Raw genomic sequence first — 72,089 nt, 5'->3', positions numbered from 1 at the left:
TTTTATGCAATTGAAAATAGTGAAAACAGACAATTGTTATGGATTAAGAATTGGTGATCAACTAAACACCAGCTGGATTACCTCAGTATGCCATTGAGCGAAGATGCTCCACCTGAGGAAAGTTGCCAGGACAAATAGGTGGAGAAGGAGAAGGAGGTTGCTAAGGTATTGAGGCATTAAGACATTGAGGCGTTAATGCATTGTTGTGTGGAAGCATTGTGGGTTCTCCTACATGTTGCTGTTTGAGCCATTGGTTCTCCTGGAGAAGCTTTGGTACTCACATTGAGCATTGCTTCCTGGCTCCAGAGAGGAAGACATGTGTCGCTTGGTCTACAGGATGATCTCTCATGCTGGCTTCCTGGCATGTACCCGACTGTGCTTGTTATTGGAGGAGATCGGGGCCTCCATGTCTCACTGAAGATGGCTGTGGTGCCTTTCAGGACATCCCTGGTCTTTGTTGGGAGAGTGTCATGGTTTATGTCTGTGGTCCCCAGGCATTTGCATTGTGCATTTGTGATGGTTCATTTTCTAGCGCTTGGATTAATGGTGCCAGTGCTCCGCCCACAAAGGGGTGGAGCCAGGATGTAATGTAATGGCAGGAAGAAGGTGTGTCTTGCTCTTTGCTGGTTCCTGCTTGCTGTTTGCAGCCTCCATGAACGGCAGCCCAGCCATGCCCGCCTGCCTTGGAGCCAACTGAGTGTGGACTGAAACCTCCAAAAACTGTAAGAAATAAACCTTTCCTTTCCCACCTTGGGCTTCAGGTATTTCAGTCTCAGCAACGAGTAACTAAGACAGAGTATGACTTTGCAGCTCCAGCATAGAACCCTCATCCTACCAGCACAGCTCCTTCTCCCTGCTGGCATGGACTTTCTAGCTTCCACCACTTACCTTTGGGCCTTCCCAGCATGGATCCTAAAAGAGACTGGTGTGAGTCCTTCTTGTAGGCCCTGGACCTCCAGGTGGACTCATGGGAGGCATTGTCATGACCTTTGGGTTTTTATATGGACTCATGTGGGACATTGCTGTGGGATTAGGTCCTTGACTAAATATTGTATGTCTTTGGTATTCTGGATAGATTTCCTGCATTTTCTTGTGTTAACTCCCGGTGACCATTATAACAATAATATTATAAATTCCATGTCCTGATTCTAATTGTTCTTTGCAAAACCCCTGACTACAACAAAAATATATACCATTTTAATTTATGGAAGCATTTAAATTTATGGAATATGATGATATAATCTAACTAAAGTACCAATTTTTGAAAGACACTTTAAATATTCATATTCAGTAAAGGTATCCCAGAAGGAAATTTTTTTTTCAGCAAATATTCAGAAATACTTTTCTATAAGGTTTTTGTTGATAAAACAGCATTACTCATAAGAGTATATCTTAAGAATAGATACAAATTTAGCTCAGTGTTAAGTAGCATAGAAATTAATAAAACTAATCATAATATGTGGACTGAGACCTAGTAAAAATGCCATTTGGCATTATAATTAGAGTATTTCACTGTAATAATTTTCATTTACTGTCAGTTATATACTACTTATTGTTGAAAGTAGCACAATGAGTGACATTGACACAAAATTTCTACATACATACATATATACATATATATATTATATATATATGTATATTATAGCTAAACTTTTAAAAGTTTACACAAATAAAGATAAAGTATAAAGGAAGTTATTATGGCAAATATAGATAAAAACAGTTGTACAAACATCCCAATATTAAATAACTTATTAAAATATTTTTACTTCTTTACAGGGATATAAAAGAATTAATTCTATATACATGAAAACAATTCCCCATGAATGTATTATTATATATTAAAACATATACGAATAAAAATTTTAAAAAATACTTTGAAAGAAACCTTTAGGTTACCCAAAATAGAATGAGGCAAAAATTAAGATTTTTATGGAAGTGAATAGTATCATAGTAAAAAAATTTACTGACAAGATGTATATGGAATTGCTATATAAGAGATAAATAAAATTATTGATTAATTTTGTTCATTTTATATTATGTTGCTTGGTTTACTAGAATTGCTTTTTAATATAGGGAAAGTCTCAAAAGTTTTTGAATTTTCTAATCCATGTTCAAGTAAATAAAAAATTCTAGTCATTGTCAGAGTCATCAAAATATTGTATTTAGCTCACCTTTGTATACAATGCATTGCTTTTGATAATACAAGGTATTTAAAGGAATCTAATATACATGATGGATGCTCATTAAACCAAATGGATTATTGAAAATTGATAGTCTTTTAGCCTTTTGCTCAGTTATTTTCCAAAAGCTTGGATCTTAATCAAACCAAGTATAAAGGGTACATGAAGATCAGCTAGAAAATTTATTATCTCTCCGATTTGAGGCTTCAGTCTGCTCAAAGGTTAATTAGACCAATCTGTGAATGTATCAATTCCATGATTACTCACACTAATTATATTAATCATCTAAAATATGTTCATGAGAAATTGCTAATGTACAGCCTTGTGCCTTTGAGAAGCTTTTAGTTCAATGAGGACATAGTTTCCATGTATGATTTACTACATAGATTTATTATAATTATAATACAAACCTTTATTCAGATGTAATATATATATATATATATATATATATATATACTTGAAGATATGATGTAAATAAAATTGTGTTACATTATTGGATTTCTAAAGTTTGCTATTATTAGAAACTTGGCCAAAATAAGTGTTTTGGACCTAGCAAGATTTGGACAGATTGGAAATATTCTTTTCTCTGAAATTCTGTGTACACGAATTACTTTTAGTGATTGTATGTGGCTGAGTAGTATGTGTATATATGTCAATATTCATTATTATCATATCATATATATCATACTTATATTAAATAAACTTATGAAAATATACACTGTATATCAGAATTATTGCTAAATGTTGGTAGACTATGGCTAATCAAGAGCTCCACTTCATATTCTCAAACATTCAGTTTGCTTTATGATAAGAACAAAAACTAGTTAATAAAATGTAAATATTTACATTATTTATATTTCAATCAACATGGCAATATTCACCAAGATTTATCAAATATTTTTGGGCTCACCCTATTGTCCATAGGAAGCACTCAGGAATGAATGACCAAAGCAATTTGGAATATTAAGGGTTTGAGTTCTTGAAAATATTCTGTCACTTAAACCACATGACTCAGTTAATCTGATGGAGTTTGATTTGTCACCGGCAAGCATGGATATTGTTTGGGGTTTTTACAAGATTCCTGTAAATGTATCACCTCTCAGAGCTGTAGATTTTTGTAGTAAAGTTTAGTCACCATATGTGGATAAATATCATCTTGAAAAAAATCTCTGGGCCTCTGTAGGGGTAGCATATTTACCTGTTGGACATTATTATGCATTATGAACTGTCCATCATGAAGGGAGATTTTCTGACTCTAGACTAAGTTAGACAAGCATAACTGCTAGAAACTGTCAAATGGAATTTGTACACATGAGACAGAGTTTGAGCCTGTATCATGATTATTTTTCTCATTGCTGTGTGATGACATACCTGACAGCTACAAGTTAAAGGAGGAAAGGCTTATGTCTGTTCATTGTTTGTGGAGGTTTCAGTTCATAGTCTCCTGGCTGCAAATCAGTGCAGTATGGCAAAGAGGCATCACAGAAAAGCAAGCCCCCATGGCATAGCAGTCAGGAAGCAGCAAGCCTCCCTTTCCCTTTTATCCCATCAAGGTCACAAACCTTTTGGTTGGTGCCACCCAAACTCAGGGAGGACCTTCCCTTTCTTCCCACCCAGAACTATACAATAATTCAACCACCTTTGAAAAGCCTCAGCTATGAATGCATGAGACTTCTTGCATCAGCTAAATACAAGTTATAACACTAGATCCTGAAAGAAAAAAAAAAAGTTACATGCAGAAACTGCCCAAATATCCATATCTCCTCCTACTGATAAGTTATTTTCTCTCTCTTAACATGAACCTATGGCATCAAGGGAAGTTGCTTAACATTAATTGATGTAGAAAAACATACATGGACCTCAGTTCATAAATAGTTCTTCAAAATATGCGGGCATTTCTTCAACACTGATAGATCCAGCACTGAAAACATAACTGGGAAATCTATGAATTACCATAAAAAAAAGTTTCACAGTGGATTCACTTTAATCAGGGCAACTATCTTCATTTTTGCTTAGAAGGAGAAATGGCCAAATGCATTAGTTAAGACCTTTTTTTTTTTTTTTTTTTTTTTTTTTTTTTTTAACTGAATGGTGAGGAATTTCGAGAGCATGCAGAATATTGGTAAAACAAGAATCTTGGGAAAATATGTATAAATGGTAATTTTGATGGTTAAATGATATAAATATGCTTATATTATATGAGCTTTATCATGAAAAGACGATTTAAGTGGAGAAAGGTTTTGATAATGAAGTGGTTAAATTTACACATTTTGGGGATACATGTCAGCACCTTCCATTTGTCTGTTGCTCAAAGACTTATAAACAAAGTGACTTTTGGAGCAAGGTTTGACATCAGCATGGGGTTAGAAAGGCTGACTTCTACTCATTGAAGAAGACTTTGAAGTAGAAGCACTGGGTAACCAGTGCACTTTAATAGTCATAAATAGTGTTATTTTGATACAAATATTTAAGCCTATATGTTTTATACATATAAACTACTTCTGCATATCTCTGCACATGTGAACTCTATATACATCTATCTATATTTAACCTTCTTGAATTGTTTTATTGTTTAATGCATTATTGATGATTAATTTATATCTAGATATTTTTATCTATTTATATCTAGGTAATGGCATTAAAACTTAAATTCTGTTTATGAAATATAAGACTATTATTATCTTTATTTGGAGATTAAATATGGTTTAAGGAAATACATGTGGGTGGCACATCACCAAAATCTGCCTTATAATAAATCAACTGAGCCATTCCCAAATGCACTCTCCAGGGTCCTCTTTCAGTACATCTCACAGTCAATGGGCAAGAAAAGACACACACCTTCTCCTTAGAACTGGAGATTATGACAAAACAACCATATATATACTTTGCAGCAATTCAATCACATGCTAATCTTGGTGCTGCTGAGAAGGGATTTTGCAGTTCTAATTAAAACTTCTAATCATTGTATTTAAGACTATTAAAGGGTATGAATACCATGTCAGCATGCCAAATTTAATTAATCTGAAAAGAATTAAAAGAATATTGGCCCTTCCTGTGTTCAGAAACTGTAAGCCTCAATTCACCCTCACAAATTTCCATTCTAAACACAATTGTTGCTTCCTGGTCATTTATCTTGCAAAATTCTTTTAAAATTATCTTCACATTGTGTAATACCATACCTTGTGAGAAACATAAGTAAGGATAGATATACAGCTAGATAATATTTATTTAAAGTTTATATTAGCAATTATTTTATTTTTACTTTCATATCTATCACTATTTTTATTACTTTGCATATAAACACTGATGTGGAAGAATGTGACAAGAGGTATAATTTCAACCAAAATTATGTGACAAACATTCCATTACTGAAGCTTTAACAGTCATTTTCATTCATACATAAGGGAGATTTGTGGAGAATTTTAAATGTTTTCCTAGAAGCAAAAAGTTTAAATTACCAACAAACAAAAGCTAGAGAGGATATGGGGAAAAATGAACTCTCCTGCACTGTTGGTGGGAGTGTAGACTCGCGCAACCATTGTGGAGGTCAGTCTGGAGATTTTGCAAAAAGCTGGGATTGGAAGTACCATTTGTTCCAGCTATTCCACTTCTAGGCATGTTCCCCGAAGAACTGAAAACACCATACCACAGTGATATATGTGCACCCATGTTTATAGCAGCACAATTTGTAATAGCCAAATCTTGGAAACAACCTAAGTGTCCATCAACTGAGGAAGAGATAAAAACAGTTGTGGTATTTTTATACAATGCAGTACTGCTCAGATATAAAGAATGATCACATTGAGATTTTTATAAATAAATGGATGCAACTTGAGACCATACTCATAAGCAAAATAAATCAAAGTCACATGCATAAATACTGAATAGTTTCTGTAGTGTAAGAAATGGTCAGAATACATAAAAGTACGTGGTAATCATCAGTCCTCATTATATTGCTTTGAAGACTTATAATGTTTTCATTTATTAGTTGGAATGGCTTTATTCTGAGTTGTTTGATTTAATGTCTGTGATGGTATGAATAGCTATTTTGAAGAAAACAAGACATTAAATAGCTAGTGCTGATTTAATATCATCTTATTTTGAAGCTTTTGTTCTGTCTCTATCAGTTTTATCATGTTGTATCATACTGGATTTTATTATCTGAGATAGTATAATAATAATATGAGATAGTATAAATAAATTTTTTATGAACAAGAAGATAATATAATAACCATTGTTCATTTTCTGTTAGTTGGTTCTGATTACCCTGTAATACTTTCATTCTCTTGAATGGTTTTACACGCTCTTGTTATGTTTGATACTATAGTGTATGAAGGTATACACTCAAATATTTCAAGGAAAGAGACACTATGGTAACTACTCTTATGTCAGGCTGTCTTGTGGTGAAACACTATGTTGCTTAAATTGTTCTGTTATGACCTGTTTTGTTATGTCTTTTTTTATTTTAATCTTGTATTAAAATAAAAAAGCAAAAAGTATGAAGACAATAAAAATTATTTTGGAATCTGCTGCTAAACATATATTCTTGTAGCTATTTAAGCTCTTTAAATTTTAGTTCTTAATTAATGAATAAGGAATAATAATTGGATAGAGTATAATAATACCTATGATAGGGGCTGGGGATTTAGCTCAGTGGCATAAGTGCCTGCCTTGCAAGCAGCCAGTCGTGAGTTCGATCCCTGGTACCAATAAAAAGGAAAAGATAATAATAATAATAATACCTATAATATTTTGCAGCTTCTCATATAAAGACAAAGATTTCATTCCCGTATTTAAATGTAAACTGGCCTTTTGACTTTTTCTTATCAATTTGCTGAACTTTATGTGTGTCCTAGGAAGATGTATGTTAAGGACCTGAACTTTGGTGTGAATCTGTAGCTCCTAAAAGCACTGATTCTGCCACTAGATGAAAACAGAAAAACAGTTTTGAAAGACTAGAAGCATATGGCACCAGAATTAGAAATCATATGAAAATATAGAGCTATTGACTAGCAGCTGAGTCATGTGTATACAAGTTTCACATGAAATATGGCCCCACTAAAAATCCCAGCCTAAATTATCTTTCCTCAGAATTACAATCTAAACCAAAATGTACCAGGTTAAATGTAAGCTTTGAAACTATTTAGTATGCAGCAAAAGATAACTGATACAATAATTAAACATCGGCTAAATGTTGTTATGAGGATTAGCTAATCAGGTAATATATTCATTATCCTTAGGACAAGTCAGCAACATTGCCTGTTTGATTTCAAAAATAGACATCATGATCTGTCAGCTTTTGTTCTGGTCTTATGCCCTTGCAAAGGACCTTATTAGTGTCCATGAATATTTTATAATATTAAAGTTTTACCAATATATAGGGATTACAATCAAATCATACTCATGCATGATTCTATTGCTTGATCCTCATCCCAACACAAAATAGTCATTGTGAATTATCTACTCTTATTGTTTAAGGATACTAAAACTTAAAAAATGTAAGTGTCTTTAAAAAGCCTTTTAATGTCATAGACAATCTTTGAATAAAATTGACTAATTCCAAACAAGAGCTCTTACAATTATACACCAGTTGAATAATGAATCATATCATTAAAATTTATAAGAAAAATCACACAAATACCATCTCCAAACAAAATTTCTTACTAAATATGTCAAAGTATTGAAAGTCATGTAAGGCTCAGGAGATTAGCATATTTCAAGAGCTGCCATAAAGACAATGGGGACAAAATGATGATGAATTCTTTCCATTGTTTTCTGGGTACTACAGGGCTTCAAATCATGGAAATAATTGAATTGAAACTCAACTTACGTGATTCAGTAAGAAAGTGAGTAAAAGGAAGAATACAGATGATTGTATATATAAATAAGGTAGAAAAATTATAATGTGTTGTATTGTGTACATTTAGATGGCGTTCAATGAAATTTATGATGTAGCATATATAATAATTTTAACCCTCAAATTAGCATTTGTAGTCACTGATTTATATAACTGAATCCCTACTATATGTGAGAAGAGAAGAAATACATTTATAAAGCATTACACATAGTATAACTACACTACCACAGAGTAATGACCAAGAAATATGGATCTTAATTTACACAGTGTTGGTTCTGTAGTGTTACAAGTTAATCCTAATATACTGGAATACCAAGCAATCATTTTAGGGACAGAGGCAATTGGAATATTTACTATGTGTAGATTAAAAAGTCAAATGTACTGTAATCCCAGACAATTACTTAAATCTTGAACATTTCAATAACTGCTTTATGGCTTTTGATATAAGCTTAGAACATAAATTTCTATTGTTCTTCATTAGGAAATTGTGATGAAAAGCCCATGGTTCTATTTTTTCAATTTACTTACTTTCTCAGTAATATTATTTTATATAATGACTTTGTTCAATATAAAATACACACATGACAGAATTGGAAGAATTGAAATTGTTAGAATCCATTCTGCTCAAAGAGATCTACAGATTCCATGCAACACCTAACAAAATGTCAGTGACTTTCTTAACAAACCTAGAAAACACTCTAAAATTTTCATGAGAGCTGCAATTAGTGAACCTATTGTTACAGGCAGCTGAGCTAGTTAGAAATTTTATAGGCAGTCAGACAGGGCTAGGTCCTCAATGGACCTACAGACACCTGGCAACTGTGGGAGAAACTGACACCTCCTGCTGTGGGCCAGGCCTTAAGACAAATGACCAAACAAATGCACCCATATCCTGAAGATTAATACCCTAAATGATAGAACTGTGGGGGGACCGGCGGTGGCTGAAAAGATAAGAAGTAAGAAATATAAATGACCTTTATTTTGAGAATGCGGGGAGAGACCCACCCCGACCCCCCCTAGGGGCGCGGCATCTCCACCCCAATGTCAGCAATCTCTCCATGGAACACGTGGAGTGAGGCACATAAGTAGCCTCGGCTTGGGGTGGAACCTATGTGGAGCATTAGGGATGCATAGGTAGCCCATTGGTCTTTGTTTGGAGCCAGAGATAGATTCTTAATGGAGGGAATTTGGCTTTACCAGCTATAGTGTCTAGCCTGGGCAAAACCTTTTCACTAAATAGTTCCCATCCACCTATAGAAGAGTCACTGCTCCTTAAGAATGCCCACTTTCTGCATGACTCGCTTCCCCATTTGTCTCTACTGTAATCAGTTTTGCCTGAATTATTGATCTTATTGGCTAACTATGGTTATGTCCCACCTTGATCCCATGGTCCCTGGAAAAAGAGTCCTTGACAACCTGCCTGGGGGCCCTTTCTGTCTCTCTTAAGACAGAAGCTTTCTTTGTCTCAATAAATATATTATGCTCTTAACCGCCATTGTTACTAAAATTCATTCTTTAAATTTAGAGAACACAGCTCATACTGGACATAGTAGGTTGGGAATTTCATTCCCCTATATCACTATGGCATGGGTTATTTGGCATCACTGAAAGTTCTAAAAGATTTCTTATCACAGGCTAGACTCAACCATCTGCAACCAACATATTTTTGACCAAGGATCTATGAATGTACCTTGGAGAAAGAACAGCCTTGTCAATAAGTGGTGCTGGGAAAATTGAGAATTTACATCCATAAAAATGAGATTAAATTCCTTTATCTCACCAACTATCAAAGTCAACTAAAAATAAATTAAAGATGTTAATATAGAACATAAGACTATGAAATTACTGTGAGATTACAAAGGAGATGCTTTAAAATATGGAAATAGGAAAAGCATTTTGAGTGAAAGTCCTAAAATGAAAAGACATAAAAATAAAAGTTGACAAATGTAATTATATCAAACTAAAATCTTCTTCACAGCAATGGAAACAATCAACACAGTTAGGAGAGATAATGGGAAAAAATATCTGAAAAAACTCAATCCTGAGAGGGAGCGAATATCACCATTATATAAGGAACTCTCAAACCACAAAATGAAAACCAAATAATGTGATTAAACACATGGAAAATAGCCCCAAGTATACATTTCTGAACAGAAAACAGATAAGGAGTTAACAGGACTCTGACAATATTCTTGCCATCAGTAATCACCAGAAAAATGCTATTTGAAACCACCATAAAATGACATTTCACTTAGTAAGAATAATTATTATAAAAAGACTAAATATAGGAAACACTGATGAAGATATAGAGAAAGTTATCCTTCCACACTGTGGGAGATAATTAGTAGAGTCACTAAAGGAAGTTATATGGAATTACAATACGATCCAGAAATTCCACTGTTGGATGCTATATCCAAAGCAAAGGAATTAGTACTTTCATGACATATCTGTCTCCCATTCTTATTGCAGACTTCTCATAGCAGCCAATAAAGATAATAATCTAAGACTGTCAAATGAGGATTAAATAAAATTCAAGTCAAATAGACATTATAAATTCTTATCAATTTTTACAATGTTAATCAAGATGATTGTTAATATGTGCTTTGTTTTTAGAAACTTCAAAGAAGTATGCTTAATATGTTTTTCGACAGAAGAAATGACACATTTGAAGGAACAAATATGTTTAAGTTGATTTGAATATTACACCATGTGTGGATGCATGATATTGCATCAATACATGCAATATTTGTGTTTTGTGTGTTTTTTAAAAATAGATTTAAAAACAAAAAAAGAAAACACACATGCACACACACACAGCCATCAACAGGCTTACATGAAGAGAGGTTGATTTAAATGAATGAAAATCAAAAAGAAAAATTCCAGAATGATCTATGGCTAAGAGTCAGTGTTTCGAGAGACCATTAACCTTCTAGTATTACATAAAATTAACTGTTACTCTCCATTACTACATTTGGCCATCTTTTCCTTTTTGAAACTTAATAAAGAAGGAGACACTATTTTTTGTAGATTTGTAAATTGTGAGATATACATGTATATTCCTGTATATCTTAAAGTATACATAGGTATATCTCTAGTTATGCAATTCAAAGATTTTTATATTTAAGATGAAGATCTTATGTTAACTGTAAAATATGTATTATATTTTGATAATATAATGTATCAAACTAGTGTGGCTTTAGTGAAAAGATTTTTTCACATCTTCATTAGCCAAAAAATGAAATCCAAGGACCTATCCAACAATATAACAATCTAGTTGATCATTGTATCAAAGTAAATCTTAAAATGACATATTTTAACTAAGGACAGTGTCATGGTTTATGTCGCTGGCACCCAAACCTCATGCCTTTGCATTAAGCATTTGTGATTGCTTCATGGTCTAGCCTTGCCTGGGTGTGTGAGTGTTACACTGGCCTAGGGATGGAGCCAAATTGTAATGTAATGGCAGGAAGAAGGTGTGTCTGACTCATTTCCTGCTTTCTGCCTTGCCTTTTGCAGCCATCATAAACTGTGGCCCCCTCATACCACTCTGCCTTGGAGCCAACTGAGTATGGATTGAAACCTCCAAAAACTATAATAAATAAACCTTTCCTTTCCCAACTTTTGGCATCAGGTATTTTGTCTCATTGAAAAGTAAAAAGTAACTAAGATAGTATTTGGTACCAGGAGTGTGGTTATTGCTGTGAGTATACCTGGCCATGTTTTTCAAGAGGATTTGGAAATGGCTTGTGGGCAGAGTTTGGAAAGGTTTGGCCCTGTCACCTGGATTCATAGAGCTGGAGCAGCTTAGGCTGTTCTGTAGAGGAGATTCTGGTCAGAGCTCAGGAGACCAGAAGGCTGATAGAAAGCTGATGGTAGACTAGGCTTGGGAGGTTTTTCTTGGGAAGAAGGACTGCATTGGTTGTTGGACTCCCCATGGTATGTGTTATGGCTTGGCAGAAAGTTTGTTTGCATTTGACTCATACCCAGACACTTTGCCTGAGACTGAGATTAAGGGCAATGGACTGATTAATCTGGCAAAGGAAACTTCAAGGCAGTCAAATATTAAGGTTTTAGCATGGCTATTGTCGGGGGCTTTTAGCCAGCTATATATTGCAAATCAAAAGCAAAGAGCCCAGCCAGATAATTTAAAATGCTGTGAGTTGGGCCAGAAGGAAAATTCTAGTAAAGCTGTGGATTGTAAAGATGGAGCAGAGACTTCGATTGCTGTGAAGAAACAGAAAAATAAAAAAGATGGTCACAGGGAATCTCAGGAAGCAGTGAGTACCCACCCTTTGCAGCCTCAAAACTACAAAAGTGAAGAAATTTGCTAAGAGGAGAAAGCTACAGACACATGATCCAGAATGGCGATGGAGGCCACATGAGGTGCCAGAATGGTGGCAATATAAGAAGCTCTTCTTCACACTCAGGTTTACAGAGCCCAGTAATCCAGGCAATCAACCTCTACAGCCAACAGAGAGAAAAGCCTGGCTACTGCTCCAGCTGGCAACAAACCTTGGCAGCATCCACATGGCACTAATTTTAGGTGCAAGAAAAATATAAAAATTCTGAGAGTAAGATGGCTTCCACCTTGATTGCAAACAGCCTGGAAGGTCAAGCAGTGTGCCTCTGAGAAGGCAATATGTAAAGATGTAAGGTGCAGCCAAAGGTGCAGTGGAGACCCCAGAAGTTTGGAAAAGCCAGAAACATGAATCATCCAATAAAAGCTGCAAAAGCAAGCAGAGAGGGTTTAAGAGAGAAGCTGTGGGAGCTAAAATCTCTGGGAATGTCATGGGAGTGGAATCACCCAAGCTTGCAACCTTTTGGAACTTGCAACCGGATTGCTTCAAATTTTAAGCATAAAATTCTAGGACTTAATGTTCACTCTGCTGGATGTTGTGCTTGCTTTTTTTCCAGTGCTTTATATTCCCCTGTTTGTAACTTTTGGAATGGTAATGTTTATCTTGTGCCTTTGAATTTCATAAATGTTAAACTTGTTTCATTTATACAAGGAGTTACAGTTAAGAATTTGTGATAGATATCAGAGTTCTCAGCAACCCTGAAAATGTTAGGACTTTGGCAACTCTTGGAGATGGACTAAATATCTTCTGTATAAGGATGTGCCTGAGTCTTGGGCCAGAGGTGGAATGTCACGGCCTATGTTGGTGGACTTAAACTTCATACCTTTACATTATGCATTTGTGATTGGTTCATTGTCTAGCCCTTGGATTGGGGCTGTGAGTGCTACAGCAGCCTAGGGATGGAGCTAGGATATGATGTAATGGTAGGAAGATGGTGTGTCTCAACCCTCAAGGCTGGTTTCTGCCTTGCTGTTTGCAGCCACCATGAACTGTAGCTCTGCCATGCCACCCTGCCTTCGAGCCAACCGAGTATAGACTAAAACCTGCAAAAACTAAGAAATAAACCTTTCCTTTCCACTTTGGGCATCAGATATTTTGTTTCAGCAATGAGTAAAATGTAACTAAGACAAACAATACGACAAATATTTACTCTTCATGTAAATACAATTTTAAAAGCTACCTAGCAGTATCTTTCATGTTTGGAGAATTTAATGCTCTCAGTTGTAAAATAAGAACAGTAAAAAATACTTTCTTAGATCCAAAAATCCAGAAAAATAAATTACACACACATGCACACACATACATGCATGCATGTACATGCACAAAACTCAGAATACTATTTTTATTTTTAATTTTTTTCAGTTATACAAGCTAATTATCAATATTCTGATTAATTGTTAAATTATCTTATGTGTTTTAGTTTTAAAATATTAAAGATTAAATAAAATTTGGCAAATCTGAAACAGAAGCAACAAATTATTACTTGAACTTGATTTATTTAATAGTCTATAACTATCTGAGAGATACAAAATCCAAAACCCTATAAGACAATTCTTTCAGTTTTGTTTTGGAGAGTATAATTGTGTAGCAGTCCTACTTCTACATAGATAAAGGTATGACCTACTTTAAATGATTTTTATTATTGAAATCAAATATTATAATTAAAATTTTATAGTTATTCATATTTGAATTTGTATTATATATGTTTTAGTTAAAAACTACACATCTTTAAAAGTTGGAATATTAATTGAAATTTCATGTTACCTGATTTCATTCCAGGATTCCTTGTAGAGACATGCCATAAGTGACATCTGTTCATTTCGACCTGTTCTGTAGTATTACTAAGAATAATTACTATGCATATTTTTATTTTCATAAATGGCATAATGCAGTTTATAATATTGCAATGGTAGCATTTTTAATGGGACATTTAGTACTTCAACTTCATAGAAAACAGCACATCTTTCAACTAGTGAAATGGAAACATTGTGTTAGTTAAACATTCTGCCCATAAAGTCAACAGGAAAGGACACTCAGAGGCTCAGGGTTTATTGGCTTGTCCCAGAGTCTCAGTTTCCATGCCCTCCCCAGGCAAGCAAGATTGACTCAGACCTTGGAAGAGCAACAGTTTTCATGAATAAAATCAGAAAAGGCAAACCCCAACTTCATACCTTCTTTTCCAATTGGCCCATGTCTCACATAATTTGCATTTATTGTAAAGTTTTTTTTTTATTCAAGCTATAAGCCCTTAGTTGTACCATCAATCTTTCTCATTATGCTTATTTTTCTCTTTTGTCAATCTTATAAAGAATCTGAAAACAAACTCAAGATAATAAAATGTACCATTTTTTCCTCCCACCTTGCTCCTTTCCCATTAATATCATTCCATTACTTCTGCAAATAAAGATGGAAGCAACTTGATAACTATTCCACGGTGGAAATACATATATTAATTAATATAATCCTATAAAATTTCAAGGTGTTTCTGATTAATTACTCTTCTTTTTTCACATAGTTTTTAGTTGCTAAATTATCATCATAGAGAATTAGTATAACTTAAAGTGGTAGATAGAACTAAATATGCACAGCTGAACCCTAGGCCTGAGGTTTCACGTCATATTGTACTGGGAATCAAACTCCTGACTTCGTGCATGCCAAGCCAGCACTGAACAGCTAAGCTTTATCGCCAGACTACTGTGCACACTGAGAGTCATACAAGAGGAAACTTGCCGAGCTCTTCCAAGACAGCTAGCTATGGAACTGAATAAATATCTGTAGTGAAATGACATGACATAGTAGTAATGAAAAGGTGATGCCATTTTTCATGCAGCATTTATCATTTTTTATAATCAGAGCTATATACTAAAATTAGTTTCAATTACTGTTAATTAGAAGCATTATATTTAGAAAGGAAATCAGAACCACTCTAATACTAGAATAAGCACACTGGAGTAAATTTTTTATCAAAATGACATCCCTTTTACACTGGCATTTAGCTTTATTCTCAAAGCTTTTTAACTTTTCCTAAAGATCAAGGGCATAGAGTTTTGCAGTTTCTATTTTATTGTAACTTGGGGCCAAGTTTTTAGCTATTATTTCTTTAAGAATCATGGCTCATGTCTGAAGGCTGGAATCAGAACAAATCAGAAGCACACCAGATTATAAATTTAAATAAATACAGAGTAACACAAGCATAGAGCAAACCATAAAAATGGTAGAATATTTATTAAAATTCAGTCTATTGGCTTGAACAATAAAATATTTAAAATCTTAAGTTATATGAAAGAACAAAATGGAAGAAAAAACTGTTACGTGCTTGTAATTGAATTTCCTTGTAAGAATTAATTTAAATATCATAACCTTCAAGTGCAAGACAGCTGAAATGGCAGTAACATTCTCTCCCTGCTGAGAACTTATTTTGGGCAGAATTCCAATGAACCTCAAACAGCTTCAAACAATCAATCAGTCACAAGTGGAAACCTTGAAATACAGTCTAGTGAAATCACAGCAACACCATTTGTTAGATTGCTTACAAAGGTAGACTATTTAATTTCTTTTAGCTTTCAGCATTGCAACTCTGAACAGATAAAATTATGTTTTATTTTCAGGTCTTTTGTGATTTGTAAATGAGGTGATAGGCATGAAGTCATCTCATTATTGTTATATCCTTTAACCAATCTCTCACCAGTTATTCTGGAAATTTTCCATCTTTGAGTCAAAGGTTTTAATAACTCAAATATACTTTGAGTGAGCCGTACACTATCTGTTGAACAATCAGGTATACATTTTACAGAATTTGCACAATGTGATATTGGAAGAAAATAATACTTCAGTAAAGTGTTATTTACTGTGGGAGAGAAAGAATATACTGAGTGTCCTCTGACCAGAGAACTGAAGATGATTAAAATCTAATATTTATTATGTAAGACAGGATGGTCAAATACTATTAAAGAAGTATTTAATTTTCATGATTAGTGTTTTTTCTCAGAAAGATGGCAATTTTTAATGATAAAGATTTAATTATTATATACCGAACTTTATAATGTATAAATACATCTGAGAAAAAGATATATTTTCATTATATACATTTGTATTAAAATTCTTGTATTTTTGTATAGTTAGAAGTAATATTAAAATGAAAGCAGCATTAACTTATTTGGAATTAATCCAAAATGATCTGAAATGACCTTAATATTAAATAAAAAGTACAATTTAAATATTCCATGCACCCTAAGATGACAATATCTAATTAATAATAAATAAAAACTAAATATAGGGAGAACATATAGAAAATAAGGCATATGCCAAGAGGGAGAGCCAACATTTAGAAGTTAAAAAAGAAAGAAGCTGTAAAGCAATGTGAGTATCTAGATGTTGTATTCAGAGATTATCTAGGAAAGATAGGGTTAATGAAAATGAAATATAAAGAAGATATTAATGCCTGATAGTAGAATTTTGGAGAATGTATTTCAGTAGTCTGAGGCACACACAAAAATGAAAACAGACAACTATATGATACACATTACTTGCTTGATTTTAGTAATCAGTTCAAATGTGCTCTTACATGAAAACAGTACATTATATACCTTAAGTAGCTAGAAATTTTATCTGTACACTATCCCTGAATAAAAATGGAAAAACTGAATTTAATTTTCTGTAGGTAGATTACCAAATAACAATTAAATTTCCAATAACTATACTGTACTATATGGTGCTATGCTATACATACAAGAAAATCTTTTATTTCATGTATAGCATTTCTTATTGCAAATATAGATACTTTTACTAAATTTATGCTTATTCTTCCATTAATTTGTGGAACTAACTTTCTTTATCCTCAAATCTATGACATAAAATTTTTCTATTATTATAATTATGTAATTATAGGTTATGCTCATAATAAGATTTTTCTTTATTTTTCTTATTTTATTTCTAAGGACATTAAGACAAAAGAGGACAGAATAAAGCAGATCCGAACAGAAAAATGTAAGCAACACAGCATTTCACCACAGGACAACTGTATATTAACAGTAGTTACCATAATGTCTCTTTCTTCAAAATAGTTGAGCATACCTTCACATACAATAGTATCAAACATAACAAAACAGTATAAAACCATTCAAGAGAATGGAAGTATTACAGGGAATCCAGACCAAATAACAGAAAATGAACAATGGCTACTCTATTATCTCATTTTCCATAAAAATTTTTGTTTATACTATCACCCATTATAAAATCAAACAAAACAGAATAAAACCATTTCAACTAATGAATGAAGACATTATAAGGCTTCAAAGCAATGCAATGGGGAATAATAATTACCACAGACTCTTATGTACTCTTATCATTTCTTACACTAGGGAAACTATATGGTTTTTATACATGTGAGTTTGATTTATTTCACTTATGAGTATAGTCTTAAGTTGCATCCATTTATTTATAAATATCTCAATGTGATCATTCTTTATAGCTGAGTAGTACTCCATTATATAAAAATACCACAACTTTTTTATCCATTCCTCAGTTGATGGACACTTAAGTTGTTTCCAAGATCTAGCAAATTGTGCTGCTATAAACATGGGTGCACATATATAACTGTGGTATAATGTTTTCAGTTATTCTGGGAATAAGCCCAGAAGTGGAATAGCTGGAATAAATGGGGCTCCCAATACAGGCTTTTTGAGGGATCTCCAGACTGATCTCCATAGTAGTTGCTCCAGTCTACACTCCCGCTGACAGTGCAAAAGAGTTCCTTTTTCCCCACAGCCTCTCCAGCATTTGTTGTTGGTAGTTTTCATGATCCTGGCCATTCCTTATCAGGGGTGAGATGGAATCTTAGTGTTGTTTTAATTTGCATTTCTTTAATAAGTAATGATGATGAACATTTTTTCATGTATTTATTTGTCATTTGTATTTCTTCATTTGAGAACTGTGTATTCATCTCAGATGCCCATTCTTGTATTGAGTCTTTGAATTTCAGGGGTCTGATTATTTTAAATTCTTTATATGCTTTAGACAGAAGTCCTTTGTCTGAGGGAGAGTTCACTAAGGTTTTTTTTCCCAGTTTGTGGGTTTTCGGTTTTCTTTTCACAATGCTGCAGATGTTTTTGACATGCAGAAAATTTTTAATAAGACATGATCCCAGTTATTAATTCTGGGAAGTATTTCCCTTGCAGTTTGATTCCTGTTCATGAATTGCCTATAGACCTCTATGTCTTTAAGATTTTTACCTAATTTGTCTTCCAATAGATTTAGTGTTTCTGTTTAAACATTGAGATCTTTGATCCATTTAGACTTTAGTTTAGTACATAGCGATAGGCATAGGTTTAGTTTTGGGCATATGGAGAGCCAGTTTTTCCAGCACCATTCATTAAAGAGACTGTCTTTCTTCCAGTGAACATGTTTTGCCCCTTTATGAAAGATAAGGTGGCTGAGTGTGTTTGTAGTTGTGGTTCTATCTTGTACTCTATTCCATTGATCTTCAGATCTGCTTTTATTCCAGTACCATGTTGATTTTATTATAGTAGCTTTGTAGTATAACTTGAAGTCAGGGATTGTGATGCCTCCTGCCTTGTCTTTGCTGGGGAGCAATGATCTTAGACCCTCCATGGGCCTGCCCCACTGTGCTAGAACTCACCTCGTGCAGCCTCAGCTCCTCGGTTGAAAGAAAGTTGCTGGACATGTCCTGGTTAGACCCAGGAAACCTGCAGAGCCCAGTCTAGTGTGGCTGGTAGCTGGGCTGGCCCTTAACCTGCATTTAAACCCTGGGAACGATGATCTTAAACTCTCCCGGGCCCGCTCTGATGCACTGGAACTTCTGTTCATAATACTTTTTATGTATTACTGCTTTTAACTTCACTGGTAATCCTTTTTGTTCAACAGTAAGGATTGAAAAATAGAGATCTCAAATAAGTGAGAACTATGGGACAGAAACATAAGTGCCAGAAGTTTCTGCTTGTTTGAGCTGTGCCTATGGAGCAGTAGGTTGTTAAAAATGCCTGTTGCTAAGTAAATTACAATCATCACTTTCCTAAACACAGAACCCTTATCACTTCTAAATCTTGATTGCTAATATGAAATTCCTCCATTAAAATACTGGTAGTTCTATGGTATTCAACATAGCTCTGAAGCATTCAAACAATTCTCAAATAAGTTGCTCTAAGATCACTTACTTGGTGGAAAGTTACTTTAAAAAAGGAAGCTAAGACTTTATGAAAATGGGAATAGAATCTATGAAAAAGAGACATGGTGAGGCTGGAGATTTAGCTCAGTGGCACAAGAGCCTGCCTTGCAAGCATGCAGTTGTGAGTTCGAGAGTTTACTTGGCCTAATCTACTATTGGATGTACTAATTTATAGATGCAAACCAAATTCCTCTGCTCTAAAAGGTCATAAATTCTAGGAGAGGCCACAAGGACATAGATACTATAAAACACACATGCAATTAAAAATATGTACCTCTATATTTTATTCAAATTTATTACATATCTTTTGCCTTTGCTCCTTATAATTTTCATTCATGAATCTTTGTTAACGTCAAAAATTTGCTGTTCTTTGGTTTTGTTTATATTTTTGCATAGAAGAACGTATTAAGTTATCTTTTCTTTTATTCTTTATGTTTGTCCATATTTAGTTGACCACAGAAAATTACTGAAGTTGTATTCCAGTCATACTATAGTATAATGCAAAAATCTAGAGTCTGATACTTAGAGAGGAGACTGGTAGAATGGGACTTTCAATTTTGGAAATTTTAACTGATCTTTACTATGTAAAATATTATGTTGATTATCCAAGATGAAAATACTAGTAGGACTTTCCACATAGATTTTTGGGAAATATTAAATAATTATCTATGTATATCTATGAGAGAATTGCTATACATGGTAGATGTCATCCTTTTCATCTTTTCTTCCTTTCCCTTCCAATCTCCTTCATCATTTTGTCTCTTTCCTCCCTTGTCATATTTTCTGTCCCTTTCATCATTGATTTTTAAAAATTATTATCATTATTCCCTTATTGCCAACATTACTAGTATTTCACATCTCACAAGACACAGGAATCTAATGTATTCACTGCGTACATTTTTACATGTATTTAGCTCTCCAAAAACAAACTGTTATAAATTTTCTGGAGTTTTCAAAGAAGAGAGAATGTAGAATGTAAGATTATAAGTATTGAAGAAGACACCTTGCAGCGTATCCCTTCGTTCTGTGTATGTCTCAAACATAAGAATGAATTCACTGTCTGAAGTTAACAGCAGGGTTCCCTAACTGAGAATTTACCTTCTAGGTTCAGATTATACTTTCAGAGGACCCTGCAGTGATAGAGCCACACTGCTCTCATCCCTTGTACAGAGAAAATTACTTTATTCCTGGTCATTCTCCCAATGTCACTTTCCTTGTCCTTTCTGAAGTTCAGTTCTTATTTTTATTTCTTTAAGAATGACTCTTATCATTCACTTAAGATCTTCTTTCCATGTGCTCTTACAATTTAAACGGTATGCAAATTGCGTTTATTACGAACCATTTTGTAATATTTTGCTAAATCACCTCCTTGTATTTCACGGTATTTCAAATGTAGAACCATAAACCAAACAGCTTTAGGAATCAAAGCTTGTGTATTTTCAAAATATCTAACCCTTTAAGACTTAGTCACTGATACATGGTTCCTATTCAATTTGCAATTCAAGTCATTCTGATCTAAGATGATAAAGAAAAATTACATATATATCTACATAAAGCATTCTTTGTGAAATCTTTAATAGTAAATGATATTTATTATCAAGCTGATTGTATATTCCATTTCCTTTATTGTGGTCAACTATTGGCTTTAACAAGTATTTTCTGGATAGCGTATTTATTTATTCATTTATTTTTCTACAGGGAATCAAACTCATGACCTCACAACTGCTAGGCCATGCCACTGAGCTCTATATCTCTGAATCCTGGATAGCATATGTTTTAAAATGTCTGATTTTAATCTAAATTTATTTAATGATTACTCTGTGAATTATGTTTTCATGCCCATACTTATTTGTTTAATATACATGTTTCATCCAATATTCATTTTGTATAAATTATCAGAAGAAATATTCTCACAGTACATATTTTGGATATGAAATAAAATTTGATTTGTGATGTTTTTTAGAGTAAAATGACAATGCTAATTTAGTGAAGTCAGAGAGATAGACACTATTATAACAGGAATGTGTGATACTTATGTCATTAGGCAACAAAGAATAAGAGAAATCATCCCTCAGTAGTATCATGTGAACATTCACGTTAGCAAGAAAGGGCTCGACCTTAATGCTTGGCTGAAGACTGGCCTTTCTTCTTTAGCTCTTTCTGAGAAATTCACAGAAACATTTATTCCTTTGTAAAATATTCCTTTTGCACTTCATGTCTGCAAAAACAAATTAAAGAACACAAGATGTGCTATAAATAAAAAATTAGCAGACTGCCCTCTTGGAAGACAGAGCTGCATGTGGAGATACAACTGAAGATGTTTCAATCACCTAATTGAAACATCTATTCAAAAAAGGCCTGTTTTTAAAGCACACACTTATTTTAAACATTTTATAATTGATATTTCTATTTTTCTTATAAAATTCACAGTAACTTCAGAAAGTTTCCTAAGGTATAGTTCGTATAATAGAATATTACAAAAATACATGAAAGAAAGATTAAGTAAAAGGAATGTTCACATTATTTTTGTTTCTCTTGTTTTTATTCATAACACAGACTTCCTTTTAGGAAGCAAAAAGCAAAAAGATAGTACTTGGCAAGGGCAATAATTATAATGCGTTGATTTTAAACAGGTACAACAATGATATCACTCTTTCATAGTTATGACAAACTAACCATACTTCATCCCACATATATGATAACAAAAATATTTATAAACATTAAGTTTAATGTAATTGAAATCATAGGAATTATATAAAATTTAACATGATGAAGATAAAACTCATTTGATAAAAGGTAGATATTTTTTATCTTAATTTCTGCAGTGAAGGAATACTTAAAAAGGTGATTACTAAATTGACTTCAATGGAAAAAACAACTTGAAAACTGAAACAGAAAAAAAGTAAATTGAAAGACTGGAGACATAGCTTGGTGGTAGATTGCTTGCTTAGCACATGTTGCTACATCTTCAATCCTCAGTATTATAAAATAAGAAAAGACAAATTAAAATTGTGTTAATACACTGATGATTTTCTTAGAGAAAATTAAAATGTGAGCATGTTGGCTAAGGCCTATAAGTACCAAGGTCACAGATTAATTGGGCTTTTACCTGTACATTCTGGAATAAGCTGCATTTCTCTACAAAAGAGGCAGTGAGGTGTCACTTGTGGGCACTATTCTGTGGCCTGACAATGTGGAAATACTCCTTGAGTGCTTTATAGAGGTTATCCAATCTCCCGAAGACTAATTAAAAGCAGATATGTATGAGTTGTTAAAGTTCTAACCCAATAGACTTTTTCCACTAAGTAGTCTTCTGAATCCGTATTGCTCAGGGGGCCTTGAAATCTGCATTACCATTTTCTTCTTCAGTTGCTGCTGATGTAACTTCAGTAGAGTGAAAATGAATGTCATTCTACCTTTGAAGCTTTAAACGTTAATTCGTTTTAAAACTTTATACATCAACTCCATGAACAAGCAATGTCAGAAATAAATTCATGTTATATATTTTTGAGAGCTCACCAATTCTATACATAGACAAAGAGTATAATGCCTCTTAAAAACTGACTTTTCCATGTATTTCTACCTTGTATCAAATGAAGAAAGGATCCTCAATTTTAAATTTAAAAGATTTCAAAAATTAAGTTGTTTTGGCATTGTATAAACAAAAGGAAAATGTCTTGTATACTAACTTGATCTTTTAATGTAATGGAGCTAAGGGAAGCATAATAAATTTGTGCAAAAAAAAGGCAAGTCTCATGACCATAATACACAGTTAAACTTAAGTGTAAAGCCAGAAATTTTTAAATACTGATAGTCATTAACTGGACAAAAACTCTTATGAAATCTGTACATCATTTGAACTGAACATTATTTTATTATTAAAATATCTAAGAATTTGTTTTATTAATTAATTCGATGTAAAATTATGATGACCATTAAATTATTTTTCACATACAATGAAAATCAGAATAAACTGTCAAGTAAGGAATGAAACACATTTTCATTGTCTATATTATAATTTAAAATGAAAGTTCATATCTCTTTATATTCTTTAGGATAAATATTCTTTAGGATAAATTAATTTTCACCAAGAAATTAACTTCAGTTTATAAACTTATTAGCATTCTATTATTGATATATTATTTATAAAATAAATTTAAAACAATGTGTATCTATTAAAAATAAATTAAATAATTTTCAATTCATAATAATCACTTTAGTATATATTCCAAGTTATAGAAATCCAACAAATATAATTTCAATAATGGTTTAATAAATATTATATATTAATAATATATTAATACATAATAATATATTAACACACTATATATATGTATATATATATATATATATATATATTTCTGTAAACATTATCATGCAGAATGAAATTAAGTTACCATGTGTCTTATTAATGTATTTTTCAAAGTGTTATCCTTGAGCGGTGTTCACCCATTCCTTATTCTTTTATGCTCCAAATAGACCTTGAATATCTATTAAACATCACACGTCATTCTAGATAGCATAGCTTCAGCAACTCAGATAAGGACCCTGAGCTTTAACAGCACTATTATGTAGGCGTTTAAGACAAACAATACACTTGTAGAATGTCAACTATTGGTAACGGTGTTATAGGCAAAATATCTGGAAATTGGAAAAAAAACATATGGACTAAAATTTATACTTAACTGTGATTAAGGAAGTTCTCTTTGACAGAAATAATACTTGTATTTGACTAGGAAAATAAGATTTAAAGACGTATTAGCTATAAAATGGAATGGCAGTAGTGAGGAACTGGTTGGTATGAGGTCAATGATATATCGAAGAACACAAGAATTGTAAATGGAGCAGCTTTGCTCTGAAACCAAGTGTTCAAGAAAAGGCTTCCTCCAACCCATACAGCATTGAGACTTAATTCTTGTTCCACAGGACACGGCCATGGCTCATCGCTTGGCAAACATGTCATCCACTCCGTTACCGCACCTAGAGGTTTGCTGGAAATCTAATTTCATGAGTCTGAGGAATGCTGTTTACTCACAAAAGTGTCACCAGAAGCCCTGCATTAGATTCCCCTTAGCAGAGTTCTGAAGAAAGCTGTTATTGCCGCATGATGCTGCCTACGAGGTCCGTGTTGACATGTTGCTGATCCACTTCCTCTTGAGCAAACCCAAACCCAGCCCCTGGAATCAACATGCAGAGCACACTGAATTCGGAAGCACAATCTTTCCTCTTGCTCTACATTCCCAGTCACCTCTACAGAGTTTAACATTGTGTCAGGTATAAAAGGAAAAAAAAAAAATTACAGGGCAGAGATACACACTCAAAGGTCAGGAAATAAGGGTTTGAAGCATAGAGCAACAAATAACTGACATACAGAAGAGACTTTTAAAAAAAAGCTTTTCTGGTAAAGAAAAAAACCGGAAGAAAAGAAGAGTGGAGTTCATGCAAATATCTCAGAAAGGAGCATTCCAGAGAGATGAAACAAATCCAAATGGTTTGCAGCAGAGCCCACCCACAGGGACATTGCAAAAATGCCAGTTTCTCTGGAGCAAGGAAAGGGAATAAGAATGAATAGAACAAGGGAGCTGTGTAATTGCAGCAGCAAAATGTTTTTAAATTAGGGAGATGTCCCTTATTTTCTCTGCAAAGGGAACAATTCAATAGTTTTGAATAGGAAATTGATTATCATGATTTTATATCTTCTGATAATTCTGGATACATCATGGAATATAGATACTATAACTTCAGAGAAAAAAGGAGGATACGAACTATAAATTGTGGTAATCTAATGAGAATTGCTGATTACCTGGACTAGAATGCACTGACAAAAATGATAGTTGTCAGTGCAAACAAATACACACACAAATGGCCACAACCAAAGAAGCAAAACAAAATTGATATCAACAGAGCTATAAAATGTTATTGTGCTTACAGAAGAAAGCATGTTTTAAAGAAAATTCTATATTTGGGTTTTTAAATTTTTTTAAAAGAGAAAAAAGTCAAGCAAAATAAAACAGAATAAAGCCAATCAAAACAAAGCATATAAGCGATACAGGATCTCAAAACCAATATAAACCAATATAAAATCAACATGCTTACTTTAATGTCTGTTTTTTTTTTCTTCAAAATAGCTGCCCATACCATCAGACATAGGAAAATCAAACAAAACAGAACAGAATAGAACCAATAAAAACAAAATGTATTGCAGGACTTCAAAACAATATAATAGTAAATCCAAAATACTTACCATAATATATTGTCATATTTGAAACAGCTGCTCATGCCAGATTACAATATGTCTTGGTTACTTTTCTCTCACTGCTGGAACAAAACACCTGACACACAAAATGAAGGAAGGGAGGATGTATTTAGCTCGCTGTTTGTACAGGTTTTAGTCCATAATCAGCTGGTTCCAAAGCAAGGGGGCATGGCACTGGGACAACACTTTAAGGCAGCCACCAGAGCAAAAGGAAAAAATACAAGCCTCTTCTTCTCTCTTATATTGTATACCAGCCACCCTCTGCCTTTTGGGTGGGGGTAGCACTCACAAATCTCCTTGCCCTCCTTTGCACCAGATGAGGATATTTATAAAGTAAGAACCCTGGCTCCCCTTGAGTCTCTCAGCTAAACTTCTCAACTTGACCCAGCGTACCAACCATGACACATTAAAATCAAACAAGATAAAATCAAACCAAATTAAATATGAAAATGATACAGGACTTTTAAAACAAGAAAATAGGGAACTAATTTTGGCTACCACTTTCAGGAGGAGATGCCTCATAGATGCTACATTGCATATTATTATCCTCTAAATAGATGGTCAGATTACTAGTTTTAAGCTGCAAAGCCACGAAATACTAAACACTATAAACATTAAGTTGTAGTTTACTTCAATGGCTGTCATCTCTGCCTGTGTGTCTACAGATCAACTGGTTGCTTCTGGGGGTGGGAGGAATTTTGGCTCTTCTTGTCTCCCAGCCCATGCACCAGGAAGTACTGACATCTGGTTCTCTACTTCAAAAATTCTATATTTTGATGCTGAATTTTTAAACTACTGTAAAGAATAATATATCATCAGTGGTAACGCTACAATTAGAAGTGACATGTGATTTCTAACAAAAACATTTAGGTTAATCAATATAAAAGAAAATAATGGACACAAAAGAAGGAGAAAATATTTCAAGGTAGAAATGCACTTCATAATTCAACTGTGCTAAATGACTCTGTTAGATTCAGTAAGACTTCTACCAATTATTGACCACCTGATTCACCAACATTATAACAGTAGGCAACAGTAAAACATTTTTTTAATAAAAGTGAGTAAAAGAATGATTTCAGATAAAGTCTAGAAAGAATATTTTATTGGTGACAGAAATTTAGAATTATTTTGCAGCATTTATAGATAAGGAAACTAGAGATTTGTGAGAGTCAAATATCTTTTCTTTAACTGTCATTTTATTTTCTAAATTTTAATATATGAAGTATGATTATATACACAAATGCTGATGGAAATGATTGAATAGAAAAAAGTACATGATTTGAGAAAGATAAAAAGTCATAATGATGTGTCATCTAAAATGAAATTTTATGAACACAATTGATAAAGTTAGATTATAATGATGGTAATTTTAAGAAACTCAATTTGAAGCCCCATATTGCTCTCACCATCTTGTTTTGACTGATTTTACTCTATTCTGTTCTGTTTGGTATTATCAATTTTGAAGATATAGGCAACTACTTTAAAGGCAATAAGATTCACTATGATGCCCACTCTGGTTTGTCTATTATTTTCTTTTGAAATTCAGTAATTTTATTGGTTTTGTTCCATACTGTTTAGTTCAATATTATTATACCTGATGATATAGGCAATTATTTTTAAGGTAGCAAGGGGCATTATGGTAACCACTGTTGATTACCCTGTATTCTGTTTTTACATCATGTATTGTGTCCATCCTCTGTTTTGACTGACTCTGCTTTGTTTTGTCACATTTGATTTTATTCTTTTCCAAAATAAAGTAATAAGAAATGTGGGAATAATAAAACCCAAAATGTGTAAATGTTATTGTAAAAAAGAGAGGAAAAGAAAGTGCTCTAACGGACACAACTGCAAGTGTGTTTAGGTGTGGAAGATAGATGACCATATTACTAAGTTTTTGTTGGATCACTGAACACAACTGTTTGCAGTCTCACTGTTTGAATGTCCACTTTGTATGCTTAACTTTGTAACTTGATCAACTATTTCTAAGATGACAATGTGTAATCTATTAACTAGTGATTTCTTACTGTTTATTTTTTTGAAATTCTAAATTACTTGTACCCTTTAACTGTTTTTTGTTTTGTTTAAAAAAAAAGAAATTCCATTGTTTTTACTGGTATCAGACATTTGAGAAAGGGATTATAATATGAACACATCTGAGGTAGACAGAAATGAGTAGTGTCATTAAACAATAAAGTTACAGAGTATCACTTCAGAGGTACTCAACACTGGTGATCTTGATTGTCAAAGCTATGTGCCTTCTTTCAGGTAAATGTATCTCTAGGTTGAAGTAGTGAATCATCTTATTGTGGGATTTATTTATTTTCCATTTTATCAGTATACATAAAAAGAGAAAAGGAGTCAAAACCATATGAACAGGAAATATTGTGCTTGTTGGCCATAAAAAACAAACCAGGTACATATGAAATACAAAGTTCTAGTTCAGGTGAGCAGAAAAATAGGTTGTGGAACCAACGGACTATAGTTATTAATGTTGACAAGTAATAATTTTTGTCATTCATTTGTAACAGTCAACTAATTTATTTTATTCACATTGAATATCTTTCTAAGAATGGTAACAATCATTGACCTAAAGCTACAATGAAACAACATGGTACTAACACTATAACACACATGAAGATCAATTGAACAGAATAGAAGAATCAGAAACAATACCAAGCTAATTCAATTACTTGATCTTTGACAAAAACATACACTGGAGAAATGAAATAATGTTAATAAATGATATTGGGAAAACCGGCCATCCATGTGCTGAAGATTGAATGTAGACACATATCTATCACCATGTTCTAAGTTAAAACCAAAATATCAAATAATTAAATAGAAAGACAGAAATAATTACCTTCTGGAAGATAAAATAGATTCATAGGCATAGAGAAGGACTTTCTGAATAGAACACTGGTTTCCGATGAAATAGCACCAGGAACTGACGATTGGAATCATAGCAAATTAAAAACTTCTCTACAGCAAAAGAAACAAAAGCAGAGAACAAGGATAACTTCCAGAATCAGAAAACATTGCTAACTATTCTTCTGGCAGAAAACTATATCTAGGATACATAAAAAACTAAAAAGAAAACTATGCCTTCCCCAAACAAAAGAGCCACTTAAAAAAATAGATAAATGAAAAAAACAGCTGCTTTTCTATATAAGTATTAATGACCAATGAACACAAGAAGAAATGTTCATCATTGCTGACTACAAGAAATGCAAATTTTGAGATTCTACCCTAGAAAGAATGGCTAGCATCAAAAAGTCAAATAATAGCAAAAGCTGGTAAAGTTGTGGAGAGAAAGGAACCCTTTTGCATTGCCAATGGGAATGTAAATTAGTGCTATGGAAATTACCGTGGACATTACTCAAAAATCTTAAAAGGGATATTGCATTGACTCAGATATCCCTTTTCAGGTATTTCTCACAATTCATGTTTTAATATGGGTATATATGTGTATAGTTATATATGTTGTTATACATGTACACCCATATTAAAGCAGTGAAATTGGGAATAGTTAAACCTTGTAAGCAGCCTATATGTTCATCAACAAATGAATGGATAGAGAAAATGGTATTTGCACACAATAGACTAGTACTCTAACATAAAGAAGAATAAACAAGAGTCATTTGTAGGAAAATAAATGCAGTTTCAGACCTTAATATTAAGTGAAATAAATCAGACACAGAAGCTAAAATATCACTTGGTTTCTTTTATATGAGAGACTCAAGATACAAATAAAATTCAAAATAAAGATAATAGATGAAGTGAGATTTATTATTCTCAAATGGGAAGGAGATAAGGAGATGGAGGGAGGAGAGAGGGAGAAAAGTTGAAGTGGATGAAAAGAATTAAGATATGATATGTATATATATATATATAGATAGATAGATAGATAGATAGATACAAATATACATGTGTAATGAAAATATTATATACTGTAAAGAATGTATTGATGACCAAGCAAACAAATAAATAAATGACTGTACCTAGGTTTAAAATGAACAAAATAAAGTTAATTTTTAGACAGAGTTGAGGTTCTCTACTCAAGCAACCTTTGGAAAAAGAGAAAGCAAGTAGGTAGAAAGAAATATAATACTAGTGGAGAAGAAAGACACTAATATTTGACATTACAGAGACGTCTTACTGGGTAATAATGATTCAGGAATGATGTGGAAACTGTAGCTATATCAGGAAAGATTACAGAGCTATTACTGAAAAGTTTATAAAAATTTTTGAGAGTTTGTATACTGATTAATTCATCACTGTTGAAATCTGAATAAATAAAGATTTATAAAAACTATATATGAAACCTTACTCAAATAAGCTCATTATAAAATTGTTGATTACTGTATATGCTTTGCATATAATTATGTTAAAACAATGCATAGTTAATGTAATTTTATAATTTACTGCATGGTTAAGGCAACAGTTTATATTTTTAATATATATTTTAAAAGATTATTATGTAAACTACAGTCTGATGGCATATAAATTTTATTAAAATAATTGAAATCATTTAAATTCATTAAACCAATCAAGAACACATAAAAAAAAAAGCCTAGCATGTTGGCACTCTCTGGGGATCCCATCACTTGTGAGGCTGAGGCAGGAGTATTACTGCAAGGTCATGGTCATCCTAGGAAATACAATGAGTTCAAGTCCACCCTTTACCACTGAACTTTCTATTTAGATCCTATCTTTAAAAAAGAAATGAAAAAACAAGAACAACTGGTACTGGCTGATTGATTGAGTCAACTTGAGACACTTAGGAGCTTAACTAAATCAATTTAGTAACTCTACTCTCTGGGGTGTAGAAGACACACCTTAGGGTGGCTCATTAGCTGGAGGTATAAAAGGGAAGGAGGAAGAATGAAAAAGGTTCCATTCTTGGAGGAGCTCCAGTCTTCACTTCCCGCTTGGACATCATCTCCCGCATGCAGTGCAAGCTCTTCACCTTCTGCCTTGGATCCTTCAGCCTTCTTGTGCAGACTCTTCAGCTTTCTGTCACAGACACATTGGCCTGCTGGTGCAGACTTGCACAGGACACTGGGTTTCACTCCAGACTTGGGGACTGAATCCTGTGGACTCTAGCCTGCAGAGAACCTTCCCACACTTCCTCATTTGACTTTGTGAGCCACCCATCGTAAGCCAATCTTATAATTTCTTATACATTCATATATCTCTTATATCTGTTTTCTGTAGTAAAATACACACCAAAACAATGCGTGAAAAGTCAAAGTCAACAAATGTCATAAACCACAAAAAGATATAAATGCATTATAAGACCAATTCTTTTTTTAAAGTATTTTTTGGATTGCTTAACAGATTATATTTGTCTCAGTTTCTTGAGAAACTAAAATGCCATTAAAATTTTTAGTAATTTAGAAATATAAACAAAATGGTGTTTGGAGTAATATATCTATAATATATTATCCCAAATTAGTGATATAATTTGTGCCAGCATTTCTGTCTGACAGTGACCCTTGGCTTTACACTGACTAAATTTTTTGTTTTTATACCATAGCAGACACCTAAACTTCTGCTTATAAAATTTAAATTGTAGTTAACTAGTTGTTTTAGAAATATTGTCTTACAGTAGCTGAGTAGCTAATCAAAACTGTTACAAATTTATTATTAAAATCATTTTTAGTTTAGATAAATAAATTCAGTAATGTAGCTGGATACAAAATCAATACTCAGAAATCAATAGCATTCCTATACACTAACAACAAAATCACAGAGAGGGAAATAAGAGAAACCACACTGTTCACACTAGTAAGCAAAAAAATGAAATATTTAGGAATTACTCTTATGAAACAAGTGAAAGACGTACACAGGGAAAGTTATAATACACTGAAAAACCAAATTGAAGATGATCTCAGAAAATGGAAAGACATCCCTTGCTCATGGATAGGAAGAACAAACATTGTGAAAATGGCCATTCTCCCAAAACTGTTATACAGATCCAATGCAATCCCAATAAAAATACCATCAACATACCTTATAGATCTAGAGAAATCACTCCTAAAATTCATCTGGAACCAGAAGAGACCTAGAATAGCAAAGGCAATTCTAAGCAGCAAAGGCAAGGCAGGAGGCATCACAATCCCTGACTTGAAGTTATACTACAAAGCAACAGTAGTAAAATCAATATGGTACTGGAATCAAAACAGAGACGAAGATCAATGGAATAGATTAGAAGATACAACCACACTACAAACACACTCAACCACCTTATCTTTGATAAAGGAGCCAAGCAGGTTCACTGGAAGAACGACAGTCTCTTTAATAAATGGTGTTAGAAAAATTGGCTCTCCATTTCCCGAAAACTAAAGCTAGACCCATGCCTATCACCATGTACTAAATTAAAATCTAAATGGATCAAAGATCTGAATATTAAAACAGAAACACTAAATCTATTGGAAGACAAATTGGGCAGAAACCTTGAAGACATAGGGGTAGTTAGAGAATTCATGAACAGAACTCAAACAGCACAGTAAATACTTTCCAGAATCAATAACTGGGACCACTTCTTATTAAAAAGTTTCTGCATGTCAAAAGAAATCTCCAGCATAGTGAAAAGAAAACCCACAAACTGGGAAAAGATCTTAGTGAACTCCCCCTCAGACAAGGCACTTTTGTCTAAAACATATAAAGAATTTAAAAAACTCAGACCCGCAAAATTCAAAGATCCAATCCAAAAATGGGCATCTGAGATGAATACACACCTCTCAGATGAAGAAATACAAATGGCAAATAAATACATGAAAAAATGTTCATCATCATTGGTCATTAGAGAAATGCAAATTAAAACCACACTGAGATTCTATCTCACTCCTGAGAGAATGGCCAGGATCAAGAAAACCAACAACAACAAATGCTGGAGAGGCTGTGGGGAAAAAGGAACTCTACTACGCTGTTGGTGAGAGTGTAGACTTGTACAACCTTCGTGGAGGTCAGTCTGGAGATTTCTCAAAAAGCTGGAATTGGAAGTTCCATTTGTTCCAGCTATTCCACTTCTAGGCATATTCCCAGAAGAACTGAAAGCATCATACCACAGTGATATACGTGCACCTATGTCTACAGCAGCACAATTTGTAATCGCCAGATCTTGGAAACAACCCAAGTGTCCATCAACTGAGGAATGGATAAAAAGTTATGATATTTCTATATAATGGAGTATTACTCAGCTATAAAGAAGGATCACATTGAGATATTTATCAATAAATGGGCACAGGTTGAGACCATACTCATAAGTGAAATAAATCAATCTCGCATGTGTGAATACCGAATAGTTTCCCTAATGTAAGTAATGATTCAAATATATAAAAGTATGTGGTAATCATGATTCCCCATTATGTGGCCTTGAAGACTTATAAAGTTTTCACTTATTAATTGGAATGACTTTATTCTGGGGTGCTTGATATTATTGCCTGTGATGAAATGAACAGCTATTTTGAAGAAAATAAGTCATCATAATAGCTAGTGCTGATTTACTATCATGTTGTTTTGAAGCCCCACTGAACTATGGCTCTTCTGTCTCCACTGGTTTTATCATGATGTATCTTGCTGGATTTTATTACATGTGATGGTATAAACAAAAATTGTTATAGGCAAAGACATAATATAGAAACCATTGTTCATTTTCTGTTAGCTGGTTTTAAATACCCTACAATGCTTTCATCCACTTGAATGGTTTTACACTGACTTGATATGTTTGAAGCTATAGTATATGAAGTTATATTCAAATATTTCAAGGAAAAAGAGACTATGGTAACTACTATTAAGTCAGTTTGTTTGATGGTAAAGCACTAGGTTGCTGAAACTGTCATGCTTTGACCTGTACTGTTATGTTGTTATGTCCTCTTTTATCTCAATCTCTTCCTTATTCATTAAAAAAAATTATTTAGTTATTTTTTATGATTTTTTAATTAAGGGGAAAATAAAAAAAATTAGCAGGCTATATTGTAGTAACTCTTTTGATTTCCTATTAACTTGATTTGATGTCCTGTAATACTCCCACTATCTTGTTTTGGCTGATTAGACTCTGTTCCGTTCTGTATGATAGTATCAAGTTTGAGGGTATAGGCACTACTTTGAAGGCAATAAGATTCACTATGACGCCCATTCTGGTTTGAATATTATCTCCTTTGGAATTCCTGTAATGTTTACAATGTTTAGGTTTTATTGGTCTTGTTCTCTACTGTTTTGTTCAACTTTATAATACCTAATGAGATAGACAATTCTTTTTAAGGAAGCAAGAGGCATTATGGTAACCATTGTTGATAACCCTTGTACTCTGTTTTTACATCATGTGCTATGTCTATCCTTGGTTTTGACTGACAGCTTTGTTTTGCCATATTTGACTTTATTCTCTTCCAAAAAAAGTAATAAGAACTAAGTAGTAATAAAACCCAAAATGTGTAAATTTTGTTGTAAAAAAGAGAGGGAAAAAAAGTGCTCTAAAGGATACAACTGCAAGTATGTTTAGGGGTGTTAAATAGCTGACCATATTAATGTTTTTGGTTGGATCATTGAACACAACTGTTTGCAGTCTCACTGTTTGAATGTCCACTTTGTATGCTTTGACTGCTGTTTGTGACTTGAGCAACTATCTCTAAGATGATAATGTGTAATTTATTAACTGGTGATTTTTTACTGGTTTTTTTTTTTTTTTGTTGTTGTTGTTGTTCTGTATTACTTATACCCTTACACCGCTTTGTTTTGTTTTGTTTTTTCTCTTTTTCCTTTTAAATAAATTTTTTAAAAAATCATTTTTAGAAAATAAATCGTAAATTTGACTATGGAATTTACTTTTTTGGGTTGATAAATGTAATTTAATACTTGTCAATCCCCGTGAAAAATTCAAATAATTTGAGACTCAAACAATGCAAAGTGTTTAGAGTCCTGAGAAATCATGAGTTGGAATATATCTTCCTCTTTAGAGACCGTGAACTAATTGGAACCTAGAAAAAGAGTTATCTGATCTAGAATTTTTAACTATGTCATATTTGTCAGTCACTTAATTGTTTCTGCCACAATTTTGTTATCTAGAAATGAACTAATTATTTACTTCACTAAGTGCTTATAGGGAAGAAAGCTGAAACATTTACCTTACTTATAATAACACTAAGGCAGCTACTATAATTTCAAGAACGTGAAATTATATAGCATCATTTCCAATAGGTATTTATTTTCCATTTTTAGGTATTGTGAAGCAGAGAAAATAAATTAGTTTCTTGTTAGTGATATGTGTAACTTGAATAACAGTAATACAGTGTTTGTGTATAAATGGATTCACATATCGTAAGTTACATGCAAGGTTTTCTCTCTTCCAATTCAGCCAGACTGTAATCGGTATTCAGGTGTAATATTTTTTTCACTTAGACCCATGTTCATAATATATATTTACTTAGTTTATGACTTTCATGTGAAAAATCAGATCTCTCAGTTATTATATTTGGGCAAGTGTAAGAAAATGAAAAAAATTCTAGAAAAAAAACTGAAAAATAATATCATAAGACTTACAAGTTTAGAAATTTCAGTGTGTGATATTTAAATTGGTAACAGATGGCACATATATGTTAATAAGTTTTAAATACGAGGTAATGTTACTTAAATTCCTGAGGATATGTACCAGATTACGGTTGATTTATAAAATATGAGGTGGCGATAGGTTCTTAAAAAGGAAGTGAGTGACAAATTCAGACAATGAGAACTCAATGCTTTTAAGTCATCTATTTAGAAACACATGAATAAAATGTAACTTACAAATCTGTATCTTAAGAGAGAGGCCACATTCAGATTTAAAAAGAATGTTCAGTAATATTGCTTGAACATTTCATTGTACATGCAAATTCAAGCTATATCTTCATGTTTTCTAAGAAATAGTTTTCATTATTGTTTTTAATCCATTTTTACCACAACATACAAAATTTAACTTATGAATTGGGTGCCATGTGATGTTTTAGTACATTTAAATCAGATTAACTGATTTATCTTCATAAACATTTATTTCTTTAAATAAAGTGGATTTTTAAAAAGAAAACTTCAGAATGTAAGAATACATTCCATTCCTCCATGGAAATATCTCCAAAGGGTCCCAAATTCAACGTCTTAGAGAATAGTAAGAAAGTTTACAGTGGAGCGCATTAAAGCAAGAAATTGATGTCAATAATTTCAACATAAGGTACAGGACAGTTACCTTTAACAACAATAAAGTATGTTATACACTAGAATATAAGGATGCACAATATGCAGAGCAGTGTCCTAATATAGCAACTGTATTTTTTGACAAAATAACTTGAAAACTAAGGTCTTAGTGCAATTTTGGAGTCCTCAATTTTCATAGGATACTTTGGCCCTGATGCCATTAGTTTTAAAGTCATATTTCTTTACATTGTGCTAAAAATAAGAAAGTTTAAAATATTTAAATTATTTATACATGCATTATAGGGTCATAAATATATTTATAATGCAGTGAACTCATCTGATTGTAATTTGAAATGAAGAGTAGCCAATGATCTCTTGCTGAGAATTATTTTTTTGAGTGATGATGTTCAGAGTATGTTACCTCAAAACATGGTACATTGGTGTACTAAACTGAAAAATGCAGGTACAGGTATAGAATGAAAACATCATAATATTTTCATGTGTGAATTGCCCATTCTGTGGTTAAGGGAAAGGGAACTCCTATCTCCCAAGTTGGAGGGATGCAGAGAGGATGCAAATGGGTTTTTCAATATTTATACCAGTTTTCTCCTACTTTACTAATAAGTAGAGGAAGCTTGCCATTGTATCTAGTTTGCACCTGCCACAAGGAATAGCTTATTTTGCCTGCATCTGTAGACAGCCATCTATTATGTTGGGGACTTGATAATATGTGGATCAGAGGGCAGAAATTTGGGTGGGTCCCTTTTGTAGTTTATGTGTCACCTTTTTTTTTTTTTTTTTTTTTTTTGCCAGCAAGGTGAGGGTTGTCCCTCCTCCTCCCACTCCTCCCCCTGCTCCTCTTCCTCCTTCTTTGAGACAGGGTCTTGCTCTGCAGTTCAGGTTGGTCTTGAGTTCACTTTGTAGCCTGATCTGGTCTCAAACTTGTAAGGATCTTCCTGCTTCAGCCTCCTGAAGGCTGGGATTACAGGCCTGCACCATCATGCCCAGTCTGGAGGTTGCCTGTTAAAGGGCTCTGAATCACAAGAAATTTATCACTGTAACCTCTTTGGAAATTCTTCTTGCATCTCTATTTGTGTCATAAAAAGGCTTTTAGTTTTAAATCATAAGAGTTATTTGAGTCACAATTAGATTAGGTACAGCTTTCAAGATTTTAATCCTTTTATTAAATAGATTCTCTTCAATTTACAAAAGGCTTATACTCTGATAAACTCTTGAAAGTTGAAAATGCTGCTAAATAAAAGATGACAACACTTTTTCTTTATCCATTCATATGTTGATGGGTTTATAAGCCACTTATAAGGTTTAACTCTAATGAGTTGTACTGATATAAACATGGGTAAGCATGTGTCACTGTTATATAATGTATTTAAATCTTTGAGAAAAAACCTCAGAAGAGGTACAGCTGAATCAAATGTAATCTCTATTTTTAGTTTTTAATGAATGTCTATACTGATTTTCACAGTGTTTTCACTAAGAAAATATAATATAAATAAACAATGGAGTAGTACATAATCATAAAAAGCTGTGACTTGCAAGAAGATAGATGTAACTACTGACCATAATGCTAAGCAAAATAAAGCAGAAAAAGATTAAATACCACATAATTTTTCTTCATGTGAGAAACTCAAAGAAAATTTGAAAAGTGAAATAAAAAGATAGATGATAATGGTAGGAAACAGAGAGATAGACTTTGTAGAAATGAAAGAGGGACCAGGAATGGGAGAGGGGACAGAGGGTGGGGAGGGAGAGGGAAGCAAAAGCAACCCAGATGTGATATGTATATGCACCATTTCCCCACTGTGAATGTATTTATTATGTATCACAAACACACACTAATAAAAAAGGAAAAGAAAATTTTAAAACTTTTGATATATAAAAAGTACTCTTTCGGGCTGGGGATTTAGCTCAGCGGCATAAGCGCCTGCCTTGTAAGCAGGCAGTCGTGAGTTCGATCCCTGGTACCGATAAAAATGAAAAAGACAAAAAAAAAAAAAAAAAAAAAAAAAAAAAAAGTACTCTTTCATGTATCAAATAACATAGAGTATATGATCAGGTTTTTACCCCTATGATAATCTGGGTGTTGGGAGCTGTACCTAAAGCTCAGGTCAAAGTCCAGCATCATGAAAAAATTGTATTTCTTGGCTCTCAGCCACAGGGGGGAAAAAAAAAAAAACATTTCAAATATGAATTTCATAATATTTCTTTGAATGTACATAGCATTTGTACCACTATAAACTCAGGAAAATCATAGATGTAACCATTGTGATTCAAGGATTGTCTGTACATTTGTAAGGTTTCCTTTTTTTTACATCTTTGTCCCAGATCCTCAGCCAAGAACGTAGACAGCAAAAACAATAATTACTTACTCCCCTCAACACACACATTTTAGTTAGTAGGATCTGGATTTCACCTGGAGTTTGCTCTGGAAATATTCTATGGTATATGAATGGACAAATTAAAAAGTAATATTAAGACTTCTGTGCCTACTATTATGAAGGATTATATAGTATTGAACACCTTTGCATTAAAATACAACTAAAATATCAAAAAAAAATTGGACCTTAAATGATAAAGTTATCTCCTTTAGTGGGCAAAATTGTGAACTGAATTAAAATTAATAAACATAATACTAAAGACAAAAGACACTAGCAGTACTATAGGAGAAGTTACTATTGTATCAGAGGCAAGGTAGATTTTTATACCAAAGATTAAACTCAATTAAAATATAATGTCCTTAGTATTAAAATAATTTCATGTTACATACCTAACAGATGGGCAGGATAAGTTTTCTAAGTATACCTGGTTTTGTTGCAGCATTCTTTGCAACCTTTCATCACTCAATGTGTTCTTTGATATAAAAATTTGAACAATTTTCAGATTTTTTTGTCTGCATATTCACAAATACACTGAAGTGAGATTCTAATAATAGTAATGTTCCCACTATCCAAAATTAACACTGACACTTCTGTGCATATGCCTTTTTTATATGATTCAGGAAAGTGTAATTAACACATTAATTTATATGCAGATAACTCTCTAAATGCCAAAGACTTTTTATTCAACTCATTCCATCTGACTTTTAAATCTGAAGAGACATATGGCTCTAAATGTATATTAAACACTATAAAATGAGAACTCTAAAAAAGAGAAGCATTAAAACTATCTGAAAAACATTTTAACTCTTTTGCAAATATATCCTCCACTGCCCATCATGTTTCTTGAACAGAAGAAAGCTAGAAATTAAATCATATGTTTTTATTCAATTAGAAGTTTAAATACTTTAAGTTTGGTGAATTAGTGCAGATACAAGTATTCAAATATGGATTTTTTAATTTAGGAAAAATTGTGTAAATGGATATTGATAAATACAAATAGCGACCACGGGGCTACCCTCCTGGGAGCTATTACTGGTGCAGGTGCTAAGCAAATAATTTGGAAGCTCAGGTACTGCCAGTTTCACAACTGGTTACAAATGTACCTAGCACTCAATTAGACCTAGATATATGTGGCATGTGGATAGTCACTTCCTAACTCTGAGTAAGAAGAGATTAATTTTATTCAGAGCTATTATCTCCTAAAAAATTCAATTTCCAGTTGCACTATTTTTTAAAATATCATTAATTGAAATATTAAAACATGCAACAGAAATATTCAATTTCTTAATTTGGTGACAAAATACGTTTGTTTATTCAATTATATACAGTTAAATTCTTTTCACCATTCATTCACATAATGTATTGTTGGAATCGTCTGATAAAACTATTTCAAATTTTGGATTTTTAAAATTTGTTTTCCTTTTATGATATAACTTCAATTTTCTGAAAGTTATAAAATAAAACTGAAACATATCAATAGTATTTGAATATGCAATGAAACATAGACTAGCAAAGATTGCAGAATCTGGAAAAATCAGAAAATTATGTAAAATATCAAAATTTCAATATGTAATCTTAACAATTTTTTTTACCAAATAACTTTTTTTTGAATACTTATTATGGATAAGCAAAATAGAAAATGGTCCAGGATACAGGAACTGCATTATAAGGGGGAAGAGAGCAGAATCTCTATGAATAAATAAATAAATATTTAGTACATTAGTAGGATTCAGTGTGCTAGGGAGACACACGACTGTGTCAAAGGAAGCTCATGTTGTAGCACTAAGTGCAATGGTCAGCAGGGACATTATGATAAAAATAGCATTCAGAGGCTGGCAAAAAAGACTAGAAGGATTTAAAACTCATTAACATCTTCCCTAGAGTCCTTCTTGAGGCTGTCTTCCTGTATCTATAGCTACCATCCTATAATCTGTTCTCACAGGCTTTTGAGTTTTATAAATATTTTACGACATAAATGGACAAGTGAGGACATAACCCTCTACTTCTGTGCAAAACGAGAGTATCAGTAGATTGTACTTAATTCTATTTTCTTCAGTATGTATTTTTTCATTTTTTCTAACTGAGATTGTTGGTCTTTTATAGATGTTTTAATAATGTTTTTATGAAAAATCTTTTCTATTACTTATAGTTATCTGTACTTTTTAACACACATACATTCTAATTTTATAAAGATGTGATTTTATTTTATAAATCAAAAGAATACTATAGTTCTAATGGTTTTAAAAATCTATTCTAAGTAACACTGATAATATTGTATCTAATTTATATGTTTTTGAAACAATTTTGAAACTATTTATTTATCCAATCTATTTACTTATCTTTTATCTTGGATTTATATAATTATATATATATCTATTTTACTCTTGTTCTCAAGACCAGCTTTTAATTTTGATTATTTTCACTATATCCTTCAATAATTTTATTGATTTATTGGCAATTTTTAGTTAGTTTAATCTTACCTTTTGGTTGGATGTTAACTACATTACCTTGCAATTTTTCATATGATAGTCAAATTACACATTTCTAAGATAACAGTGAATTCATTAATATCACATTGTCAAAATCAAGAATTTAGGAAATATTTTATCTTCAGTAATAAGAGAAATATTAATTTAAAATTCCAATTCAGCATATGTTCAATACAGTTTGTATTTAGATGTTTTGCTTTTGTCATGATTTCAGTGCTACAAAATTTTAAAATCCAATAGATTATCTTAAATCAATTTAAAGATGTGCTGTGGTATTTATCATTTACAGTTATTAAAATGTAATATAGTTCATGTTAAAGTGTATTGTTCATATATTGTATATCTTCTTACATTTGATGAAAGAAAACTGGAGTTTTTCAGCATCCATGTGGGACATGAGTACAATACATTCATTAGAGTAGTATTTTATATACACTTATGTGTTCATTGAATTGCCATCAGTATTGTGTTCAAATTAAAATGTACTCATTTTCACATTTGTGATAAATATGAATTCATTAGTAATATGCACATATGGTAAAAAACAAAGATATGAATTGGACTAACTCTCCTATTTTCTTCTAAAGTAAACTGTAATGCAGTAACATGTAGACCTTGCCTTACACATGCATTAATATTTTCTCAATTTGCCATTAAAATTATTTTCCTAAATAATTGAAAGCAAACTGTTCTGCTAATTGGATTTGCTACACAGTTGCACACATCACTTGAAATCTTTTGTGAAATCCTTTAAAGTATTTCTTTTAGATTTCCTATTTACAATTACCACACTTGCTTCATCAAACACCCTTCCTACTGGAATTTTGCTTTTAGAGGCAGTGTTTAAGTGTGGCGTAGTGAGCTATGGTCAAGACTTCTTTCTGGTGAATACAAATACAATCAAATTCTGCTGATGAGGGGAAAGGAAATTCTAAATCAAGTAATATGAAAAAGGGCACTACTCACACATCCAAATAAAGTTTTGAAATAATTCTCTCAAAAGATAAAACATGTGCATAAATATATCAAAATTTATAGCAATATTTATTCCTCTTATGTGTTACCTTTCTTAGAAAATGCAGTTTAATCTAGATATGGTGTCCCACGCCTATAAATCCAGTATCTGGGAGGCTGAAGCACAAGAATCTCAAGCTTGTCCCCAGTCTGGGCAATTTGGAACATTATTGAAACTATGTCTCAATACAAAAAAATTAAAAATGGATTGATACTGTGGTTGATCAATAAAGCCTTGAGTTCAATACTCTTCTTCACAAGAGAAAAAGAAAAATGTTGTTAGTGTGTATCTTCACTAAATTCTTTCTACTTTATTTATGTGATATTAGATGAACAAACTTGCATACATAAAAATTCCAGCCTCTACATAATTACATATGCCACTGAAGAAATAGCTATTGGTTTTTTGAAAACATTTCAAGAATGAATATACTTGTTCCTATGTATTCATTTGTATATAATATGCAATATATCATACCATATAATGCATATTCATATTACAAAATTATATGAGAAAATTACCATATATATTTTAATTTTACTTGGATAATAGATGACTGGAGTAAGAAATTTCTACAATAGGAATAAAAATTAGAAATAAAAAGTATAAAATGCATTTCATTATATTTTATATTTGATAATACAATATCAATGAGTTTTCTTCTTAGTCATATACGTACATATGCATATAAACACGTATGCATATCTATATACTCAACACAAGATATACTAGATATGTAGATATACAACTGATGTTCCTGGTCATTTATATATATATGTATACATATATATGAATATTCACATATAAACAAAATAATGGTAACCCACAAGCTTTATACAAAGTTCATCTGCTAAATTTTGATTTTAGCACAAAAATTTAGGTCTAAATTTAGACCGCAAGAGTAATACTTTGGCAACTGTCATCGTGAGCATCAAGTTAAGATAGTTATATTTGAAATACATGTAAGCTTAGAACTACAAAAACATACAAGTTATCCTAAATCTCTATTCTACTAGGAACTGTTTTTAAGGCTGTGTTTAAGGCTCATCACATCTGTACTTGCAATAAAAAAGATAATGCAAAATTAAGAAATTTGATACTACTTTAGTAATAACACTGGCTATAATCCAGAGTTTCAGAAAAGTAAAAAGACAAGGATGATTTTTAAATCTCTGTATAGAATGGTAATGTCCTATTCACTATTTAGAATTCACAAAAAGCATTTCAATTCCAGAGAATATAGCTTTCATAAGCAACATAAGAGAGCAGAACCAAAGCAGAAGTTAAGTTCTTTAGGCATTGTAATCATTGTGACACAAATGTGAATTCTGGTAAAATTCTTATTAACTTTATGACTTTGAGAAAGTTGCTTAAAAATTGAAACTCATATTTACATTTGTCAATCAGTTGTGATAGTGCTTAATTTACAGCAACATGGTAAAGTACTGAGTTTTACATAAAAGGAACTTTAACAATATTAAATCTTCTTGCTTTGTACTGGTGCTTTATCTCAATCCATTCTGGGGTTTGTAATTAAAATGAATCCCAACCAGATGAGTACATTTAGTCTGTTTAAACATTGTGTGTGCAATTCAATCCTGTATTCAACAACTCTATATTGCTCTCCTATCGAGTAGAATCTGCTAGGAGTAGTTATTACTGTTCCATTTTTTTTGGTACAGAAATGAAATTCTCTATGCACCTGAAAAACAGTTTGCTTCTGGCAAACTGCAAATGAAACACCTGCTTGCAAGATACATATGGGGAAGTTCGCAACAGCTCACATACTGGCAGCTCGTTTTGCCTGGCAGTTCCTTTAGGTGTAATGAATTGGGAAAATGTGTCTTTTACAGAACCTTAATGACATTCCATAGCACAAGTAAGTGGAAAAAATATGATGAAACTGGTAATTTTAGCACCTGTGTTTGTTTAATTCTAGCCAAAGCAACAACTGATGTGTTGATGAGAAAACTAGAAACATTGGTTGAGAGAAAAATAAATGATCTGCTTCATTTCCAAAAGTTTTGCAGAGTTTTGAATAATTAAAAAGAAACCCCCATGGATACTAAATGAATTCCAAACGATGTCCCATTTTACACATTGTCTAGTGGAAGTTGTTTTAAAAAATTACAAAACTTTCCAACAGATGTGATTCTAATATATACTATGTAAAAAAACACTGAGTTTATGTGACAAGATTTGAAATGTGAATCCATATATGAAACAATATCGTTGGAATAAATAATTAGTTTCTGAGTTAGACTTGTTTCTTTTAAGATACACGTGATTCCATTAATCATATTACACAATATTATCATTGTGAATGATTCAATAAGAATCATGGTAGTTATTTTACAATGTGTTTTAGAATCAGAAATCTGCCCATGCTGTTTATTAGATATTTCACATTTGTGAAGTTATTAATCTTTTACAAGCTTCTGTCCCTTCAGTTTTATAACATTTTATATAGAATGTAGTAAAAATACAACAGAACAAGATAAAACAAAGCCAGTCGAGACAATAAAGTGACATTGGTACAGAACTTCAAAGCAGGATACTGGGATAGTAGTAATAAGTACTATTGTATATCTCATTATCTTCACAATAGTTGTCTAGTCAATTAGGTATAGCGAGATCAAACCAATAACAGACCATTGTAAAACCAATTGGAGAATATTGAATAGAGTATAACAATCATTACAAAATATAACAGTGAAAATAATCTTTGCCTTCAAACAGAACATAGAAGGAAATCCCCCTTACTTGCTATATTGCATGTGGTCATCCTCCCAAGAGATGCTCAGAACTCTGTCTCCAGTTGCTGACAAGGGTGGGGGAGATGTTTGATTCTCAGCCCACGTGCCTGTAGGCTCACAGGAACAGCTGACTGGTTCTTCTCCCTGCTGGCACCAGGGGTGCTTATGAAGAGTGCAGGCAAATTACTTTTTCTGTCCCTACATTGTTGAAAACAGTCTATGATATATGTATTTGTAGAAAAAAAAATGTAACTTTATATGAAACAATGTATATATAAAGATGCTTAATAAAATAACTATTTGTAATGAATTGGAAAACCCTGATTAAAAATTTTTAAAACTTAAAAAAAGGTTAATTTGAAATTAAATATATCAAGTATCTTGAATACAAACATCTTAAGTAACAAAGTTGAAAATAACTGTATTTTCAGAAAATCCTTTCAATTTCAAATGTTTTTATTATTTATCTTATCAGTCAAACAACTTACTATGTTCAAATTGGTGTAAAAGGCACAATATCTTCATATATTTTGCTAATATATGAAATGATATTTGTTTTGAAAAGATAACAAATATTTAAATAGCAAGGCAGAATAACAAGTTTCTCAGTTACTTGAAAAATTAAATGCAGGTCACACAAGAGCTATCGATGTAGCCCAGAAACACTAAGAATAACTACTTTCAGTTAAATCTTTAATTACTCATGTCTTTTATTGGCTTCTCTTTCCTCGGTATTTACTCCAAAAATATATTATTCTGAAAATAAGAGATAGATGCTTAGAATAAAATATAAAATAAAGAATAAAATATATTGCTGACCTTGGAATGGCTGGATGTTTACTAATGAAATAAACATTAATTAAGTAATATGACCTCACTGGCAATGAGCAATTCGATAACGTGCTTATAATCAATAAAATATGTATGGGTTAAAGTAATGTGGTGTAACAAAAGAGTGATGGTACAGAGGAGTGTGCCATTTATATAAAACTGTAGGTCTCAATGAGGCCCCTATTAGCCAGTTACATAAAAGAATTTCTGATTGTTAAAGAGTGTCCTAAACTGCGTATCTTTAGATGTTTTGTTTTTAATTATGTTTAGGAATCTAAGGTAGTATTACTTTAATATTTATATTTTATGCAGATAATTTCATTTAAAGAATATTACTAATATGTATTAATATTTAGTTTTCATAATTTACTTTTTCTTTAGCAATTATTATACCTATTTTGTAGGTATAACATCAACGTCAGCAAGGTCTGGTTTTACATATATATATATATATATATATATATATATATATATTTTTTTTTTTTTTTTTTTTTTTTAATTGGTACCGGGGATCAAACTCACGACTGCCTGCTTGCAAGGCAGGTTCTTATGCTGCTGAGCTAAATCCCCAGCCCCGAGCAAGGTCTGGTTTTGTTTCATTTTTTTTTTTTTTTTTACTGATTTAGAATTTTTATTTAAATAGGCAAACCAAGAAATGCATTTTAAATCCATTTAGTTTGTTTGAGTTCAAGTATAAAGTTTTCTGGGCTTTTTAACAGTTTTATTAGTACATGTTTGCAATTCAAGCAGTTTACAATATCTTGAGAGTGGTAATCATCTGAATTTCATATTATAGCATATTTCATATACATATTATAGCTTATTTCTTTTATGCCTTCTATGACCCTGTCCCATTTGTTCCTTGCTCATTTTTCATTCTTGTTGGTATTATTTGTCTTATCTCATGTTATGGTTTACAGTCTCTATATTAATTGAGGCTATTTGGTTTTTGTATGTGGCATATTTTTATTCTTATTTCCCCTGCCTCCCCACCTCCTTGTCCAATCCCTTGGTTTGCTTCCGTTTTCCCTCTCTATCTGTCCTTTTTTTTTTTTTTTTTTTTTTATCGGTACCAGGGATCGAACTCACGACTGCCTGCTTTCAAGGCAGGCGCTTATGCCGCTGAGCTAAACCCCCAGCCCCTTCTATCTGTCCTTTATCATTGTCTTTGTTTGTACTTTGCCTCACCAAAAGAGATATCATATGGTAGTTTAACTTGTATGTGTATTTTATTTCATTCAACATTGTATCTTCCAGGTGCATCCATTTTCCTGTAGATGTCTCAATTTAGGCATTCTTTATCATCCGGTAACATCCCATTATATATAGATGCCACATTTTGTATATTCAATCATCTGTTGATGAATATACAGGCTGCTTCTAGGACTAAGCTATTATGAATTAGGCGGCTATAAATTTTGGTACACTAATATCACTACCATATAAGCAGTTAAGCTCTTTGGGAAGATACCTAGCAGGGGGATGGCTGGGTTATATGAAATTTTGATTTTCAGTACTTTGAAAAAACCCAATGTATATTGCTATAATGGTTGTACTAGTTTATATCCCCACCAAGAATATAAAGGAATTGAAATTACTCCATGAATACTATTATACTACTTTGATTTTCAGTTCTTTGAAAAAGCCCAATGTTTATTTCCATAATGGTTGTATTAGTTTACATCTCCACAAAGAATATAAAGGAACTGAAATTACTCCATCAGTGCTATTATACTGTGCAATGAAAATATAAATCAATGACAGAAGAAATTGCAGAAAAGATAAAAGCTCCTGAAAATTTAACAGCGTATCCCTAAAAATTCAATAAGTCACAGAAGAAATAAAAAATGAAATTAAAACTTTTCTGAAAGTTAACACAAAGAAAACTCTAGGACACTATGAAAGCAATTTTAAGAGAAAAATTCATCAAAATCAATGAACACATTAGGAAAACAAAGCAAGCTCAAACAACTTTATAAGAAATCAAGAGGGAAACTATTAAAATGAAAGTGGAAGTCAATGAAATGACTAAAAATCATTAAAAATGAATTAAAGAGTATGTTCTTTGAATGAATAAATAAAATAGATACACTCTTTGCTTTAGCCAACTCAGTAAGAGAAAGAGACAAAAAACTAACATCAATGCAATTAAAAATGGAAAAGATGAAATCACAACAAATTCTGTGGAAACTCAGATGACAGTAACTACTTAGAAAAATAATGTTCCAACAAATTAGCAAATTTGGAAGAAATGGACATATTCCTAGATACATACAAAATACCAAAACTAACTCAAGAATACACAAATATACTTAAGAACCCAATAAAAAGCAATAAAATTGACACAGTAATAATCTATCAATTAATAAAAGCAAGACCTGATGGATTCACCACTAAATACTACAAAACCTTTAAGAATTAATTTATAATATTGGTGATTAAGTCAGGTCCCTTACACAACATGGAAGGGGAGTGCCTCCTAATGAGCTACAGACCACAGCCTGGCCAAAGGTTTTAGCTTGTTTTATTCCCCCTTTGAGGATACTAACTTTACTGTATTCTCCAGCACTAAAATTTGTCTTCTTAAATGTATCTATCAAAACCTGGAAGAATTTTAACATCATAGTAAACGTTTTTACATAAAAAAATACCAATCCAGACTCAGATAATTTGATTCCCGCAGAGGATTTCTTAAGATTTTTGTCCTTCTAATGCATAGTCATCTCAATTTCATACTACCGCTAATATTAATATAGCTTCCTATTCCTAATAGGGGATAGAGATCTGTATATGGTCTCACTGATACTTGTCTATAACCAGTGCCACAGTGACCAAAATATGTTCAACTGAAATTAATTTTTAAATTTTAACTCTCAAAAGATTGTAATTTTTCATTAGTTCTGATAATCTTAACTGTGAATTAATGTGATAAGAAAGAACTATAACTTATGAGAGAAATATGACACAATATTTTTAAAAATACTTATTCTCAGTCATAAAAGGTGTTCTGATGATTAACTTTATTGGATAAATCTTTCTTTTTAGCTATAGTCAATATAGTCAAGTAAGAGAAAAGATTTTAGTTTCAGTTATTTTTAGAAATACTAAATCCTATATCCTCCCCTTCCAAAAAATATAAAATCAACATATAGTTATTTAGTGGTAAGAAAAATGGTTCATAAGCTGAATTCCAAGTCATCACTTATGTAAGCAGAATCATGTTTGCTTCTCTTCCAGAATCAAGCACCCTCACTGGAAATATGCAGGCAGAAGAGACTTTGCACAGGAAAATGGGCAGCAGAACATTTTTTGACAGACTGAAGAAGCAGGATGTATTCACAAGAGTTCATAAATTTTTTTTAAAAAATGCACATGCACACACACCTACACACACAGGTGCACAAAGCTAGGAAAGAGTAGCAGAAGAGGAGCCAGAAAGGGACCATGGAACCTGGGCACTATAACAATACTGAGTCCACAAGATAAAAATACATGACAATATGGTTTACACAAAGAAGCAGGGAGATGTGAAGCACAATCAAAACAAAATATAGTCAATTGAGACAAACATAAATATGACTAAAATAGTTTAATTAGCACTGAAGACTACAGAAATTTAAAAAATGTAAACAAATTAGCTGGAGAAGATGCATAAAATTTTAAGAAAATGTGTAACTTTTGAAGAGAAACAATGTACAGTGAATGAAAACAAGAAATTCACAAAATATACTCAGAAATTAAGAATCACAGTAAATAAAAAATTTGAAGTAACCTATAAAAGCCATCTATCCACTACATATCACAAAGAGAATGAATGTGAACATTTAAAAAATAAGGTATCAGCCACCTCTTACAAGGAAATGACAAATTGTCCAACAAAAATAAAGTTAAAACTACTTGGAGAGAAAAAAAATGAAGTAAAATTTATATGATGATATGATAGATGGAAATTTCTAAAGTATAGCAAAAATAAATCATCTTTCCAATATGGCCAGCTCAATGAAACAAAAAGCAAAATACCTGCCAACAAAATCTTAAAATTCATCAGAAGTAAGTCTCTGATAACCCATAAAAATCCTTACAAAGCTAGAGAGAAAAAAATTACTTTAGGAATACATTTCATCTTGGAAAAAGAACTGTTGAACTAAATGTGAAAGGTAGAACCATTTCAGGAGACTGCAAATGATAGCAAATTCTGGATAATGATGAAGGATTTACAAATGACTGGAAAAGCCAATTAGCTGACAGAATGTCACATACGTAACAGTGATGGGAGAGGTTTACATTGAAATGTCTAATTTCCTAAATTAACAATTAAGTAAAAATCAACTTTCATCCCAACTACAATGAAAATATATTTTTAAGAGTATTTGAAGCCATTAATTAATTTTACCTATGGATATCATTGTATGCTAAATAGCAAATATCAGGAGAAGGCTTTAGAAAAATTGCGTATAAATGTATTAGTATACACAAAAATATGATTAAATGAACCTTGATGACAGAAAGGGGAAATAATTAAATGGAATGAAGAATCCTAAAAGGCTTTGCAAGAGTATCATAATTTACAATATTATTTTCTAATGGCCGCCTCAAAACCTGTAGGTCACTGAAACATTTATTGGCTTATTTGTATAAAACCTTGTAAGTGCTAATTTAAGTGAATTTGTTTTGAGATAAATTATGGAAAAATACATAGACATATTTGGCAAGGGAATACCGATCAAAATCAAAAGGGTAGACAGAAAGAATGTTAACAGCTGTGCAGTGATTTAATCCCTTGCACTTTGAATTCCAGGGTCTTTATTGAACTAGACTAGAACACTGTAAATAAGCTAACAGCATTTACTCATGGATGTTTACCAGAAAATTCATATAAATAAATATATTTTTGGCATCAATAACTTGTCTGTCTGGCTTTCTTACAGTAAATAAACCTAGAACTTAGGAATTTATAGACCATGATATACAGAAGAATAAAAGTCAAGCAAATGGAGTAGAAAATAGTAAAAATCAGTTATACCTAATAAACCCTTATGTACACATGGTTAGGGGTACATTTTTCAATCATCGTAGAGTTAAAAAAAAACACTCAAAAAGCTGTTTATGATGGATTTGGCCTTTGTGTTAAACAAAATAATGCTAAAATGTGTTCTGTCTTGCTGAATAGTTTCTAAAGTTTGAGATTGAAGGTTATTTATGATTTATGTGAGTCTATTTAAACCATTTATCATCTTAAAGTACCACGTTTGTTTAACATTATAATTAGCAATAACCAACATAAATTATGTAAGATTAGAATAATAGGAAAAAGTATGTGACCATGTCAACAGATATAGGGAAAACACAATGCACTTCAGTATATATTTTTGATAAAAATGCGTGTTTTTGATAAGATAATTTAATTGAATATTGTATTTTTAGAAATTTTACACAATATAGCAATTATTGGTGAATATTTTAACATTAGAGCAAGATTTTGACTTAATCACTGATATTCAAAAATTGTACAAGACATTATATCTACTGACTATATAAGACAAGCTAGAACAAAAATTTGAAAACATGATTGTACTAGTAAATTCAAATCAATCTATATCAAAATTAATGAGAAAATTTAGGGGTTTCATAGGGTAAAGATCATCATATAATAATGATTGGCATTATACAGCTAATACAGTGATTGACAAAAAAGATAAAATAAGATAATATAATGGCTAATATTGAAGCATTAAACAGAAAACATAACCTTTATATTGATAATTTTAAAATTTAAAAATGATTTATTAAAATATGTAGTATTATTCAAAAAATTAAAATTAAAATTTGAAAAAACTCAATGGTAGGATGCTTGCCTATCACATAAGGTCCTGAGTGGTTAGTTCAATCTTTAGTTCACAAATAAAGCAAGAAAAAATAGAAAAAGAAAAAGAAACAAAGGGTTATGGCTAAGATGCTCTGTATTTAATGAGTCTAACCTTGATTATTATTTAATTACAATTCTGAATATAAATGCTTCATGAGTAAATGAAAATGTTAATTTCCAGAAACTTGTCTAGTAGAAGCAAAACCGAAAATAATATTGCCATTTTTATTCTACTAGAACTACTTATGTCTTACTTTGTTTTAATTAAATTTATGATTTTTAAAACACTTGCTTTATAAAATTATCCCACTTTCATGTTCATTGTATTTCTGAAACTTTAAATTTAGCAGATTTGTATTAATGAAGATAAAAATTGTTTAGAAATTTTTTGCTAAACACATCAATAATAACAACCTCAAATGAATTTAAAAACTCCATGATCATGTTAGTATCTGTTCCCAGTATCAGTTTTATATGTAATTTCATAGATAACAGTCTCCTTTGCAACTAAAATTGTGTCACTTATGCAAACTTACTGAAAAAATTAGGTCGTCGGGTTGAAAATATGAGATTTTATTTTTCCATTAAAATTACTATTATTACTATTATCTATTATTTTTAAATATATTCCAACACTGCAGAACATTTAAACCTAGTGTATTACATGCAACAAAAACCCCATTACTTAAAAATGTCACCATTATGGAGACTGTAGAGAGCTTGCTGAAATTATAAATGGAATTTGTGTTTATTATTTGTATTTGTAGCAACATGTATTGTAAGGGAATTTAGCCTGCTTCTAAGTAACATTGACTGGAAAATTAAAAACTAGAAATTATTACAAAAATGCAATTAAAATAAATATTGATTTTATTTTCCATTTCATTGAAAAATTACAAAATCAGAATTAATTTTATTAAAATTTACCCAAAACAAATATTAGCAATTTAAGCTCAAAGAAGTTTAATTCATTTTAAATTTGAGAACGTACATTAAACTGCATCAGATGCAGATTTAAATGTTTAAAATTTATTACCATGAAAGACACGTTGCCATTAATCGGCTTCGCAATATCCCCCCTTGCTTCAAACTTACTTATGCCATCCTTCATGCCATTTTCAGAAGCAGTTGTGGAAGTTCTCTTTTTTGAATGTCTTTAATTCCACTTCGATGTCTGCCTCAATGTCCCGAATTGGTTAATCTTCCTTTCACAATCATTTTTTTCCTAGTAAATGCTTTCAGTACGTAATGTTTGCATTTAATATGTGGTGTCGATACCTGTACATAACATCTCTTACTTCCTGTTTTCATTCCTTTTTCTTCTGCTTTATCTTCTCTCATTTGAATATAAGGAAGACCTACACTTCGTATGATACCACAGCCAGTGAATAAATTGGATGTGGACACACTGTTCCTTGTCTTTTTCTTTTTATTTTTTATTAGTACATATTTGCAGTACAAAATGATTACCCAGCTATTCCCCTCCTACATATCTTTATGAAAGACTTAAAGACATCATATTACAGGGATACAAGCTCACCCAAGCTTGTAGCAACACACCATGAAGTTTATAAAGGCCTGTGCCTCTCTGTAGAGCAAGGCTCACCTATTTTTTTTATCACAATTTGTAAACATACTAATGAAAGAGGGCTTCCAGAGATTTAAAAAAGAGGACTTGCTTCAGAATGGCAATAATAATCACAAAAATGTTTTTAAGTGAAGAGTATTTTCAGGTGGATTAATAACAGTATGTTATTGAAATAATTTTCATTTACACAGTCACGGTATATTTCAATCATATCTTGAATTTCCACTTGTCACTACACAGAATGAGATATTTTCTCATAGTAAATAAGTCAAAATTTAGCAGAATAAAAAGCACTAGCACTTTCTTAGCCATTTAAAATGCAAAATTACATGAAATTTTGATAATTGTGTAAATTTATCAATTTTAAGCATCTCACCAACTCTAATTTTTTTATTTAAGAGAAAAAAGACTCAAAAAAGAAAATAAAAATCAAAATAGATAAACAACAACAAACCCAAAACAGCAACAGTATAAGTTTACAAAACAAGATGATACGAATTTGAAAATGGTTATAATATTGCATATTGTTACCTATAAAAGGATTATTACCTATAAAAGATTTCCAAATAAGGACATGCAAAATTAATCTAATCATGTATTAACTTTTTAAAGAACTAATACAATTAGTGGTATAGTCATTTTAGCTATCTTATATATACATACATAAATTTATATCCTTTTCCTTTTCCTTTCTTTTTTTCCTCCCTTCCCCTGTCCCAGTTACTTTCATCTTTGAGCAGTTTCTTACCCTTACACAGTATTTTTTGTAAACTCTGGATCACATATACTCTTCATTTTTTACAATAAGGAGACAATATGGTATTTATACATGTGAGCTTGATTTATTTCACGTATAAGTGTGGTCTCAAGTCATGTCCATTTACTTATAAAAGTTTTAATACAATCTTTCTGTATAGCTAAGTAGTACTCCATTGTATAAAAATATCACAACTTTTTCTCCATTCCTCAACTGATGGGTCCTTGAAATGTTTCCAAGAATTGGCTATTACAAATCATGCTGCTATAACATGGGTGCACATATATCACTGCGGTATGATGTTTTCAATTCTTCTTTGAAAATGCCCAGAAACAAGATAGCTAGGTCAAATGAAATGTCTAACCCTATCTCCACATTGGTTTCCACAGTGGTGGCACCAGTCTACACACCCACCAACAGTGGAGAAGAGTTCCTTTTTTCTCCATAGCCCCTCCAGCATTTGTTATTGGTTGATACCTTGATTTGGCCATTTTTTCTGGAGTGAGATGGAATCTTAGTGTACTTTTAATTTTCATTTCTCAAATGACCATTAATGTTAAACATTCTGTCATATATTTACTTTTCACTTATATTTCTTCATCTAAGAAGTGTGTATTCATCTGAGATGCCCATTTCTGGATTGGGTCCTTGAATTTGGAGGACCTGATTTTAAAAAAAAAAAAATCTTTATATGTTCTAGATAGAAGTCCTTTGTCTGAGGTATACTTGGTCAACATATCTTCCCAATTTATGGATTTTCTTTTCACTCAGAGATTTCATTTGACATGTAAAAACTTTTTAATAAAATGACATCCCAGTTGTTGATTCCGGGAAGTATTTCCTATGCAGTTTGATTTTTGTTCATGAACTCTCTGCCTACACCTATGTCATCAAGATTTCTACTTACTTTGTTTTCCAGCAAATTCATACTTGTTCAGGGAAAACTTGAAGAGGAAGAGAATACAATCATAAATATATATACACCAAATATGGGAGCATTCAACTATGTAAGACAAATCTTAATAGACATGAAAAATCAAATAAGCAATAACACAGTTATAATGGGTGACCTTAACACCTCATTGTCACAAAGAGACAGATCAACAAAACAAAAAATCAGCATAGAAATAACAGAATTGACTCAAACTTGTGCACAAATGGACCTTGTAGATGTAATAGCTAGTGTTCTACCCAATAATATCAGAATACACATTCATCTCAGCTGCACATAGTTCATCCTCTAAAATAGATCATATAATAGCCCACAAAACATGCTTAACTAAATGCAAAGAAATTGAAGTAATCCCATGCATTTTATCTGACCATAGCTCAATAAAATTTCAAATCAATGACAAAACCCACAAAATAACGCCATAAAAACATGGAATTAAATAACAGTCTCCTAACAGTCTCCACAGAAGAAAGTAAAGAAATTAGACAATATCTACAATCAAACAAAAATGCAAGTACAAAATACTGGAACTTTTGAGACACAACAAAAGAAGTCCTCAGAGGGAAATTTATAGTGCTAAATTGCCACATTTGGAAAACGGAGCACAAACAAACCACCAACTCTAGAAAGATGGTAGGAACAGTGATAACATTAGTGACCACAGCACTACCAACTACAAAAATGGTCATAAGTGACAGAAAATAGATTTTAATTTATGCCTTCACATTCTGAAATGAGGTCTCATAAACACTGTCGAACACTCAGAGAAAATGAGTGAATTAAAAATGTAGGATGGGTGAGTTCATCAATATATATTAATAGATGTAGACTTATATTATTTATCTGACTAACCTCTATCTGTTATCTATCTATATCTGCATACAGAAAATTAACTAAAGGGTACAAAGTGATTATTTCTTAATATTTGAGCCTGAGATTTGTTTGTAATTGCAATTCACGCCAAATGTTTCTAGTCATGTGAATTCATTGCATATTTTTTACAAAACTCTTAGCATGATTAGGAATTAAAGACTAGGAATGGAAATAGGATCAGAAAACTGCTACAACAGGTAACTATCACAGCCCTTCTGCTAAAGAAAGAAAAGTGATAAAATTTTTATTGGAATTCAGTAAGTGTTAGAAACACAGTGAGAAACATGACACAGAAGTGAGGAAGGAAGGATTAACACAGAGTCTTGCTGTTTTGTCTTTCTATCTCATTATTTTGTCTCTCATTGGTTTAACCTTTCAAATGATCCCTGCAGGAAGAGCGAGCAGAACACGCTGACTACAGATTTGTCTTCCTGGATAACAGAGAGGAAATAATCCAGGCAACAAAATGTGCCTGGGAAAGGGGGACACTGGAGGTTAGATTGGGACTGTCTTATATTATTAAGAATTTTACCTTTCTTTTAATTCTAGCTGATATTTCTTTTAAACTGAATGAAAATAAATAATATTTATTAAGTACATTAGAGTATAATCTCCATTGTGAGGCAAATGTACAAATATGCTGAAAAGAGGACCATATTATATATGTAAACGGAACTTTTAATGCACTAGTTGTAATGATAGGTTCAGGAACTTACCAATATCACAATACTTAATATAACAAGACTGGTCATACAAATGTTTTTAGCAATTGCCTTTACATGATTGAAATGAGTAGATTTTTAAATAATTCTTAAATTACAGACAACTATTTGAAGCCATCTTTTCATTCTTCTAATGTGTACAATCTTTGAATTTAAACTCTTCCAATGTGTATAGTCTTTGAATTTAAATGATGTCACTATCTAGCTACCTTAGCAACAAGGACTTTTTCTTTTTCATTTTTTGTAATGTTAGTGCAACTTTGTGTCTACCTGGAATTAAGCTCCTTGCTTAAGAAGTTTTGCTTTAAATCTCTTTTTACTGAATATAATTGACAAAGTCATGTATACTTAATTAATTTAAGTATACATTTATCATACATACATATTGTGAAATCACTAATAAAAGGCAAATGAACAAGTCCATCACTTCACAGTTACAGCATTTCTTTTGCTTAAACATATTTGTTAACGAATTTCAAAATATGAATTTTTAAGAAATCTTAATTGATTTATTGCATTTTATAATACGCAGTGAAGAGTCATCTAAGAAGTAGTAATTCACATGGTGTAATTTGCACTTTAATATCATGGCTCATCCTTTGATGAGTGTACCTTACCACGATGACTCATTATTACCACCTACAAGAAAGTAGTTGCAAAATTGAACCATTAGATTAATCTATTTACACATATTACAATAATTAAAAGGTCATTCAAACCTTAATAAACATTTTTATTCAAAACAGATTATATTAGTAGAAATTCATTAAGTTGTCTTTAAAAGTACTTGAGTTTATAACTCCTATAATATTGTTTCTTTGCAAATAGTGATTTTAGAGAATGGAACAAAGTGTAAATATTGCTGTAAATAAAATAGTTTATTTAAGATTAACAGTTAAAATCTTTGAATTAAGTTGATACACATAATTAATGTATAATAATTACAAGAGAAAAAGAAAATAGTACTAAAGTGCATAAGTATTAATAATCACAAATCTTAAGCAGGTAACATTGGAAAGTTTAAAATTCCATTAACTATATTTATATAAAAAATGAAAAAGTGTCACATGTAAATGGGAAAATTTTTTCAGGTGATCAAATAATAAAAATGCTAAAGTTAACTAGAAATGTAAGATATGCAACTTAGAGAAGTAACATTCTTGATACAAAGATGTCTTTTTAATATTGAGAACACTCTGCCCACCTATATTATGCTTGCTTATCTGTTAGTTAATTTTTAGAAGTTAGAATATACAACATACTTAATATAAGCCATGACTCTTAGAAAGTGGCAAATATAGTTGAAATATAATCAAGGTTACTGTAATCATACATTTTAATATGCAATTATATTAATAATGTTAGTCATCTACATTATGAAGCTGATACAAATATGTTGTAGTTTGTAACCATGAGTATTGTATTTATTTTGATAGAATATTTTTTTAGTCTTCCTTGAATGTCAATGTATTTTTAGTAAATAAAGAATTGCTTTCTTTAATACAGGAAACATGATAAGCTTCTATATTTCTTACTTCCTTATTATAATGCATTTTGTTTTATGAAAATAGTTATGATGACATCTAATTACATTTGTGTGTACATAAATTTCAAAAATTGCTTGATAATATTAGAAGTGATAATTCACTTTAGTCTCTAGTACAGCACATAGCTAAAATGGCTGGTAATCATTGATTCAATTAGTAATCATTGATTCAATCTTGAAGAAAGTTGAATGGTTAAAAAAGTAAATCTTTTCCATAATATTGTATGTGTGAATTTATCCACATGCATCAAATTTCACAAGAATCTTAATGTGTAATAGTTATATATTTTTTCAGGATTTGAGAAAACTTTAAGTTCATTTTAAATATCTGAAACAACCTCATTGAAGGAAGTGGATGAGGACCTAGATATCTTGCTCAATATCTTAGCATAGTAATAGTCTGTGTATCGAAAGATACACTTAGCATAGTAAAAGTCTGTGTATCTAAAGATAATCAAAACTAATTTGCATACAAATACAATATTTCACTTGATAAAGTTGATTCCCACAGGGTTACATGTTAAAAATCCTAATAATGCTCCCCTTGTGTTCGGAAATGAAATGAATATATAAATGGATGGCAAGACTATAGTTTTCAGTATTGAAATAAGATTAACAAGGAACATGCTACCCCCTGTCCCAAATCTCTACAGGATAGTAGATGAGTGCTGGATACATCAGCATGGACTCAACTTTGGTTTAATAAAAATATAAGTGCGTATACATGAAAGTGTGTGTATCCACACTGATAATCACAGGCTTTTTGTTTTGCTATCTCAGCACATAGCGCACAGAGTAGTGTTCTGCCACAACCGCTAAGCAGACTGTTTAAAGTTTGGTGACTACTACTATACTCTAATAAAAGTAATCAGTACAATACTGAGACGGCTGGCAGAAACACACAAATCCTGAATGAATTACTGAAACAAAAATAAAGACATGAATAAAACAATGAAATTTTGCTAAAAGTATAAAGCGACCACCTGAAAATGTTCCTGCTAAAACATAAGCAACAAAATAAGTAAAGAATTGCAAGATTATAAATCATAATCAGGGTTATAAATCAAATCATAAAATACTCCTGGATGTATATTTAAATAAATAGCCTGAATTAGAAACTAAGTGGGGAAGAAAAGAAGAAATATTTATGTAAAGCATTTTGGAAGAGTTTATATGTCTTCTCTTCTCAAAAAAGGAAAGGATAACTCGTTACCTCAGTGTAACCGTCAGAAATTACTTGCTCAATATTCCTGAGTAATGAAATCACCTATTATAATTCACATTGTCAGGCCTGACCTAGAGTGACCAGAGAGGGAACTTCCAGGTGCTACCAACAATAGGTTTTTCCCTCAAAAACAGGAAGCAAGGGCAATAAAGGAATTTAGGACTGGATTTGAAGTCTCCCAGACCCAGTTCTATCTACATACCTATGCTGATTGTCTCTGCAATTTTGACTTCAAACACTTCATCTGGACTCTAAAACTGGGATCCCCAAAACTCTATATACACTTAGAGTCCAGCCTGCTTGTATGTAGGTGAATAAAATGTGATCTTTTGCATAACCTCGTCTCCTGGTGTTGCTTCATGTGTCTTTCTGCAACACATATGAAACATTCTTTTCTACAGCACTGAGTACAATGGAAAAAAAGATATTCTCAAAATGATTTCACAGAAACATTTTCTAACTCTGTTAATAATAAATATTTGTGTAAGACTGCCTAAAGAGGGAAGAAAAGTTGCATTAACAGATTGGAACATTTTTAAAATTTTCAGTGTCTCTAATAATAGTTTAAATAAATAAATATTTAATATCTAAATACATTTAAACATTTTAAATTTATTTGATTTTAAACATTTTAAAATTATTTGATGCATGACAGAGCAGACATGAACCAATTCTATAATCATTATTTTCTGTAACAGTGAAGAAACAAATCCAGAAATAGCAGAGAAAGTTATTTAATACTATAAAACCTACTAATGTTTTATTTATTTATTTGCCACAATGGGAATTCACCCGAGGTTCTTTGCACCAGCCAGGCATGCACTCTCTGTACTGATACCCCCTTAGCCTTAAAATGAATTCTTCAGAGTGCCAATACCTTCATTGGCAGTTTGTTTTCAATATAGCATATAATGGAACTATCACTGCTACTTTACTAAGCTCTAGAATTCAGCTCCATAATATGAGTATATATTACAGTGAAACGGCAAAGTTATAGAAGTATATAAAATCCCAAATTTTTCAATGTCATAGGACAATGAGGCTGTTTAAACAATTGTTTATGTTTTAAATATTTATATCCATATATAATTATGGGCACAAATATATATGAATATATGTACATACATATGTATACATGTATATTGGCATTTATTTAAATGTTCATGTGCACACGTATGCTTGTATATGTCTATATGCAAAACATTAAGTAGAAAATTGATGTAAGAGGCAATTAAAGATTAATTTTAACTAGCACATGTGCAAGTGCATGTGCAACTGTCTGTGTGCATTTCCCAGAATACTCCATTACAAATAATTACACCAATAATTGTCAAGTAAAAGACACAATTTTAATACTATAAAATATACAACCTGCTAATAATGAGTTCTTTTAATCTATTTATTTATTTAGACAAAGCTTTTCTATTTGTAATATTTTAATTGCTAACCATAAACAATTGATTTAAAAATATATTGTTTTGATAAAGTTAAAAGAAAGGAGATTGAATGTTTTTACAATAAAGAAATTGTAAATGTGTGAAGAGCTAGATATATTTACTCTGTTTTGAGTGTTGCATAATGTATATATTTATTGAAATATCACATAGTCCATCTAAATACATAGTTTTGTCAATTTAAAAAACTCAAACAAAACTGTACCAACATAAAAGCAAGATTAATGTTTTAATTGCTGTAGTAGATTTCTGTAGAGTTGATCAATTTATAAATTTTGTTATTATGCAAATGTATACTTTGCCATTACATTGAAGAATTCCATGGATTTCTAGAAGACACAGATAGCTATTTTTCTTTGACAGTGTGAACCTCTCAATAAGCATCACTTGGCTAAATACCAATTTGAAGAACCTGTAGGAGCTCCTACAATTTTTCAAAGTTTAAATATATCCAAATAGGTGAATCATTGATGAGTGGATCATTTCATGCTGACAATTTGAAAGTATGTTATAAACAAGGAAGGCATGTGATCTTAATGTGTAAAAAAATAAATGAATAATTGTTTTAATGACTGTTTAGTGAGACATTTTCCCCATAGGGAAAATATCTTTTATTAAAATATGAAATGACTGGGGCTATATCTAGGTAACATACTCAATTAAAAATTTTAAAAATAATGCTGAAAATATATTTAACTTTCATCATGACTCCTTAATGCTGATCCCAACATCAAGCATATTGCATCCCTTTTATAAAATAATTTATTCAGAAACATCTTCATGGAACTCAAAAAAAGTCATCCAATCTCAGCTTCAAAATGCATATACTCTTATTTTTTTCAATAGTATGTAAGCCTCTACTTGCACAGTTACTAAAAGAATCTTATCCTTGAGAATGAGACTACCAGTTGTTTATCAGCCAGACTTCTTCCTGCAAAACTAATACACTACGTTTGTAGTATAGCTGTATATTGTCTTGAACTGAGTTGTATCCAAAACCAAAGTGATATGAAACTTTTATAAACTGAATCATACAGGGTCTGGGGGTTTAGCTCATCAGCACAAGCCCTTACCTGGCAGGTGCAAGATCATGAGTTCGATCCTCCATACCAAAACAAAACAAAAACAAACAAACAGAAAAAAGAAAAAAACCTGAATCTTAAAATAAGAAATACTATATGTAATCTTCCATGTTCTCTTTTCTAATAGAGCTAAATATCACAGGCTGGGTTCAATCTGAAATCTGCACAGTAGAAAGTATAAATGACCAGCTGCCCATCATGCTGGTATGTTTACGGGAATGACAAACACATATTTATTCAACTGTAATCACTGTCCTTTTAGTTGCCATTGTTATTGGTCTACCCAATGAAATGCAATAATACAGGAAGGTTATTTTGAGGATTTAAAAATAAAAATAAGCATTTTTAGCACAATTATGACCTAACTTTGAGTAAATGAAAATAGGCTGTGAGCTAGCAAACAAAATACTATCATGTAAGTACAGAAGTATGTGCTTTTGGATACAAAATCTCTAAAACCTTGAAAAGTTACCCTTATTCTGTATTTACTTTCACATTAGTAAGTTAGGTAAGGAAAGGAAGATGATTTTCTCTCTATATAAAACCCCACCCTTATGTGTCTTTTTAAAGCACAAATAGTATACAACCATTTGGAATTACTGCAAAATGGTACTCAAAACTTTGAGGCAAGACTGAACTTGAGAAAAATTAAATTCCTGAAACAAAAGGATGTTTTGTCTGTGAAAAATGAGAGTACTGAAGTTTGTGAAACAGAAAAAAGCATCTGATAGGGCCCTGCCCAGGATTTGCCCAGTCATCATGGCAGCAGTGCAATGCTCAATCACCATGGTGCTTAGCTCCTGCTTCCCAGAAGGCCCTATGGCTTCTTCCTCCCAAAAATCTTTGCCAAAGTTCATGCTGTAAAGATTTACCCAATCCTTTGCACTCTCCCAAAATAAATTAGCTTACATCAGTCCCCAAAGCCCTTCCCCCATCAGAGCCTATATAAGACAGAACTGCCCTCTCTCTTCAGAAGGCCATCACAGCCTTCTTTGTGATGACTCCCTCCATGCCCACATTAAACTTTTTTGTATCTAGTTGCCTCCTTTCTTTTACTGTTTTGCACTGCTCTAGACTGAGTACAAAGTTTTAACTCACTCATCATCAAATGGTGCTAAGAATTACATCTAAAGAATGTAACATGCTGTAGTAACATTCAGATTATTAACCATCTAGTATTTAGGGTAGTTAAAAGGAAAATGTTTACAATTACTTCGGAATTAAACTATAAATGGGATGCACAAGATTTCTCTGACAAGTTGATAAAATACAATATGACACTTTTCCAGAAAAACGGTGTTCTGCAAAAACGGTGTTTTAACATGATGTAAAAAATCATGTTATACATAGAGCTGTACACAAGGTATGACTGAGCGTTATTGATTTTAGAACTATTAATGAAAATGTTTCTTACAACTCTCTCTTGCTCTGCTTCTTTATTTTAAACAAGCTTATTTTAGTTACTTAAATGTTGTAATTTGCCTTTTGTTATAACTTATAGGCCGGGCATTTAGCTCAGTGGTTTAAGTGCTTGTCTGGCAAGCACAAGGTCATGAGTTCAATCGCCAATATTGAAAAAAAAAAAAAAAAAAAAAAAAAGGTTTGTGCTAATATTGGACTAGGGATTTATCTCAGTGGTATAAACACCACTGACAAGCACAAGGTTATGAGTTCAATCCCAGTACCAGAAAAACAAAAATTGTATTATAATTTATAGAAGACACTGGGGCAATAATAAAAATTACATTATTATTTTACATCTCAGAATTAATTTTAAAGAAAAATAGACAGTTATAAGATTTAGAGAAATGTAACACATATAAAAGCATGCTTACAGTTACAAAGTAGAGAAATAATATTGAAAAAATAATTCAACTTTGCTTAAAATACAGGAGTAATAAAAGAAAATTTCCAGAGAAGAAGCAACCAGAAATCTGATGGAAGAGAGATAAAAATCAGCCATATGAACAAAGAGGTTTTGGTCAATAGGAAGAACTTATAAATAAAATGCTTATTTGAAATGCTTAGTCAGGTCAGAAAAATAAAAATTATTTAATCTTGCTTGCCTTGGAATGGCTAGGAAGGTAACAGAATATAGAACAAAATGTCTTCTTTTATGAAACAACAGTTTAATGCAACACAGTTAAACCTATGAAGAAACTACTATTGTTCAAAACAGATAATAGTTCCTCAGCACCTCAGCCACAAGGACAATTTTTGACCAGAAAACAAACACAAACAAACAAAAAAACTCATGTGTTGCTATTCATTCTCCATTATGAAATTGTCTGTGCTAGTGTCAGACAAGGCAGCCCTGTTTCATGTCACTTAAATCTTGTACGTCCTCTTCAGCATAAAAGTTGACATTTTCATAGTTACTTGTTAGTTTCATTGCCTGTAAATAAAACAGTAGCTAACTTATTTATTGAATAGAATTATGTCAGACTTAGCCCCAGCTGAAACAGATCATGGAAAGTACCTGGCATCTTAGCTGCCACCCAGTTACATTCCATGATTTTCATTTGTTTGTGATTCTTGAGTAAATGTTTCAAAGCCCATCTTAAGTATATACACTTTTGAAATGTTGGAGCTCTGATAATAGGAGAACATCTAATTTAGGATCTGCAAAAAAATGAGATGGTACATAGCCTTTTAAACACACTGCAGGTTTCCTTAATTGGTCTCAGCACTCTTAATAACCATGATCTAAATATTTCTCTCAGATCAGTCCTCCTGCAGTCCCTATTTGTCAATGGGTGTCAGCAAAGACTGTAGTTTTCCTTCCATTCATTCCTTTCATTCATTAAAATGAAAACCTCTTTATTCAATTTTAAAAATAATAAGGATAAAAATACATTTGAAGTAAACATTAGGAAGAATTGTCTATTTTTAATAATGAAAAAGATAATCTGCTCCAATTTAAAAATGAAAATGTGGCAGTAGTTATTAAAAGGAAGCAATCATATCCTATATATTAGATCTTTCTCTTAATTAATATTGTTCTCTAGCTCCTGTATTATATTTCTTTTAAACAACCTGCAAAAATCGCACATGCGACTTAAAAGAATTAAGCTACTTTTAGTTAAAACATAGAAGAGATTACAAGCATGTGAGAGTAGGTTTAGTAATCAAATCAAATCCAAAATAGTGAAAATGTCAATCATTAGTGTACAAAATCCAATGAAAGTTTAAAAAAATTTCACACATAGTGATATTAGTATCTAGATTCCAACATTTTCTTAAAAGATATGTTGACTTTCTAAATTGAGGACATGTACATTTTGAGAAGAGGTGCTTGCTTCTTTTAATTTTTTAAAAATATACGCTACAGAGAGAGCTAGCTATAAGTAATTATTCCTAGATGATTTAGAAGTGCACCAACAATTTAAGACAATATTTTAAAATTTTTTTTAGAATTATTTTTAAAAAGTATTTAGTCTTATGTTTAGATTTTCTTCAGGAGAACATAAGTACTTGGTTCAGTTATGTCACCACAAATAAAATAGCTGCCACTTAATAAAAGTAATAACCCCAAAACATTATCATTTAAAGTGAGTTATTTGGATGCAAAGTTGTTTTTCTTGAAATACATGAATTAATGATTTGTTTTTAGGATCTTTATCTACATACCAATAAATGCATACATCTTGCCATTTTTATTCTTTATTCTCTAGAAATACTTATCATCAAGTTAAACAAAATTTATAATAATATTGAAACACACAGCATGCCTGCATTTTATGTGATAAATTTTATAGATATATATAGAAAGTACATAACGCAGTTAAGCATTTAGTTCATCTTTTTTTATCATATACTAATTTTAGTTTCCCTGATAGTTGCTCAACTGGACAGCAATTGACCACCTCTTTCAAGGTCAATAGTCTTTCTCATTCAGGCAAAAGTTTTTAATTTTATATCAATAGAAACACTACAATTAACTGCTTATTATAATTTATTTTTAATTCACAAATTATTACATATACTGTTAGGTGCAAATTGATGGATGTTGTGGAGTGTACACACATGTCAGAATGATTAACATAAACGTTACCTCAAAAATTTATTTTTTCAAATGAAAAGTGAAATCTTCTCTTGCTTATCTTTAGGTATGCAATGTATTTTCTTTCAATACATTCATTGCATTATACTGCACACATCCAGAATTTATTTTTCCTCTCTGACTGAAAATTTGTACCCTTTGACCAAGCTTTGTCTCCCTATGTCCCAGACACTGGCAATCACATTATGCTTCTTCTGAGTTAAGATTTTTTATTGTACACAGGTGTGAAAGTAAGTAGCATTTATCTTTCTGTCTCTAACTTATTTTTTCTAACCTAAGATTTCTCAGGTCCACTCATGCTATCACTGTCTTTTTAATCCACTCATTTTTGGTGCTGACACATAGGATGACTCCCTATGGTGGATACATGTTAATTCTCCTTCCTCTTCTTCTCCACCTTCTCCTCTTTCACTTTCCCTCTCCTTCCCCTTCTCTTCTTCATTCTTTTTTTTTTTTTTTTTTTTTTTTCTGTAGTATGGACTATTGAAATTTGGGGCTTATACAACTTAAGCAGGTGCTGTTTTCAAGAAACTACATCTCCAGCTCATGCTTATCTTCTCAATTTAGCACCATTTTTCAGAGATTTCCTCTGGATCTTTGTGTTTTATTTTATATATTTTCATAGGTGACTGCAAACCCTTATGTAGTGTTATTTGTAAAATACTGCTACTCTAGCCAGGAGCTGGTTTCACTACATCTGCTTCTGACATCAACTGGCATCCTTTTGTATTCACCCATTTTTAAGGCCAAAATGGAATTGACAGTTGTATAGCAAAATAAATTTTTCAATAATACAATTTTTTTCAAGTTTTGACCTTTAAAACAGCTTAAGTACTTTAGCTCTGCTAAGTAGTATACACTCATCTGACACATTTTGCTTACTGCCACATTATATATAAGTATATATAATTCTATGGAATATCCTTAATGATTCCCCTAAAGAAAAGTATATGCATACTAGTAATGGAATAACATACAGCTAACATCTAAAGCAAGTTGCCAAGGATATAGCTCAGCGGCATAGTGCTTGCTGGCAAGAGTGAGGTCCTGGGTTTGATTCCCAGTACCCCCCAAAATAAATAAGATCAAACAAAATTTAAAACAAGAACAGAACTGTGTAACTGAAATTATTAATAAAATCCATTATCACATTAACCCACGAATCATGTGTGTATGCTTTGTGATGCAGAAATTCTTTAAAAAGCATAGCTTATGTTTAGCTCCTGATGCCAAATTCAACATTAAAATCTACTTTTTTATTGGTTTAGAGAGAAAAACTTTTTATACATATTCTGCATGTCTTTGCAAAAAATACAAATGGGTCCCTAGTGTAACATGAATCATGTTGCTGACCTAACAAATCTTATCAAGAAAACTTGCTTCTCTTATTTTATAAAACATGGTAAGATCCATTGTCCTTTGTTGTAGGTTGTCTGTCATTTTCTAAGGGTTTGAAATAATTGAAGATAAGCTGACAATAGCAACAAATCAATAAAACAGTATATTGCAATGCCAAAAGGCAGATAAGTACAAATTAAAAAAATAAATCTCATTGCATTTTTTTGTTTATTCTTTCAGTCGGCTTGGTGGCTTGTTTTCTCTGTTCATTAGCGTTTTTACCTTAGTGTTATTTTCCTCTGTTTCAACTCAAACCTATGGAATTTAAAGATGTGTGAGAAACTGTCTCCAAAGGGTTTCTTAACAGTATCAGTTTAATCAATTGTATCTTCCATCCTGATCTTGTCAAAATTTCCCAGGAAGTATGTAACAATTAGAACACCGTATGAAATTATTTTAAAGCTCAGGTACAACTGGGTCACAGTGGAAATTAAATATTTCCAGTGGAAATATTTCCAATGTAAATATATAAAATACTTACAATTGTCAAATTCAGGAGCTATTTTTGGATATTCATGACTGTTACTTGACAAAAATTGAAGGAGTTTTTGAAACAAGTGTCTGAGGAAGTGGCCAATGGTATCTCAAGAATGGAAATAGAAAACTTATTTTAAAATATTTTAAAGAGATACCAATATAGAGTCATTACAGAATAGAAATTTGAAGTTCAATGAGGAAAATAAAAAAGTATTTCACAACTTTTCCTACTGGAAATTTAGTGTAAGTTAAAAAAAAAAAAAAGCTTCTAGTTATACAAGATATCCCCAAGTTAAAAAGTCGTAACTTTGTAAGACTGAGGGCCAAACTCCTGAAAAGTCGGTTCCCTAGAAAGTATTTTACAGGCAGGGATTTAAGATTTACAAATCAAAGAAAAGTTAAGCGTAACCAAAAACAATATGGGTTATTAGAAAGACAAATTAAGAACTTATGGAATCTAGAAACTTTGAAAAACTGACCATTTTAGTACTAAACAACATGAGTGACTATAAAGTAAGCAAAAACATCTATGTGATACCGCACCATCCTTGCTCTGCCTAACTTTAAATTGTCCTTTGTCTAGCCCCGTAAGTCTTCAGTGGCATGTGGAATAAAAGGAAATCACAAACTGCACTAAGTTAAAACAAACCAGAAGGAAAGGTAACAAATGAATACAAGTGCATTTATAGGAAATCAATTAAATTACACTGACAAATCATTACAAATGCAATATCCAACATCTACATAAGTTCAGTGAATTGTGTTACCTGTTTTAAGATGAAATCATTTGGACCATCCATCTCTATGATTAGTTCATTTAGAAATAAATATTTCTCCTCTATGGATTCTTTTATTAATATTTAAATTATTATTTTAACTCATAAAAATAAAGCAGAAAACATGGTGAATTTTTTTCACTTGTATTTAATTATGCTAATGTAGAAGATGAATCACTGATATCAGAAAACTGTCATCTAGAGAATACTAAAATAAACAAGTAAGATTCCAAGATTATTAAAAATGTCACATGTTGTTAAGTCATAGCCAGGCAGATAAAAATATATTCAATTGACTTCTATTATAGTTCTAAGCCTCATTATTGTTTACTAAAGTATCAATCAACATGTTTTCTACTTGCATGAAATACTTGAAGTATTGATAATTTGAGAATACCTCAAAAGCACGAGTTGTTACAAAAGGATTTTTATGTTACATTAATCAAAAAAGTAAAATATACAGTGATTCATTTGAGAACTGACTTTCTTAACATTTCCCCTCCTAATGATGGGAGAAGCACTCTTCTGTTCTTCAAGAAGTTGCTATTTAGTAATCTAAATAGCCTTTTAAATATTTTTGAAAATTGAAGAAGTCTTTACAGTGTTGTTGTGTGAAAGGTTTGACACTTTTGTCTTTGAAAAACAGTTATAGGAAATGGTGTTTACCAGTCCTTGAATGTGTATGTTTCATGGAGTAGAGCAAGCAATACACAACAGGAGTTGAATACTGCTTTATTAAATATTATTTAATAGATTGAATCATGAATCCAGGTTCTATTATACAAATTGGCACTTGTTCTGCAGCAGAAAATTTCAATGTGGAAGTTTAATCATGTGATGTTGTATGTACTGCAACACAGACATAAATGCAGCTAAGTTTTTAGAAGAATGAAAGAGTTTTTCCAAGAAAACATTTATCATAGATAACAAAATACGTTTCAGCTATTTATTTTTAACATTCATTCAAGTGGTTTGGGAATGTAGCTCAGTATCAGAATGCTTGTCTGGCATGCATAACGCTTTGGTTTCAATTATCACCACAGCAAAAATCAATCAGTCAATTAAATATATGCATATATATATATATATGTACATGTGTATATATTCCTGTTCATTGCTTAATTTATATTTACATAGACATAAATAGATTTGTTAGTTTTCAATTTAATTATTCTGGAAATAATTATTGATTTGACACAAATTTACATTTTTGCTTGAAGGAACTGAATTTCAGTAGTACCTGGATTTAGCAGGAGTACTATCAATTTAGTTATAAAAGCTTTTAGAAAAATTATAATGCCCACAATAAGTTTATTTACAGGGAAGTATCTTTATTTGCAAAATACCCCATATAGGTCCTTCTGTTTATATTGTTACAGTGGTGATCAAATTCCTACCTGAATTTTGAACAGGGCACTCAAATCACAGCACTGTATCAGTACATTTGTACTTTCCTCATTTTTCTCTAGAGCTTGTGGGTAAGTCTCCACTTATATTGTTAATTCACTAACGGTATTAAAGTTATTCTTCATTTTTCTTACTTTATCATTTTTCCTCTCCACTTAATTATAAAAATCAGCAGGTAAAACGTTTATTTCAACTTGACATTTAATTACTGTAACAAAGCCCTTACTAAGGAGTAATTTCCTCATAAAATGACAAGTTAGCCCTGACTTTCATTTTATTAATACATGTTTGCAGTACCTGAAGTTTACAGTCACCTTTGGAAGCATATATATGTATGTAACATATCTTGATTCTCTTTTGTTCCTCACCTGCAACCTACCTGCTTCCCTCTGTCTCTAGATCCCCTTTCTGCATTTTCATTATTATTAGTTTAGTTTGTATTCATCACATATAATGTTTACATTCTTTGTAGCAATTGTGTCCATATACATGATACATTTTAAAGCTTTTTACTTCCCGTTTCCCCATCTCCTGGGGACCCATAGCTCTCACAATGTACTAAAATAAAATAAAAAAATGAATCAAAAACATAAGGGCCTTACAACAGAAACAATGAGCATACCAGGAGATAAAGTATGCAACGGTTTTGAAGATATAGGTGTAGGCAAGGACTTTCTGAACAAAACTCTCATTGAGCTAGAAATAATGGCAAGAGTCAAAAAAGGGAATTATTACAAATTGAAAAGCTTCTGCCTAGCAATGGAAACAATCAACAGTATAAAATGACAACCTACAGCAGGAGAAAAAAATTTTGCCTGGTAGTCCTCAGAGAAATAATATAGAGAACACATGAAGAACTCAAAAAAAAAATATTTAAAACTACTTCAAATAAAGGACCCAATCAAAAAAATGGCAAGTAAAATGAATAATACTTTTCAGAAAAAGAAGTAAAAATGGATAGCAAATACATAAAAATTGTTTGATATCACTGACTATTGGAGAAATGCACATTAAAACAACTCTGGGACTTTCACTTATATCAGAAAGAATGGCTCTTATCAAGAAATCAAGTAATAAAGTGCTAGAGAGGCTGAGTGGGGGAAAGAATCCTTCTACATTGTTGGTAAGAGTGTAAGGTGGTCTAGCCCCTATGAAGATCATTACGAAGTTTTGGCAAATAAATAAAAATACCCATTTGATCCAGCTAATTCCCTTTCTAGATATCTTCCCAAAAGAGCTCCAAACATCAAACTTCAATGATGGATGCATAAAAATATTTACAACACCACAATTTATTTGCTTAATCACAAATAGAAATCAATATGTCCTCAACAGATGAATGAATGAATAAAGAAAATGCAGTGTCTATACAATAAAGAAAATGTATGTCTATACTATGTTGCTATACAGAAGGGTAAACTCAAGATACTTGTAGGAAAATGATAGACCTGGAAAACAATGGTAAGAAAATGTAAGCTGAAATGCCACAGGGTTCTCTAATTTTAGTAATGCAGAATAAAAAAAGAAAAGATTGACAGAAGGAAAGAGGGAGATAGGCTACCTGCTGAACTCTCATCACTTTTCTCTCTCTCTCTTGTACTTGCACACAGGTTATCTTGACCTTCCACCTTTTGCAATGGAATGATACAGAAAAAGTCATTTGCTTGGGCTGCCTCATTAATTCGGACCTCACAGTTTCCAAAGCCATGAAATAGATTCTTATCATTTACAGATATGTTTGTGGTAAATCCTGTTACAGCAGTTCAAAACAAGCAAAGAAAAAGAGTAAAAGGTAGTTTGGCAAGGTAGTTAAGGGGAATGTGTCTATAATTACTTCCACATTTTTTCTAGAACTAGAGATCCAAGTCGCCAGGTGAGAGCACTAATTGGGAAATGATATTGAAGGTTGTCATAGTCCACTTGGAGAGTCAGCAAGTGAGTGGATGAGAGAGATCAGTTATGGCAATGCTCCCCCTAAGGTTCAAGGTGATTTATTTTAATTGAAAGCACTCATTTTCTTTTTAATTCTCTTTTTCAGTTTCATTGGTATACATGAGAATTGGCAGAACATTAAGTTTAACCACAGTTTTTACTTTCTTAATGAAATGCAGCAAATCATCTGTGAGGGAAGTATTTGAGAATATATTTAAGAGACTAATTTAATAGTTGATTATTTGTAGCATGTTTAAGTGGATTTAATCATCATCTGGACTTTCTTGAAAAGCAAATTACTAATATGTAACTAACTAACATGTAAAATTGAATATTTGTACAGGAAAAAGAAATCATAACCATTTTCAAGAGCAAGAGAAGAATATTTGTAAAACCCAGAGAAAAGTGGTTACTATGACTTTAAGGTATCACCTATTAACTGTGAATCAGGAAAAGATCATTGAGTAAGCTAATGCCGTGTACTGG

The sequence above is a fragment of the Cavia porcellus genome, unplaced genomic scaffold (genome assembly GCF_034190915.1).
Source record: "Cavia porcellus strain 051 isolate PalLab524CR breed Dunkin Hartley unplaced genomic scaffold, mCavPor4.1 scaffold_29, whole genome shotgun sequence".
NCBI lineage: Eukaryota > Metazoa > Chordata > Mammalia > Rodentia > Caviidae > Cavia > Cavia porcellus.
The sequence above is the reverse complement of the archived record's forward strand: the minus strand, read 5'-3'. Positions refer to the sequence as shown.